The sequence below is a fragment of the Panthera leo genome, chromosome A1 (genome assembly GCF_018350215.1).
Source record: "Panthera leo isolate Ple1 chromosome A1, P.leo_Ple1_pat1.1, whole genome shotgun sequence".
Classification (NCBI taxonomy): domain Eukaryota; kingdom Metazoa; phylum Chordata; class Mammalia; order Carnivora; family Felidae; genus Panthera; species Panthera leo.
In genome coordinates this window covers 20,450,062-20,522,150 of record NC_056679.1, presented here as the reverse complement: position 1 = coordinate 20,522,150, position 72,089 = coordinate 20,450,062, and the positions used below count along the sequence as shown (strand labels likewise).

Here is a 72,089-nt window from a genome sequence, read left to right as displayed (position 1 = left end):
ACTTCTAATTATGTCTTTTTACCAATTTAAATTTTTTCTGTGTATTCCATTAATTACCAAATGTAGGGGATACTGTTGATTCCCTGGGCCCACATCCCCTCACTCCCGAGGTCTTCTGGAGCCATGGGGTACACTTCCCAAGACAATTCTCCATCTTAAAGTCTTCATCTCTTATTTTCCTGAAAGTTTTCTTCAGCATCATGGGTGTTCTGCTAAAGGTATAACCCCAAATTTGGGAAAAGTTGACACCCCTGAGGGCAACCCTTAACCAATGTGGGTTTCGGCGGGGGTTGTCACTGGCTAGATGTCTTATTCTCCTCATCCCTTAGTTGGTCAACTCTGAAACATACTCCTCAGTTTCTCTAGCAGGATTGATCACCAGTTGCCTCAGCAGTAAATCACTAATAAACATTTCATTGGCTTCTCTCCTTTCCCTGTCTCACCCCATTTCTTCCCCTATGCCTCCTAATATCACCTCCCAAAGAAACTATTTGAACCCAAGCAATGACACTGAACAAAATCTAAACTTCTTGGCTACATCCTGTCATTTGATTCTAGCCTACCTGTTTAGGCTACATCATCTTTCCTCAACACATACTCCATCCTCTGGCCTCAGTGGTCCCCAAACCATCTCAGTCCAAGTTGTAATCATTCTACAGTTTCATCCATTAGTAATGGAGTGAGATCTGTGTGATTCCCTTAGACCAATATAACTCCTCTCCCTAGTGTGGGGAAAGGCCTAGCCTCTTGTAAAAGAGGCCTCTCAGAAGAGGGTGAATATATCCTGGTCCTCTAAGCAAAAGAAAATGGAGGTTATCACTGACGAATTGATTGTTGATAGTGTCTGTCACAAACAGGTAGCAGGAAGGTAAAACAGAAAGAAAACAGATGTTGGAGATGTATTGGTAGACTGAGGTGAGTAATCTGACATTTACAACAGGAACAGACACTTTTTAGGTACCCACAGACCCAGACCCATCCCCGTGGACTGCCTCCCTGGTCCCTGCCACAGGCCTCTCCCAATGCTGGCCCATACCTTGCCCAAGTGAACACATGTGGAGGGGTAGCCAGGCCCCCTAGGCCTCTGCTATAACTGCTTCTGCCAGAATGAGGATCCCAAACCCACCACTCCTTGTTTTTCAGAAATTGACACCCCCCGCTGTAAAGTCTCCTTGCAAAGCCATAGCTTTAGCTTCAGTTCAGAAACCCACTGCCATGTTGCCTAGGGTTGGGCCACAGAGAATTTCCAAACATGTCTGGAGCTTCCACGGGCTCTGAGATGTTAATCAAACACCCACCTGAAGTGCTTTAGAAGCACCTCTGCTCTCTGGTTTATGATGTGCTCATGTTGAATGAAGATATATTTCTGGTCCAATCATGAGTTCATTTCAAGACATATTAAAGAAGGATTTTTCCTAACAGCTTACTTTAGAATATTGTTCCCTAGAGACCAGGTGCTTTTCACAGCTCCTCGGAGGCCTGTAAGGAGTGATGGAAAAATGCATCTCACATAGAAATCAGACATACTGGAATTCAATATGCATATCTGCCTTAATTTAGCCTGGTTATTGCTTCTCTTGGGGTGCTTACTTCACACCTTCGCTAGTCTCCCTTAGCTTATTTCCATCTCAAAGGAAAAGGGAATTCTCAAGCACATTTTCTTCAAGAAAGATGTGTGTGTTCCAACTAAGTAATAAACATTTCTCTCCATAGAGCATGTCACACTCAGGAGAAGTGTTCAAGGATGTTTTCATATGGGCATAAATGGCAGCCAGTCCTGGAGACACTCATAGATTAGATCACCATGCATTTGAGAGCCTGGACCTCCATCCCTGGTCCTTTTTTCCCTAGAGGTGACTCAGATAAACCACTTGAATTGACTGAGCCTCCTTTCTCTGATCTGCAGTGGGGAATCAATCTAACTGTTCAATTTCCTTCCCTGGATCCCTACCATATAACCCCTTCCCTGAATCTGTGTAAACACTTCAGTGCTTTATAAAAGTAAGGGATTCATATTCCTACCTAACCTGTAGCTCTGGGTAAACTCTTTCTTTTTTTTTTAATTTTTTTTTAACGTTTATTTATTTTTGAGACAGAGACAGAGCATGAACGGGGGAGGGGCAGAGAGAGAGGGAGACACAGAATCCGAAGCAGGCTCCAGGCTCTGAGCCATCAGCCCAGAGCCCAATGCAGGACTCGAACTCACGGACCACAAGATCGTGACTGAGTTGAAGTCAGATGCTTAACCGACTGAGCCACCCAGGTGCCCCTAAACTCTTTCTTCCTAGAGCTGTCAGTCACCAACCTGAAACTGGCGGTCTTCAGATGTACAAATTAGCACTTCCTCAGTGGAAGACAGTCCGGGATTCTTTGATCTCCAAATTTATATGATGGGCTTCCAAGGGGGTCAGTTATAGGAGGAGAAGTAATGACCCCTCAGTTAACATCATACACAACAGAAGTTCTATGACTCCTTTGTGTTGCCAGCACACCATTCAGTTCACTATAGCCAGAGCTTGCCAAGGAGTAACCTACCAGGTAGCCTGTGTTAACATTCCTCCCGCTGACTCAAGTGGAAGAGTGGCTCGTCCAGACATGATATGGAATCATTTGGAGGAAACTCAAATTCATGGGCGCCGGGGTTAGAACAAGTGAAACATGTAGAAGGACATACCAGGAATCAGGAATGAGGCAGTCACTCACTGGCATTTCAGTTATTAACATCTTGGGGAATTTAGCTCAAGTCAGAAGAGGTAACAGGTGATAATAGCAGCTGTTATAATGTTATTGTTTCCTTAAATCTTGTTGATTAATTTGTTGGTGGGGAGGTTCTCCTAGACTTTTGCTGTGTTAGAAGCCTAATATGGTAGTAGATGCTGGAGTCAACATAACCCACTGGACACTGGAAATCGGAATGCCAAATAGTCATTACAGCTCTAACTCCAGCTATAGAAAGGATCACCCATGACAACTTGACCAAGAGACTGCAAAGCTAAAGAACAAATTGGGCATCTATCATTGTCAGACAGGCTGAGTGGAAAACACTCCTGACACACCACTTTTTTCCTCTTGGCTGTAGTCAAATTTCCTGACTTTGGGAGTTTGAGTTGTCATCCATGAAATGGAGATAAGCATCTCAAAGTATAATGGGGAAAAACTGTTTTCTTCAAGAGCAGATCATTTATCACCAATACTTGCTGGAAGTTCTCAGGGGACAATCTGCTGGTAGTTCAGTCATGGCAACAGCTATCTTTCCCAGGTCTCTTTATCTGATGCTTTTGTAGCCTAAAGGCAGAGACGCAGTTAAAACAACAATAGAACAATAGAACAATAGACCAATAGCTTAAATAGAAGGAAACCACCAATTATAATTGCTTCAAAAGATTCTAGCGTAAGAACCAGAATTAATGTAAGAATTAGGTATGGCAACTGAATGCAGCCACTAGGTTATTTTCAAGGAGAACGTGGATGCTGGAGAGTTGGCAAAAGGGAATCTTTATATAACATCATTTTGCATGTCCAACTTTCCAAATATGAATTCCATGGGCGCAGGGTTCAGAAAGACACCTAATCCTTGGAATTTTCATAGGCCCTCACCCCATCATCAAGGAGCCTGCTTTTTACTTTTTCTGGTTTCTCCCTCTACAATGGCAAGTATACTCGGTTCTCCATATGCATAGGCAGCCATAGACACCAACAGAAAGAAAAAGGCAAATTCTATGAATGCCCAGAAGAGTCCTTGCCTGGCTGCTTCTAGAGCCTGGACACATGGACAAGAAGCTTGCTTTTAAGCTTGTGCTATACAGCCTTAATACAATATACCATGAAGTAGATTAATTCATAACCTGCCACATAGTAGCAGATCCATATATATTTGCTAAATGAAATAAAAAAATCTTTGTATTCAGTGGGAAGGGAAATATAGAAAAGTCAAGAATAGAGAAAAGTGTTCAATAAATATACATGGGGAATGAATAAGGAGACTTTTCTGGAACTAGAATACCTGAGTTTAAATCTCAGCTGTAGTACTTGTATCTCATTGACCTTGGGCAAGTTCCATAACTTTTCTGTGCCTCAGTTTACTCATTTGTCAAATGGGGATAATAATTTTCAAAATGCAATTTTCAAAAAATATGAAATCATTCATTTTTACATTCATTAAAAATGAAATAACTAGTAAGATGTTATGACTGGTTCAAAGAGCATCTGAGAAAGTAGGACACTTACAAGAGAACTTAATAGAGAAATAGTAGGATAAGGTCATTGGGTTACATATGACCTGAGTAATGCCCAACATGTCATAAATCACTGGGGCTATGTGTTCCACTTACGATAAATTATTTGTAAATCTCCTGGGTCAAAGTCTTCAAATGCATAAATGACTCCCTAAGTCTGGGAACTTGAATCAAGATTAAGCAATGCGGCAAACCAAGAACATTCCTGGAGAAAATCCTTGGGCGGCCTTTTCTCTCTTGCATTGAAAGGACATGTTGTCCACCTTTTTGCCTTCATTCTAACTTTTGGATAATTTTTTCTGACAGCACCTCCCTTAACGGGTTATTAGGATTAGAAGGCTATGGGCATTAAATGAGTTAATATGGGTACAGTCCTTAAACCGGGGCCTGGCATTTACTTAGTAAAAGCTATTAAAGTCTCTCTGAGTTTGGCCAGTTAAGTCATGTCCACTTAATAATGCCCAGGAGGGGATTTAGAGCAAAACTCAGAAATGTTATGACTAGCTACGTTGCCTTCGCTTCGCTCGGGAGACTCCCTACTATTTAATCAGAGGAGAAATGAATACCATTATCTGTTGTAATTACCAATATTAAAACTAGCATTTTGGGATGGGAGTAAACCTAACATCAGAAGGTGTGGAGGGTGAGCAAGAAGGGGACAAACAGAGAGAGAATCAAAGGGCCAAGGCCTTCCCCATCCAATCAGCCACCAAATCCTTGGAGAAGTCTTCCATCACCTCTCCACTCTCTGCTCTGACGTTTGTTGCCCAGGGTGCTGAGGTGGGTTCCTCACCTGGCTCCCTCCTCCTGCTGCTCTCTGACCACCCCTTCATCCTCCACACACCCCCAGAGCCTCTGCCTGTAATATGGATCCATCTATTCTTGGCACACCAGTTCCACCCTCCGTGTCCCCCAGCTGGTTCTGGTGGCTTCACTCCCCATTCACGCTGAAGTGCCTGCCACCCTCGCCTCTCCTCGTCGCCACGGCCCCCTTCTCCTCCCCACAAAGTCATACTCACGGACCCACTTGAAAGCAACCTCTGCATCGAGACCCTCCCTAAGCCCAGGGAACAGGCAGTTCCCTCCTGTCTAGTCTCACATCTCTGTTGACACCACCATCTTGATGTATTATGCACATGCGCTGAGAGAAACTGAGAGCCGGCTCTGCCTCTGAACTGTGAGTTTCACTTCACCTCCCATTTCCCGCCTGTAGCCCAGTGCACGCAGTCACCAGCAGTAAATCCTCACTCGCCGAGGGGTCTAGCCTTGCTCCGGTGCTCTCTCTAGGGCACAGCCGGGCTGGATGCTTAGCAAACGTGCGTTCTCATCTCTCAGGGTGCCTGGCGAGACCACATGGCTCAGCTGCCTTTGGAATATGAGCGGAAAAGTGTGCCTCAGTTCCAGGCTTGCCCTTGACATCACCTACATTCGCCTCACCCCTGGTCCCTCTGTGTCTCCGTGTGTTTGTGGAAATGCTGACAAATAATACCGAAGCAGTGAGAAGAAAGGATGAAGGCAAGAAAAGCAACTCCTGGCCTCTAATTGAAAGAATTCCACTGCAGGTATACTCTTTAGATACTGAGCCTCTACCACCATCATGCTTTCTGTGTCTCCGGCTCCCATTCGTCACTTAGAACACGGAACTCTTAACACCGTCCTCTGTTCTCCGGACTGAAAAGAGCAGTGGAACTATATCACTTTTCGTGGGGTCAAGAAGTGAAAATATTATAAGGGGAGGGATATTTCCTGAGAGGAAGAGAGCATCAAGGGCCTGAGCCTGGGGTTTTCAGATGTGGGAACACAATACATGGGAAAGAACCTCATGCAGGGCTGATAGACAATTGGTGGGTCCAGACGTCTACTGGGACTAAAGACTTGCTTCTAATGCAGGTGATGTGAGAAGGGCAGTCTGCTCCCTGTTTGTCAGAGTCCTCACTGAGGGCCGCAGCCCAGGGGAAAACACGAGGAAGCAAATCCCGCAGGCTGGGGGATATCCTCTACGTGACTCTCCCAGGGACAGTTGGGGACTGCCACACCACCAACAGCACCTCACTGTCAGCCCTAGACAGAGACGGGGAGCTCGGGTTATGTCAAGGGGGAGAGCAGCTACTAAGAAGTCTGTAGCAGATGGACGTTTATCTTCCCTTGGTATGTCTGTAAATAAATGGTTTTAATTTGGGGAAACATACATCTGGAGTATCGCTGCATTGCCAAACAGACAGAGTCTTGTCACAATACGGCAACAGCATCCAGAAGGTTGTCTGTTTCTCGTGAAATGTCGCCTAGAGGGTGCTCGGTGTCTCAGAATTCGGCGTGCTCCGTGGATGCCCGTCACGTGGGCACGTTAACATGTTATTTTGGGGGAAGAGTTAGCCAAGGAAGGACTCAGGGGATGTTAGGGTCAGGGTCCTGGAGCTGCCCTGACTTCTCAGTAACCCCATTTAACCTCTCTGTGCCTCAATTTCATGCCCGGGGAAATGAGATGTAAAGCACCCTGGATTAACATACCTCCTTCTTTAAGAAAATTGAATTTGACATCCGAGACAAATAGGGCTCTGCAAAAAGCTTCATCATGAGATTCTTGAAAGCAGAAAACCCCATGGTATATATAAAATGGATGTTGATTCCTTTTCAAAATGTAGATTTCATTCACATTCTCAAGAACACAATTGTTTCCTACAGAAAAGTGCTTTTCTGAGTTATACAGCCCTGTTAGTGGTTAATCCATGCCTGGCGACTCGATTACAAGGCACTTAAAAATATATAAAACAAGACAAATGTTAACCAAATGTCGAGATAATGTTAACATTATTCGTATGAGATCATAGAGCATTAGCCCTAGAAAGGATCTCGAAAATTGTTCTGTTCTAACTTCTCACATTGCCGCCGAGAAAACAAAGTAACGTGAATCACTGGCCACTTCTCCTATATCAAAATATGTTGCCTGTATAAAATTCTTCATGATGCTAGTTAAAGTGCTGCTCAGGTAAGCTGAAACATCTTAGAATGGAAGAGACTTCCACAAGCCTCTGTTTCCCCAAATTATCTATTCACACGACTATTGGGTGTCCACTACCATTAATATATCTTTCTTTTGCTGAAAAAACAAACAAACAAACAAAAACAACAACAAGATCTGAAGGGGGAAGGATCCAGAGTTGTGGGGAGAGAAGTGTGTTTTTCTTCCTACAGATCCTTTTTTACTGCTTCCGTGGAACAATGTGGATGTTGAGATTTCCTCCTCAGCCCACAGGGTCACGTGTGAACCCAAATAATGCTCCTTGTCTAAGGAGACCCCTGTTGCTTTTGCTTGTGATCTCTGAGGCATTTGCCATGAAGTCTGATGTCATCCTTGGTCAGAGTCAGCTCTGAGAAATGTTCGGTCTCACAGACACTAGTGGAAAGGAAACATGTCTAGGGAAAATCGGGAATGGCAGGGAGTGTGGAAAATTGGGATGGCCAGGCCATGGTTAGGCTGGGATGGTTGGCATGGGGGGTTGCAGATTTGCTGGCTAGGAGAGGAAGAGGACAGTGGATGCTATCACTAAGCTCCTGTTACAGATGAGGCAATAGCAGTCAAAGAGGCTGCCTGTAGAGATTTGTCATGGGTGCTATCTATGGGGTTTGCTGGATTCTGGAAGGAACGGCCAGGACTGAGCTTCGGTGCTCATTAGAAAAAAGTGTCCCCTCCTCAAGCTAAAAAAAAAAGTGTTTCGTGTATTACTGGCCAACCTAAATAAACTGACTTGAGCTGTACGCAAGGAAAAGCTTGATAGGTGGTAGAGAAGGAGTCAGGGTGAGCCCCTCCTCCATCTGAATTAGTGGCTCTGGACAGTGGCCTGTGAGGGGGAAAGGAGTGGGGGAGGGGAGGGGAGTAAGGACTTGAAGAGTCAAGGGAAGTTCTGGCTCTGGGGCCTCAGGGGTAAAATTTACCATAAGTGTACCCAGCCTCTGGTTCCTTGAGTCACTCTCTTTATTAAATCAATATGAGTCCCATTGGATTCAGGAGAATTTCTGCTGCATAGACACGTCCTGGGCTTGGCCAGGCTCTTCCCTGTGCTATCTACAGGGACAGGCAGGGCTATGCACATGCCCAGGAGCACCTGAACTCTTTCCCACTCACAGACCCAGCACCTGCCCTGTGCCCCCGACCCCACCCTAGCCTCCCACAGGAGGCGACCTTATGGGGTGCAGGGAACATGGGCAGTGAGGCTTGTAGCTCCAGAAGAAGCAGCCCTGGGGCCACCTGAGGAGTAGCTGAGAGAGAGTAGAGCAAGGTGCACGTGTGGGTACGAGTGGGTGTGTGCACCCTCTCGGCCACACCGGATACACCCGAATCTCCCCTCAGCTCCCCGAGGGGCCAGCTGCAGGGGTGGATTTGAGCTTTGTGGAGTCTTAAAACTACACAGTTAAAGGGCTCTCGTTAAGAAAAAATTATAAAATTATGAATAGCAATCTGCATGGAAATATTTATCTAGAATGAGAAACGAAATTGCCACAGACGACAACTTTAAACATCTGGCAATGAAATATATTTTAATCAGTTAAAATCTAGAAACATATTTTAATCAGTTAACAGCCTGACATCTTTATATGTTTCCCACATTTTCTTGGCTGCTTAATGATCTTCTTTTCCTATGACAATGATAATGTCATAGCATTTTCTACATAGAGAATGGGAAGATGATTCCGTTTCAGCCCCTCCTTTCTAGTTGAAAACTTCAGCTGCACAACTTATTGGGAATATTTTACATTTTTTTTCTTTTTTTTTTTTAGAATTGCCACATGTGGGAAAACCTCTGTGAACTTCCTTTCATATGTGAGCTGCAGGATTTAAGGTCATTTCAAGTTTTCTTGCGCAGTGGCTAAGCCTAAATATTCTTTAAATATAACATTCATTAACCAGTGTATCATACATCCTGTCGTAGTGGTGAATGTATTTCCTGATTTCCTCATCGGTGTCCATATTTATGTCAAAGAGGCAAGAAATGAAAACCTTTTCAATGTGTTTGAGAAATCACACGAATGATTTACTCCGCTTCATGAACTGAATTATCAAATAATCCAAGTATCTGCCCATTACTTCTATTCGAAATTCCATCCTGGAGGATATGTCTACACAGGAAATGTACTAGCTCAATAACTACACAGAGAAGTGACCGTGTGTCACGTAAATATACCTCACTAAACCCAAACTAAATGAATCCCCGGGGCAACTTCCCTTTAGCTGCTTCCAAAAGCGTCCTCAGCCACTCCACCACCGCTCAACACAGCAGAGGTGTGATGGAGGGAAAGACAGAGTGAAAATAGACAGCAGGCTTAACTGATCGCAATTTAAATACCCGCCCTTTGCAAAGCGTACATGACCCTGTGAACACATTTCCTCCTTCCGGGGCCTTGGAAGTTCCCTGGAGATGTGGGGGCCCTGGGTCGCCAGCTCCCAGCTTCACAGTGAGTGTGCCCCTGGCTAGTAGATCAGTGGCAGGAAGACGATGGAACAGGCAGTCCTGGGCAAAGCACCCCCCTGACAATACAGATGACCCGTAGGAAGGAAGGGAGGGGTGGAGGAAGCCTTTCTGAAATAAAGCTCGCCCTGCTCACTGGTCACTGGCAGTTGTAGAGCCTGCTTGGGCAGAAGTGGCAGTCAGACTCTGAAAGATAATTTTGTCAACAGGCAAAATGTCATGTCGACACTAGTCTCCTTCTCACACCCCAAACATGGCCTGTGGCTCTCTGGAGGGAAGATAACTCGCCTATCCTGGTAGCCGTGGCATTACACGAAGAGACGGGGACTTTGGTGACAAAGCTTGCCCCACAGTTCACCACTGGAGGTGCCCGGTCTCACACGGGAGGGAAGGTGAGGCCACACCGAGTGCTTGCTCTGCACTGCCCCGCCCTGGGGCAGAGAAGGGTGGAACCTCCCTGAGACACGATGGCCCCTGGGCACAAGGGTTCTGGGACATTGCTGACCCCCACTAGCAGTAGTTTCTCCTTGCCCCGAGGGGGTGGCTGATTCTCAGAGTGTGCGTGATAATCATACCCCTCAGAGCCTTGGTTACATGATTGCATCTAATCACGTAACACACGCAGAGGCATGTCAAAGACTAGAAGGGAATATAAGAAAAATGGAAACATCTGTGGTGGCGAGGTAGAATTATGGGTGATTTTTAAGAATTCTTTTAATGTCATTATAGTCTTGCTATAATAAATGAAAATTGAGAAAGGACAAGTAAAAGGACTAGGAGATTTGGATGCAGAGAGAGAGAAAGAAGGACCGTAACTCAGACAATCCTAGAAATGTAGGTGGTAAATCGCCAAATTGTGAGATGAGAAAGATTTCTCCCTGGGGCCCTTCTGCCTTCTTTTCCTTGGTCTGTTTCTTCCTTTTGCTTTCCCGCCCTGCTTCTCTGGCCACTTCCAAGAAGAGGATTTAACGAATATTTGTGGAGAGTTGCTTGCACAATCACTTTCTGTCACTCTATTGTTTATAAAGTTCTAATAACCAACTATGTCCTTTGTATCTCAGCTCAAATGTCACCTCCTTAGAAAGGTCTTCCTTAACTCACCAGTTTAAGCCAGAGCATTTTCTCCATATTCACTCTTCACACTGTTTAGTTTTGTAAAGTTTATTTATTTATTTTGAAAGAGGGAAAGAACGCGCAAGGGAATAGCAGAGGGCACAGAGAGAGGGAGAGAGATGGAGAGAAAGCAGGGGGACAGAGAGAGAGAGAAAGAGAGAAAGAAAGAATCCCAAGCAGGCTCCGCGCCGTCAGCACAGAGTCCGATGTGGGGCTCAAACTCATGAATCATGAAGATCATGCCCTGAGCTGAAATCAAGAGTTGGACACTTAACCACCAAGCCACCCAAGTGCCCCCATGTTGCTTAGTTTTTGAACTACTCATAAATATTTCAAATCATCCAGTTTATCTCTTTACTGGCTTATTGTTTATATCCTTCTACCCACCTTGCATCCACCACTGCATCCCAGCTCCTCCATGGTGCCCAGCACAGCAGTTAATATTTGTTGAATGAACATGTCACACCCCTTGGGCCCTTGTCATAAAAGTTTGGGTGATTTTTAAAGTTGCATCAAAGGACCCAGTTTAACATGAAGCGATTGATAGTAATGATAGAATTATAAGCACTGAGTCTTATAGAAGCCCTGGGAGGTGACTGGAGCAGGGATTATGTTCTTTATTTTACAAATGAGGAGCTAAAGTGACTTGCCCAAACTCACACAATTGAATTGAAGCCAAGTTTGGTATAGAACCCTGGGGTTCTGACCCCTATTCCTGTGCTTTATCTACCTCATCAGGCTGTCTGACTACTGCGGGCATGTGGTAAAAAAGTTTAATTCTTTTTAAATGAGGATCATGGCACTGACTTGCCACTCGTTGGAATTGTGCTTGTAATAGTGGTGAATTTGTGCTCAAGAGGAAAGAGCAGGTGTTCTTTACAGGCTCTCCATCCATTCTCGCAACAACCTTTGGTGTGGACATTATTAAGTAGTTCCGTCTCACTGAGGCTCAAATGGATGAATTTGCTGCAGGGCACAATAAAAGTCAAATATAGAATTCAGATTTACCCCCCACAAATGATTCTCACATACAAACAAACCCCTTGCAGATTAAGGCCTACATTTAAAAGCCGACTGGCTGACTTGGGAATTAAGTACATGGTTATCCGATAAAATAAAATTATTTGATGAAAACTAGACTGACTGTGATCTCCATCAAATTAAGAATTAAGTGTGGGGGCCCCTGGGTGGCTCAGTCAGTTAAGCGTCCGACTTCAGCTCAGGTCATGACCTCGCGGTTCGTGGGCTCGAGCCCCACGTCAGGCTCTGTGCGGCCGGCTCAGAGGCTGGAGCCTGCTTCAGATTCTGTGTCTCCCTCTCTCTCTGCCCCTCCCCTGCTCATGCTCTGTCTCTCTCAAAAATAAACACTAAAAAAATTAAAAAAAAGAATTAAGCATGATAACACCCACGGATCTGTCTTCAAAAACAATACACAGTGGTCCCAAGCTGTGGTGTCCTTGGACTGCTTTGTGAATTACCATTATTAACCAAAAGTTGGAACTATAGCTCCTATCACCTATAGAAAATCTATGCGTGCTTTCCTGGAGAAGGGGGCTGACGAGAGAAAACCAGCTTCTGGTCAACGGGTTATATATCTTTAGAACAAGATCTTCATGAGCTCCAGTGGCCTTCTCCCAAGAATCCTTGACTGTGAGACTAGGGACTACAGTGAGATGAAAGAAGGAAATTCACCTTGAACTTGTGCTGCCACGATCCCCCCAATGCTGTCCAGTACCTTGCTTAATCTCCTAGTCATCAAATGCAGCTTGATAGTAAAAGAAGAGTGGTAATGTGGGATGAGTCTAAACTAGGAGGGGACATGACTTTATCCTGTTTTTGTTCAGCATTTCTTAATTCAAATTATAGTTAAAATATTGAAATTCTCAAATTTCGAACCATTAGGTACCATAAGGATGTAACACATATTTGGGTTTTTATTAAATTCATTAATAAATGGCAAATGCTACTTATTTCCTTAATGTTTATTTATTTATTTTGAGAGAAAGAGAGAGAGGGGGAGAGCACGAGTGAGGGAAGAGCACAGACAGAGGGAGAGAGAGAATCCCAAGCAGGCTCCATACTGTCAGCATGGCACCTGACATGGGGCTAGATCCCAGGAACCATGAGATCATGACCTGAGCTGAAATCAAGAGTCGGACGCTTAGCCAAGCAAGCCACCCAGGCACCCCACAAACGCTGTTTAATATGCTTTTAAATCTAAAACCTAAAATGTTAACTCGCGTTGAAATTCTTTCAAAGCAAGTGACAGAATTGAGATCAAGTACATAAACTGGAAGTTGAAGATAATTAATATGATTACTATGATTGATCTATGCTCACTCCTTTCTCTGTTCTTACAGTGAGAAAAAAGAGACTGCAAATAAGAGTTAGGTTAGATCACGAGGCCATATCTAGTTAGGGGATAAGTTGTCTTATGCATCAACAGACACTTTCGGCCTAAAAGCGTTTGGAACTACTTAACTTTAGTGCCTCGGTTTACTAGTGCTCACCAACGTGGACTCTCCTCTACTTTGTCAGCATGCGATCAGATTAATACTCCTTCCATTTGAGGGTGGTTATGGAGTCAAGTTCTAGTCAATGCAACGTGAGTAGAAGTGAAGAGTGCCACTACTCGTCCTGCTCATAAAAGACTCCCATGTCCCGTCCTGATTTTTCCGCCATCGTCTGGTTGAACGGTGAGGTGTCTGAAGACCTGCACTGAATGGTGTTGTGAGCAAAAAATAAATGTTTTGTGTTCGGCCACTACAAATTTGGGATGTGTTGTTAGTGCAGTTAGCCTATCCTGGCTGATGCATTGAACGACGTGTGCCGCAGACGTGCCTCAGGGAAATTCTGCACTTGAAAATGGGATCCAGGGGCGCCTGGGTGGCGCAGTCGGTTAAGCGTCCGACTTCAGCCAGGTCACGATCTCGCGGTCCGTGAGTTCGAGCCCCGCGTGGGGCTCTGGGCTGATGGCTCGGAGCCTGGAGCCTGTTTCCGATTCTGTGTCTCCCTCTCTTCTGCCCCTCCCCCGTTCATGCTCTGTCTCTCTCTGTCCCAAAAATAAATAAAAAACGTTGAAAAAAGAAAAAAAAAAAAAGAAAATGGGATCCATTAGAGGTTTTGCCACAGACTTGGGACACGGTCAGGTTTGACTTGGGACACGGTCAGGTTTGAGAGGATATAAGACCTGAACATAGAGCCCCGTAGATGGAGTCGGTTGTTCGGGGACACCAGTATGCAGGCCCCAAGCTGGGCCCAGACAGTAGGCCTAGAACCTGGATTCAAACCAAGGGAAGCAGCTGGCATTACAAAGTGTGCTGAGATTCATCCCCCCGGAAACTGGGGCTCTGTAGTAAGAATCCCAGCCTGGAGTCCAGGGCAGGAAGCTGGGTCACTGGGGGAGTAGGGCATGAGGGAGAAAACTCAGCCAAAGTCAACCTTGAGAGAAATCTAATCCTTTTCTGAACCATGCTAATATAATAAGGGTTCAGACACGGGGGCCTCGTAGCACACTTTCAAGGCTTTAATCACAGAGCAACACTTAAACAGGCATTTTTTTTATTTGCAAGTTTTTATATTTTAACAGAATCAAAGATTTTGAAGTAGGCATGGGAGATGGAAAAAAGGCAGGTGTTAGTTTCTTCTTTGTAGTATTTAAAAAGCATTTTTTTTTTTTGCGTTTTGTTGGGGCTTGAGTTCGACAACAATTGTTTACTCCCAGGGAAGGAAAGATATGAAAAGATCTTTAGTCACGTAATTAAGGAAAAGGGACAGAGATGCAGATTCACTTTCCTTTGAAAAGGGCTGAGGACACCGAACACCCCTTTGGCACCACGTATTTTCTCTCTCTCTCTTTTAAATTATTTGCTCATTCACTCAACACATACTGGACCCTGATTCTGTGTCCCCAAATCTGCCAGAATATCATGGGGTGCAAAAGAATTGTAAGGATAAATCACTGCCCCTATCATGGGGAGGATTCTTTAACTCATTTAGCAAAGCCCCCCCCCCCTTCTGGGTCACACTATCCGAGCTTAGGGAAACACATGACTAAGAACTAAGAAGTTCGCACTCTATCAGGTGGGTAGATGAAGAATTAAGCAATTGTAAAAAAAACAGAAACAAACAAAAACCACAAGCCTCATCAGAAACTCAATGGTGCAAAACACAAAACTTTTTATATCTTTAACTACTTTACTTTATACCCTAAGTCCCCTTTCAGTTAGTGGGACATACATTGCAACCTGGGCAAATTGTGATTCCATGTAAGTTCAGGGCAGCAGGGCAGGGCGGGTGGGGGTCCAGTGCAATGCCAGGGCTCCCACAGAGCACTTGGTTCTTCATCATCATGTTCTGTGCTGGCTTCCACTGACATGGTCACCATGCATCAGTCATGTGTACAAGGTCTCATCCAGCCTGGAGTCTCTTTATGCTGTCTGGGCAGTTCTTGAGCTCACGAGAAGTATTGGCTACTCCCAAACTGCACCAAGGCATGAAAAACCCTTGGAGGCTGGCCAGGTCCTAGCTCTACTTCCAGGCCGTGGCAGAACTTATAAGCAGGATAATTCTTTTGCTCACTGTCTGCATTAGAATGCGGGGAACTCCGTGCGACTGTCAAAGCCCTCATACCGCGCAGTCATTCCTTCTCCGGAATCTTCCTGCATCCTGGGACCCTGGGTCCCCACTTGCTCTGGGGTCTCAGTCCACTTGCAGAAAAGATGCCTCCTCTCTAAGCACTCCCTGCTTCTCCTCCAATTCCTCTCCTTCGCCCAAGCTGGGAAAGCTTTATCTTTCTCCCGGACGTTGGAATCTTTGTTTTTGCTTTTCATCGTCTCAACTTTTATCTGGTCTCTGGTTTCGGAAACTCAAAAGCCAGAAGAGGCTCCCCTCTCTCTGCTTTTGGTTAACACTTCCTTTCCCTAAGTCAGTAAACCACCAACAGTCAGCGAGCTTTGCCTGGTTGGGGTAGGGCAGCAAATGGGTCAAGATGTAACAGTATTATTCTACTTACTATAAACTTGCACACAGTACACATACTGGGGCCTCCAAATTACACAGAGATCACTGTGGTCTAGATTCACCAAGTGCCCCTCTTCACTGATGCACTGATAAAATCTACACCACGAATGACCATGTGAAACACTTGTGCCCTGTCCCTGTCTGGATTCTTGTATTTGGCTTTACTGTTTTGCGTTATTTGCTGATGCTGTTTTCTGTTCTAGTTTGGTCTATGCCCCAGCTTAACCTGACAGATTGGTCAGACAAGTGACTGTCAGAGAGGTTTTGTTAACTACAGAGAATTCTGCTTCTCTGAGATGGTAAGAAGTTCTAACATTACAGTTCTAACTGTAAGAAGTTCTAAACAGTTCTAAATGTAAGAAGTTCTAACATTACCCTAAGCCTTAGATCCTTTAACGACGATATTTCTATAACACTTAACTAATTCCATTCCTAGTTTATTCTGCACAGGTGTGGGCAAAGGCAGACACTGGAGGAGGCTTGAGTCTCCTCCAAAATGGATTCTATAAAAGGATTGCTACAAAATATCTTATCTCTCTGCACTCTGATGGGGAGAGTAGTATCCCTAGGCCACTCTGATTTGGGGACCGCAGTTGAAAATGTTTCTGTTTAGAAAACTATTCAGAAAGGCTGTCTCCTCTTTCCTCCACTCATTTGGAGTCATTTACTCTCTGATTACAGCCAGCATTGCATTGTCTTCATTCTCCCAAGGGCAGCAATGGCCTGGGGGGTGGGGGGGGTGGGGGGCGGGGGTTGATGATCTCTCTCCTGCATTGCTGAAGTTGTGTTATTTAACTATTTCAAGTCTACACACACGTGTGTAAACACGATCGAGAAACACTCTTGGGGGATGGAAAAGGGAATGATGAATTCTGCCTGGGGACAAAAGGATTGGCAAGGGGCACTGGAGGCTTTGTGCAGGAGGTGACATTCGAACTAAGTTTGAAGAATGGATAGAATTTCGCCATTCAGGGAGGGTACATAGCTTGGAGGTGGCAAGTCATAAAGAACGCAGGAAGGTGGCAAATGGAAAGTAGTATGAGCGAAGGCACAGGAGCGTGAGAGGGAGGCTGCGGGATGAAAAGAACAGAGGCAGTTTCTGGTAACTAAAGTACGTGGTATTTGTATCAGATGAGACATATCTCTGGCCGGTACTCAGCCCTGGTTGACTGAACAGAGAAAAGAAACGGAAAATCTCCAAAAACACCAAAGTGTAAAAAAAAAAATACCAAACTCAGAAACGAAGAAAGCACTTCTTTCCCTTCTATGGGGGGGGGGGGGGAAGCCTTTTGCTTATCAGAGTTTTGAGCAGGAATCACATGCTCTGGAGGAATAAAGAGTACTTTGTTCAGCACTCTGTTAAGTTACTGATTGCCACCTATACCCCCAGGCATTAACACACACAGAGAGATGCCTTTGATCCTCCTCAGCTGCCCTTTGACTACGTAAGCATCTGAAAATATAGCCACTAGCAACCAGAAAGTTAAAACCATACACCCTGGGGTTTTCCTGTACCCCGCCTCTCCCTGCCCCACCCCCCCCCCCTTCAGCCAAATCACTTCAGTAATGAAGACCGAAATAACAGTGCCGATATTCCGCAGAGTTCTTTATACCCTCAAGTCTCCAAATTATGGCGAGAGAATTGTGGTCCTAGGTTGGAGAGGTGAGAACTGTCAATGGCCCCTTGGAGTTTTCTGTCTCCGCATGTCTTCCCGATGTTAACGGGTTAGCCCGGGCTCCTCCCTCTTCCTTTCAATTTTCCCACACGTGCAGTATCTAGAGGTGAATGAGGCAGGCCCACCCAGGGAGGGACACCAACAAGCCAGCAATGCAGTTGGCTCTTCTTTTGGAATGATGGTCTGAGGAGGCTTTTAAACTTCCTAGAAATAAGGATTGTGGCCCTGAGAAACATGCTGCCTGCAAGTTACCTTTATTCTTGGGGAGCAGCTTTCAGCCTCTCCTCCCTTTTAAAAACTCACATAGATAAGGAGGAGACCAGCATGCTCCCTTTGGATCCCCAGCCCAGAGGATTTTGGGGAATTAGTTTAAAAGACAGGGCCGTCTCTCAGGAGCTGAAGCTGCATGTAAACACGGTCACCCCTCCACCCACCTTCTCGCTTCGCAACACCCTTCATGAGGTTGCCCCAAATATCATCAGCTACTCCCGGCAATCATTCTTCAGTAGCGTGGAGTTGCGTATACACTTTGCAGGGTGTCACAGGCCCACATTTGTCATCTGTACGTGTCCTCTTTATGTCTGTTTTATGAGCAAGAACCTGTCCACCTTAGTAACTTCTGCATCTAGTTACCACAAGAGATCAGTGACTCAACACTGACCTCCACTGGCTGGCATAGAAATCCTTAATCCCTTTCTCTCCAAATGTTGCACATTTTCACAAGCTGAGCGGGGAGCCTGCCAGCGCTGTGCGTGGAGATGCTAGCATTTCGCTGTGGACTGAAATTTAAAATGATGATAAATCCACCTTATGGGGGTATGTGTGCAGATTCTGAAAAACTCTGGTCCGATGTTGAGCTATGGGACCACAGACCTCGGAGCGCCCAACATTGCCAAAATCGAAACAGCATGTGCCACCATTTTGTCTACCCCAGGTTTGGATGCTCAAGGTTGAATTCACAGGGATCTGAGAAATCTAGGTCAATCTATTCCCAGGACGGTATTACTGACTACCCAATTGCCAAATGAGATTTTTTTTTCTGTTAAATGCCTTAAACTTCGGTTGGTGATTGTAACCCCATTTTCAATTGGTATAATAACCTCAACTACAAACTCAGCCTGCTCTAGATGCAATATTGCAAATGCCTTTGTTGGCTGCCAGGAGGTGGGCAAGGAAGGCCCACTTGGCTCAGTGCCACCGAGGTTCGGTTGTGATTCTCTTCATGGGGACCAGCCAAGGTTTGGAACCAGCCAGGGTTTTCTGGAGACATGGAAAGCCAAAGTCAACAAGGACACCTCTGCACCCTGAAAAAAATGCAAGCTCATTGCCTTTCCTGGAAATATGTCAGGAAATATTTCCTGTGTACCCCTCAAGTCCAGAACAGCCCTTTAAAATTTGGGCACTTGCTGATTATAGTGGAAGCCTAGCTGAGGCCTCCCTACTCAGGAGCTTACAGTAAGATTAAGGGAGCGATTGGCGGAGGAGATTCTGATTTGGAAATAACTGTCATTTGGTCACAGTGAACAGAAAACTGTAAGAAGACAATACACCAGGTTTTCCTGACTGTTAAGAACCAGAGTCAAAAATGTAACTCTCAGAGAGCAAACCTGTGTTGTTCAGGTTAGTGCCTGCATTTGGAACAAGATGTTGCCTTAACACTGCTATGTTGACGTGAATTTTAACCAGAAATTTAAAAATATCCATTGCAGTAGATATAAAAAAAATTGAGCAAAACGGCTTCAGTAAATATCCTTATTGGTTCACGCCTTTTATTTTTTTTTATTTTTTATTTTTTTTTAAATTTTTTTAACGTTTATTTATTTTTGAGACAGAGAGAGACAGAGCATGAATGGGGGAGGGTCAGAGAGAGAGGGAGACACAGAATCTGAAACAGGCCCCAGGCTCTGAGCTGTCAGCACAGAGCCCAACACGGGGCTCAAACTCACAGACTGTGAGGTCATGACCCAAGCTGAAGTCGGACACTCAACCGACTGAGCCACCCAGGTGCCCTGGTTCATGCTTTTTAACGGATTTAAATATTTTATGTAAAGGTTGAATAGGTAATACATGTTCATGGTACTAAATTAAAAGCCATAGAAGGATACACAAGAAAAAGTAACTCTCCTTGTTATCCCTGTTCCAGAGTGAAGCAGTTCTTCTCCCCTAGACGATCTCTATTCCTAATTACTTATGGAACCTTCTAGATAGATTCAATATGCCTATTGAATGCCTATATATTTATATATATATAATATATATATGCCTATATATTTATATATAAAATATATATATATAAATATATATATACATAATTATATATATATATAATTTTTTGCACAGTTGGTACTAGCCTTGGTATTTATACTTGTCTGTGTCTTGCCTTTTCCCTCTCATATGACAGTAGCTGGAATAGCCTCCCATAGCATCACCTGAAACACTTGCTTGTTAGTTTTGATTGCATAGTATTTCATTGTATAGCGTTCCACAATTTATTTAACCTGTACTCTACTGATAGATTTCTAAGCAGTTTCCATTTTTTTGCATTTATAAACAATATCCAATAAATCGTTGGTACGTAAATAATTTCTTGCATTTGCAAACACATCTGTGGGGAGAATTCCTAGAATTGGAGTTCATAGGTCAAAGATACAGACACTGGTCATTTTGATAGATATTGCCAAGCCTCACTCTACTGACACCAATTTACCCTCTTACTGTCAATGTATAAGATGGCTGACTCTCCTCTTCTTCATGGACACAGCATGTTAGAAAATGTATTGATCTTTGCCAATCTGAGATGAAATGTAATATTATTTTCGTTTTTTTTTTTTTTAAAGTAAACTCTTGTGGTGGTGTCTGGGTGGCTCAGTCAGTTAAGCGTCTGACTTCAGCTCAGGTCATGATCTTACAGTTCACGAGTTTGAGCCCTGCATCAGGCTCTGTGCTGATGGCTCAGAGCCGGGAGCCTGCTTTGGATTCTGTGTTTCCCTCTCTCTCTGCCCCTCCCCCATTCATGCGCGCACACATGCTCTCTGTCTCTCTCTCTCAAAAATAAACATTAAAAAATTTTTTTTAATTAAAAGTAAAAAATAAAGTAAACCGTTATGCCCAATGTGGGGCTCAAACATACAACCTGAGATCAAGAGTTGCATGCTCTACTGACATAGCCAGCCAGAGGCCCCTGGAATATTATTTTCTTACAGTATTTTAACTTGGAATTCTCTAATTTTTAGCAAATTAATAATGTTTTGGGGCACCTGGGTGGCTCAGTTGGTTAAGCAGCCAATTCTTAGTTTTGGCTCAGGTCATGATCTCCTTGTTGGTTTCATGAGTTCTAGCCCTGCATCGGGTTCTGCAACATCAGCATGGAACCTGCTTGGGATTCTCTCTCCCTCTCTCTCTGCCCCTCCCCCACTCACACTGTTTCTGTCTCTCTCAAATAAAATTTAAAAAATTAAAAAAATATTAATAATGTTTTGTCCTTTTTTGTTAGATTTTCTTACAGATTTATGAGAACTCTATGCTAAGATATTCTATGATAAGGAGATTAACTCATTAAAGTGTCAAATATGATCACCAACTGCTACATGTTGCTGTTGAGCACCTGACCAGTGGCTTATCCATATTGTGATGAACAATAAGTTATAAAATATACAGCAGGTATATTACTACAAAAATAAAAAGATTGGAAACATCTCATTTATAATATTTTCTTATTGATTACCTGTTGAAATGAAAATACTTTGCATATGTCAAGTTAAATATAATAAATCATTTAAATTGATTGTGTCCATTTCTTTTTACTTTTTTGATGCCACTAGAAAATTTAGACTTGCAAATGTATTTTGCATTATATCTTGATTGGATGGTGCTAGTTATGAGCTGCAAAGTTTTGCCCCATTATATTTTTATGTGGTCAGATGTATTAGTCTTTTTTTTTTATGACTTCTGAGTTTTGTGATATTCCATTTCCCCTGGAAAGTCCTAGTAATTTTATATTTTTATTCTTTACATAAAAATCTTTGATTCTTCAGAAAATTATTTTGATGCAGGGTGTGAGGTAAGAATCCAATATTACTTTGTCCAGAAGGCAACCCAATAGAATAACTGAGTCAGAATAAGCAACATTTATTGTTTAATCTCAACGTTTTTTCCCACTGATTTGAAATGTCACACTTATTACATCCTATATATGGTAACATGTGGTAGGGCTATAGTACTACATATTTTCTTTCTCCTTTTTGCTGAATTTTTCTGGTTATTCTTGCTTGTTTATTTTTCCGTATAAGCTTTAGAATCATATATAGATCCAGAATTCCATTGTTATAGTAACTATATTAATGTTTACATTAATTTGGAGAGAAATGAAAGCTGCACGATATTGAGTTTCCCTTGCCAAGAACATCATATATCTTTACATTTATGCTAGTGCTTTTTTGTGTCCATGAGTAGCATTGTAAAAATTTCTTCATACAGCTCTTCCACAGCCGATAAATTTATTTCTAAATATTTTCTAGTCAAATTGTTATTAAAAATGAAGTCTTGGAGCGCCTGGGTGGCTCAGTCGGTTGGGCGTCCGACTTCAGCCAGGTCACGATCTCGCGGTCTGTGAGTTCAAGCCCCGCGTCGGGCTCTGGGCTGATGGCTCAGAGCCTGGAGCCTGCTTCCGATTCTGTGTCTCCCTCTCTCTCTGCCCCTCCCCCGTTCATGCTCTGTCTCTCTCTGTCTCAAAAATAAATAAAAAAAACGTTAAAAAAATTTTTTTTAAAAAATGAAGTCTTTTCTTCTATTAATCCTTCTTTTTTTAATATATGAAGGATGATGACTTTATATATTAATTTTGGAACCAAGGGCCTAACTACATTTCACTTTGTTTTTAAAGTTTATTTATTTATTTGGAGAGAGACAGAGACGGTGTGAGCAGGGGAGGGTCAGAGAAAGAGGGAGAATCTCAAGCAGGCTCTACACTGTCAGCGCACAGCTCACGTGGGGCTCGAACTCATGAAACCATGAGATCATGACTTGAGCAGAAATCAAGAGTTGGACGCTTACCCAACTCAACCACCCAGGCCCCCCTATTTTGTTAATATGTTTTTAGTTGGATTACTTTTTGTTGTAATTCAATATTAAATCATATGATCTATGAACAAGGATGATTTGTCTTCTTCTTTTCTAAATTGTATACATTTTATTTCCTTATTTTATGTCGTTGAATTGGCCAGGATCTCCAGGTCAGTGTTTATTAGTAGTAATAATAGATATCCTTGCCTTGTTCCTGATTTTAAGATGAATAGTTCTGAGGTTCCCCACTCAGCATGATGCTAGGTTTTAGATTGAGATAAATGCATTTAATTATATTAAGGCAGTGTCAATTGCCATTTTATTGATAGGGATTTTTTCAATTAAATTAAAAATTTAAATCTTAATTCCAGTAGAGTTAACATACAGTGTAATATTAGTTTCAGGTATACAATGGAGTGATTTAACACTTCTGTCCAACACCCAGTGCTCACGGGGACTAGTGCACTCCTTAATCCCCATCACCTATTTAACTCGTCCCCCGCCCCGCACACGCACCACGCCTCTAATAACCATCACTTTGTTCTCTATAGTTAAGAGTCTGTTTCTTGATTTGTCTCCCTCCGTCTCTCTTCTTCCTTTGTTCAATTGTTTGGTTTCTTAAATTCCACATAGGTATAAAATCATACGTCATTTGGCTTTCTCTGAGGGATTTACCTCACTTGGTATTAGATAGGGTTTTTAAAAAAAGACCAGACGTTGGGTTTTATCAAATGCCTCTCAACATATAGGCAAATGACTTTTAATCCATTAGTGTGGTGAAAAGAACAGATTTCCTAAATTGAACCACCCTTGCATCCCTGGACTAAATCACACTTGGTCATGGTGTATTAGTTTTCTAATGTGCTACTGGGTTTTGTTTAACGATGTTTTGTATTGATTATTTTTGTGTAATATTTCTCAGATTGGTGTCTGTTATTGCAGTTTGCTTCTTTAGGGACACCAATTATGTATGCATTTAATTTATTTTGTATGTATTCCATATCTATAACATCATCCCTTTAACGTCTTGTGTGTTGATTCTTTATATTCCCTTTTTCCATTCCTGTCTTCCACATCCCCAGCTGTGCTTTCATCAGTACCCAGTCTTTATGCAGCTTCCAAGCTGCATTTGACCTTCATTTCTGTGATTTTTTTTTTTTTCAGATCTTCCCTTAATCCTGTCAGCATATGTGCAGTCTACTTCTGTTGCTTTGTCATTGTTTCCTGTGAAATTGCATATAGGTGATTACTCATTTATTTTTAAAAATTCAGGAATATATTTAGCCACAATTTTCATCTACCTCATTGAACATTTTTCCAGTAAATGTTTTCCTTTTTTTCCTGCTTTTTTTTCTTCCCTTAATATATTTTTATAGATCCTGAGTTGATTCCTTTTTGATTAATCACCCTGGAATAAGGCAAGTTTTTCTGAATCAGCTCTTTTCAAAAGACTTCTGTGAAAGAGAGGTGTGGGCCATATTCTAGCTAGCAAGAGTTGTTCTACTGAAAAAGTGGGTTATTTCAGCCTTTAACTTTGTCCAGCCAATTGATTATCAGCAGATTTGGGCCATTCCATAAGGCAAAGTAACTTTCTTCCTCACCGGCAAACCAACAGATTGTTTCCAGCAAGTATGGCTTTTTTGTACAACTTTTCATTCAACTCCATCTCTTCTCCTTTTTCTAGAAACCTCACCAGCTTGAGATCCAAACCAGAGCAGCTCACACTCAAGCTGGTATACTTTTATTAGTATAAAACAAGGGTCAGCAAACTGCAGCCCACGGACAGCTGCCTGTTTTTATCAATAAAGTTTGTTGAAACACAGCCATGCCCATGTGTTTGTCTATGGCTGCTCGGGCTCTACAGTGGCAGGGCTGAGTAGTTGAGACAGAGACCATATGTCTACAAAGCCTAAAATATTTACTATTTGGCTGTTTAAGAAAAAGTTCACTGGCCTCTGTTGTAAAAAGCTGGGTTTACATTTCAATATGTATCACTTATAACTCTTAAGACTTTTTCTGAATTCAGCATCCATGGACACCTTCACTCTGGAGCTTGCTATGTTTCAGTTTGACCTTCACTGATTTTGCAAGTCTTTTATTTTATTTTTTGTTTTGGGGTCTCTGTTGTTTCCTAGATTTATAAAGGGTAGGCTTTGCATTACTGTTTTTCTTGTTTTCCTTTCTGCTTTTGGGTGGTTTTTCTGAGATGTGAATGACGAATTGCTGAGTTTACTCTGTATATTAAAATTAGAAATTCTCAGGGTGCCTGGGTGGCTCGGTTAAGCCTCTGACTTCAGCTCAGGTCATGATCTCACAGCTTGTGAGTTTGAGCCCTGTGTCAGGCTCTGTGCTGACAGCCAGTATCCCTCTCTCTCTGCCCCTCTCATCCCTCTCTCTCAAAAATAAACATTTTTAAAAAATTAGAAATTCTCAAATGATATTCCAAAGAATTGGTTTTTTGTTTGCTTCTTTGGTTGGTTGGTATTTGGTCATTGAAGAGAGATCCCAGCATACGAAATGTCTTTGTCCTAGATACATGTAGATTTTTTTCTCTTTAATTTATCATGACACATATTATGATATAAGCATTTTCTCTTTAAATACATACATTTATATGAGGTCAGGGGTTGGTCCATGAAAGGTGAGCATATTTCTGGAAGAAATGTACCTGAATGTAGTTGCTATAAGAACAGGGATCCACATCTGTCTTGTCCGTGACTTTATCTCCAGTACTGAAAGCAGAGTCTGGCACATAGTAGGTACCCAGTATGCATGTGCAGAGTGAAGGGGTGGAAAGGAAACCCTCTGGCTACAAGGTCTTGCTGTTGAGTAGGCAGGGATGCCTAAAGATAAGATAAGAACTCCAGAAGAGGAGTCAGTCTGGGATGGGTAGAAGTGAAGAGGAGGATTGGTTTACAAACTGGGTTTGGGAGTCAAAAATTAAGCTCTAGCAACTAGGAATAACATAAGGTATTCTAATGAGAAACTGTTGATATTCTTGCAAACTGAGTTTCTTTTAATCAAATCGCGAAATTAAATTCTTTCTTCATCTCAAAACAAAACAAAACAAAAATTAGAAAAGTCAATAGGAATAACAAGGGAAGTAAAAAAAAAAAACACAAAAAGAAACTACTATGGTGTCTTTGAGGTGTATTTCAAATTAGAAGGCACTTAAGCGAAATGTCTTTTCTGTGAGGACATTTTTAAAAATAAGATCAATTTCCAGTTTCCCAGGCAATTCCACATGTCAGGAAGCTTATCTACCTACTTGACTGACTCAAGTATGAAAATGATAGTAACAACTTGATGGACAGTCAGATAAAGCTTGGTAACTTTTCCTCACCAACCACTGGCCCCATAGGAGATATTAATCACTCCGGTTTTTATTTTGTATCTGATGTTTTAAAAGTAAAACCTAAGAAATTCATTTCCATGTGTTTAGGTTGAAAGAAAGAGAGAGAGAGAGAGAGGTTTCACTCAATCTATTTCAGAAAATATAGGCACCTTGAGACTGAACATTTCTTTCAGTCTTGGCCCAAAGGCAATCACATTAGGGACATTGCATGCATTTGGGGTGATAAAAATTGAGCTGTGGTCTATCCTATTGCATAATTTTCATTCTAAAATTACTTGCACTGGACATAATGACCCCATCAGTCAACCTATCATCTGGTTAGTTAAATGAAGTAAAATAATCTCAGCTGGTCTCGGAGGAGTGGGGCTGAGATTTCCTGTGGGTTTGTTCTAGATCTCTGTCAGCCAGCCAGCATTGGCTCTTACCTTCCGTCTCTACGGCAAAGACTACTCAGGCCAAAGGAGAAGCCGCTTTAGATGAGGTCTGTAACCCAAGATGGAAGCACTTAACTAAGCCAAGTTTTTTTTTTTTTTGTTCCCCCCCCCCCCCTTTCTGGTAGATCTAATGCACAGTGATTGTTCCTAATTAGGCGGTCTTACTTGAAAAGTACCCCCCCCGCCACCACCACCAAATGCCAAGAGGGAGCTCTCTTTAAGTGTCTTTGAAACAAAGATACATTGGGGTAGAAAGTCAGTTTTCACTTAAGAAATCACAGCTGCATAAACAATGTTTGTTCACTACAAGAAGAAAATTTATAGTATTTGTCAGGAAAAAATAAACACATTGGGACTGTTTGTGACAGTGTCACACTTTGTGATCCTTTGAGCCAGGCAACACAAGAAACAGATCAACAATGGAGGCAACTTTCTCATAATGTTTTGGAGCAGCTTTTTGTTTCCTTACCCATTTTCTATTTCACTTTTCAAGAGGACCTATATTTCTATGAATGTTGGGGAAAAAAGAATAGAGTAGTAATGGATCCTTTACTATCCTCATTGTCTATGTTTTCCGGAAGAGAAGTTCTCCTTAAAAACAAAACAAAACAAAACAAAATAAAACGCAAAACAAAAAAATAAAAAGATAAATTCTCTTATGAATTTTAGCGGTTGTAGGCATTCATTCCTGGTCTTGGGATTTGACCCAGCCTTAGAGCAATGTTTTCCAGACTAAATTTCATGGAGAGTTAAAATTGGTTTTAAAACCAATACAGAGTTTTCATCTTTTAATTTTATAAAGAAAGGTCATTTAAACAAAACAGAATATTTCTATCATCTACTATAACCCTCATTTTTTATAAGAAATGAATATTTTGAGGCACCTGGGTGGCTCAGTTTGTTGAGCGACCGACTTCGGCTCAGGTCATGATCTCATAGCTCATGGGTTCGAGCCCCACATCGGGCTCTGTGCTGGCAGCTTGGAGCCTGGAGCCTGCTTCGGATTCTGTGTCTCCTTCTCCCTCTGCCCCTAACCCACTCACTTTCCGTCTCTGTCTGTCTCAAAAATAAGTAAACATTGAAAAAAATTTTAAAAAAAGAAATGAATATTTTAATACCAGAAGAGAAAGGACAGAAAAGCAAGTGTAAAAACCTCAAAACAAAAGACAGAGCCTTTCACGGAATACATTTAACTCTACGAGACAACTGAATCTATTTTCCCGAATTTCTCATTCCACTCCTGAAAGTTGAAGACCATGTCAACAGCTGGCCCCGAGGCACGACTGGCATTTGGAATTCACTAGATTAGGGCAAGGCCACAGAGAACTTCTGGTGCCAAGGGCTATAGAAAGGGGAGGCGTTTTGTTGAGTGCTGCCCATGCCCTTTCGTGGTCATCCATCATTACCCCATAGCTCAGCAATCTGTAAGTGTTTTTAAGGGACCTTGGGGGAATTCAACTGTTGTGGATTTTTCAGTTTATTTAAAGGTTTGGCAAAATTTTCATTAAACACCCCAAAAGTTTTAAATCTTTAAGCCTCAGTGGAATTTCAAAGAGCTTAATGATATATTTTTTTTAATGACTGGACCCTAGAAAATTATTTTTAAAAGTAGGGTTACTATAAAAAGGGTTCTGAACGTTTTTAGGACAGCTTATGGTACCAGTGAAAGCACATAGACTTCTTGGTGGTTTCATGCAGGAAGGTGTGCGTATGCATGTGTGTGCGTGCACATGTGTGTCTGTGTGCACGTATGTGTGGCACGTATGTGTGGCACCAAGGAGTGCCCTGCTTTTATTTGTCAAGGCCACAGAAACTTGTTGCCATGACCCTAATAGATAAACTCCATGCTTTGGAGCCTTTATAGGGGGCACGTAAACAGAAAAGGAAAGGCAGATCAGAAGAGCGTAGGCAGAAAGTAAATGTTGAGGACCCAGAGAAAGCAGTGAGAAGGGGACGTATCCAGAGATGCACAAGAAGGAAAGATACCAAGGAGAAGTAGGGCCCATATCAGACTTCATACAATGAGTCCTCGGGTCTCCATGGATATATGGCTATACCGAGTGGAGCCTCATGAGTTTGGTCCTTTACATAGAACTCCTATCTGTTTAACAGAAATGCTGATAATTGGCTGGAACCTTCTGTCCCTAAAAAGATTGTAACGATTGGCATTTCTGAGAGGGAAATCTGCTCATCTACAAAAATTACCCAGCGGGGACTTCTGTGGTTAGGCCCAGGGAGAAAATGGACCCATTCAACAGGTTTAGCATTAATGCTCCCTTCTGCCTATCACCAGCCAAGCTGAGTAGGCAAAGACTAGCTATACCGGCAGCTTGATGTGTTTGAGTTTTGGGGTCTACCAGAGGGAAGCCTGAATCAGAAGTCAGAAGAACTGAATTGGTCTCTATAATCTTAAATATATTTAATTTTGTTTTGAATGTTTATTTTTGAGAGAGAGAGAGAGACAGACAGAGAACGAGTGGGAAAGGAGCAGAGAGAGAGAGAGGGAGACACAGAAGCAGGTTCCAGGCTCTGAGCCGTCAGCACAGAGCCTGACGTGGGGCTTGAACTCATGACCTGTAAGATCATGACCTGAGCCAAAGTTGGACGCTCAACCGACTGAGCCACCCAGGCGCCCCGGTCTCTATAATCTTGAAAAAGTCACCTAAATTTTCTAGCCTTATACTTAAAAATCTAGAAGAAAAAGAAGGTTGGTGTTTGTCAGTTTTTGGGTTTTGTTTTTATTACAGTATTTACTTTGTGCTTTTTTTTCAGTAGCAGAATCCTGTTTTCACAAGAAATGCTATTTGAAATTGATATAAATAAATAACCATGAAGCCAACCTGATATTGTGGAAAATACCATGGGGATGGGTTCTGGAAGCCAGACCTGAGGCACCCCTGTGGGCTTGGCCCATCTTATCTTTTCTGAGACACTTTTGGTGAAATTGTGGGGTAGATGGGATTTGACATCCTTCCAGCCCCCACAGCAGCTGACTCTATGCTCCAGCTACAGAAAATCTATTTGGGTGTGTATGTGTGTGGTTAACGTTTCAAAGATGAGTGTTAGTCTGTACCTGGAGATACAGGGTAAAGGGCAAGAAAGGCCATGGCAAGATAAACAGCTTACTCCTAAATACACCCAAGAAAAATAGCTATGAAGGTCCTGAGGTCTAGCACAGGGCAATACCATAAGTTACATCAGCAGAAAGGCATAAACTTTCATCTACTGAATAAAAACAAGTGTCTTTCAATCAACCGCAGTTGGGATTCAGGGCTAACTTGTTGATATGCGAAGTTATATATAGTTTTATGTGCATAAATCTACTTCGTAGATAAATATATTTAAAACAATGGAGAAAATCTTGATATGAATGTAGCAAAAGCTATGGAATTAATGCAAAAACAGTATGTCTTAAAATTAAGACTTCTTTTCCAAGTTTAATATGACTTGTTGCCTATGAAAAACAAATGCTCTGAAGGGATAAAAATGAAATAAATTATTCCTTTCCCAGAGTAATCTACAGATACAAGAACTCTTCAGTGCGGTGGTATGTGTCTGGCGAAAAACACACTTAAATTTATGCATCTGAGGGGCGCCTGGGTAGCTCAGTCGGTTAAGCGTCTGACTTCAGCTCAGGTCACGATCTCACAATTTGTGAGTTCTAGCCCCGAGTCGGGCTCTGTGCTGATAGCTCAGAGCCTGGAGCCTGGTTCAGATTCTGTGTCTCCCCCTCTTTATGTCCCTCTCATGCTCATGCTCTGTCTCTATCTCTCAATAATAAAAACGTTAAAAAAAATTTTTTTAAAAATAAACAAATTTATGCATCTGAGTTTTACCAAAAGTGTTGTTAACCTTGAGAAGAAGGATTTAAAGAAGAGTTTAAATATTCTTTCTTGATTAACTAAAAAGTCTCCATAATTTCTTTGAAATTTTTGATATCAAATACATAAACACTTTAAGGTAAATAATAGAGATCTTTGGGTTAAATATTAAAGTGATGATTCTGGAATAATATGGTAAAATAAACCAGTGCTATGTTTTATGACTCGCCATCTGAGGAGACAAAATGCATTATTTATAAATCTAGTATTTATAAATAAGTAAGTTCTATTTACTCTCCATGATACACTTACCTTATATAAATTATACCAAATCTCCCACTGATTAGATTGAAAAAATTTTTTTTTCTCATTTGTGTTTTTATTTATTTTTTTAATATAATTTTTGTGAAGTTGGCTAACATACAGTGTGTAAAGTGTGCCCTTGGTTTTTGGGGTAGATTCCCGTGGTTCATCGCTTACATACAACACCCAGTGCTCATCCCAGCAGGTGCCCTCCTCCATGCCCATCACCCACTTTCCCCTCTCCTCCACCCCTCCATCCACCCTCAGATTGTTCTCTGTATTTAAGAGTCTCTTGTGGTTTGCCTCCCTCCCTCTCTGACTGCGGGTGAAATAGATTTTTTAAGAGATATTTCTGTCCATAAAGGCATTCTTATTATCTATTTTACAATGAAATAGTAAATGCCATATTTTGATCTTTGAAATAACCAATTTATATTAAAGAGATTGAGCTTTTCTATTTCATGGCTAGAATAACAAAAAAAAAAAAACACAAAAGATGGCATTTTAAGCAATGTGTGTTTTTAAATTGAATTGAGCTTCAGCATGGAAAGTGTTTAAATTAGCAAAGTATTATCAGCCATACCTGGTAAGATCAAACAGGCAGTTTTTTACAATCTAATTTAAACTCCAGAAAAATGTATTAGAAATGTAAAAGGCTGGCTCTTCACCTATTTGAACAAGGTCATTGTCACCACTATAATATTTTAAGAGGCCTCTTGTGAAGTGAAAATATGGGAAATCACTTAAAAGGAAGAGTCACACTTGGAAATATTTAGTTCATAATATGTGTTATATGGGTTGGGAGAGAGTAATACACATATGGAAATTCATTCTACCAGCCCAAGAAAAGAAAATACTTTCACTCTAATGATTTTGATGAGGATTGTGATGGCAGTCATTTTCATTAACTAGAATTTACCAACGTAGCAGGATTTCCAGTTATGAACATTGTATAAATTTTACAAAACTCCTTCATTTAGGAAATGAATTTTGAAAACAAGAAAGTGAAACAAATAGAAGCTGACTTCATGAGTCCTTAGCTCTCTTCTTCAACCCAACTTAGTCTCAGTCTAGAAAAAAACAGGCCCAACATTGATAGAACGCCAAATAACACAGGATGTCCATCCACGCAACCACCCATCCATCCATCTATCCAACCAACTATCCAGCCATCCAGCCAGCCATCCAACCATTCAGTCATCCACTCATACTTTTGAGAGAACTAATTTCGTGACTGAATTGAGTTTTAAATTATGTGGTTTATTCATTAATACTCAATGAATGAGTATTTATTGATATGTTGTTTATTCCCATAAATTATGTTGTTTCTACAACAAACTAATAATAAACAATTATACCTAACATATGTAAATAAATCACAACTCTTCCTTTTGTCCTGGTCATCTCAGCTAATCCATGCTTCGTAACAGTGGGATCTAGAATGGAGTAATTATCATTCCCTTACAAGATTGAAAAGCCAGAAGCTAAGGGACATACAGAGCAGTCACTCTATAAGTTAGCCCTAGAGCCAGAGCTAGAACTCACATTTTCTGACACATGAAGCTGTCTACTTTTTATTTTGATTCTCTGGTTCCATCTTTACTTCAGGGAGACAAAAGAAGCCATACTATCTCTCCCATGTCCCCTTGTGAAGAGGGGAGAAAAACCAGCCATGAGCCACAATGAGCAAAACAATGTGACATTGGGGAAGACCACAAGCATTGGAATCAGGCAGAAACAGCTTTATATCTTGGTGTCCACACTGCTTTCTGCAGGAGTTTGGGCAGGTTCCTATACCTCTCTGAGCCTCAGTTTTCCCAGCTTTATGTTTTTTAATATAATTTATTGTCAAATTGGTTCACATACAGTGTGTACAGCGTGCTCTTGGTTTTGGGGGTAGATTCCTGTGGTTCATCGGTTACATACAACACCCAGTGCTCATCCCAACAAGTGCTCTCCTCAATGCCCTTCGCTCATTTTCCCCTCTTCCCACTCCTCCCCATCTACCCTCAGCTTGTTCTCTATATTTAAGAGTCTCTTATGTTTTGCCTCTTCCCTCTCTGTTTGTAACTATTTTTTTCCATTCCCTTCCCCCATGGTCTTCTGTTAAATTTCTCAGGTTCCACATATGAGTGGAAACATGATATCTGTCTTTCTCTGACTTACTTATTTCACTTAGCGTAATACCTTCCAGTTCCATCCACATTGCTGCAAATGGCAAGATTTCATTCTTTCTTGTTGCCAAGTAGTATTCCATTGTCTATATAAACCACATCTTTATCCATTCATCAGTTGATGGACATTTAGGCTCTTTCCATAATTTGGCTATTGTTGAAAGCACTGCTATAAACATTGGGGTACATGTACCCCTATGAATCAGCACTCCCGTATCCTTTAGATAAATTTCCAGTAGTGTTATTGCTGGGTCATAGGGTAGTTCTATTTTTAATTTTTTTGAGGAACCTCCACACTTTTCCAGAGTGGCTGCACCAGTTTGCATTCCCACCAACAGTGCAAGAGGGTTCCCATTTCTTCACATCCTCGCCAGCATCTGTTGTTTCCTGAGTTGTTAATTTTAGCCACTCTGACCGGTGTGAGGTGATATCTCAGTGTGGCTTTGATTTGTATTTGCCTGATGATGAGTGATGTTGAACATCTTTTCATGTGTCTGTTGGCCATCTGGATGTCTTCTTTGGAAAAGTATCTGTTCATGTCTTCTGCCCATTTCTTCACTGGATTATTTGATTGTTAAAATTATTTGATTATTAAAATGAAGATAATAATGCTATTTTTGCAGGCTTTAAAATAATAATTAAACTGTGTTTATAACATATACATAGCTTCTGGCACATGGTAAATAACAAGTGAATAAGTGGGAGATATTTTTTATTAATAAAGGGGAAGACTATGCCTGCTTAAATTAGATAATAAACATTTTATTATCAACACTTTTGTAGAGTAGCTCACTGGTCTCTATAGATTTCTTCTGCAAATCCCAGCCTTGTGGTCACCAGACCCCTTGAGTGACACACAGTTAAGGCCAAACAATAGCCACTCTGCCAACCCAACTAAAGGCCCACAGCATACAGTGCCCATAACATGATCCCAGGAACATAAGATGAACACTTATCACTGTCTAGACCAGAAGTTGCAAGCTTGGGAGCCAGCCTCATAAATTAAATGAAAGAAGCAGGCTGAGGCTTGACCGTGGGAAAGTTGAAAGCATGCATCCTCTCAGGAGGGAGCAGCCCTGAATTCCAGGAGACTGGAAGCCTCATTTAAGGGGGGTGGAGCAGGGATAGCAGAATGGGGATAGCAGTGTTTCCACCTCAGTGTTTCAGGAGAAACTGGAAGTCCTGATTATATGAAATCTCCCAGTGTCTGGATGTGGCTGACAAAATCACTCTCTCTGGGTCCCATAAAAGATATTCACAGCCCAGCTGGGCCCACAGACTATTATTTGGGACTCTATTCTGCACCTCCAGGTAAGGGGAAAACTCACTGGACTTCAAAGGAAAGCATAATAGCTTTTCAGTTCATATTTGTCTGCCCTTCTGTTCACATCCAATCACATGAATGACTTTTTCTGAACACAGACCAGAATATCTACATCCCTATTGCCCTAAGATACTAGAGTGAGAAAGTTGGATGATCAGAATCTTGAATTGTGCAAGAAAATTCCTTGTGCTGTTAACACGCATCCTTTGATAGAGTCTTGTCTTATTTCCGAGTGAGGTGTCCTCTGGCCATAGTCTCCTGAGCCTGGGAAAGAATCTTCCCTCCAGCTGGAGTGCCAGAAGTGGCTGAGCTGCCCCTGGGAAACTGGTTTGCCTACATCTTTAGACTATGAGAAGCCTCACCGGCTGTTTTTCTCTTGTGGTAACTGCCAGGAAGCTGAAAGCCAAATTTTCTAGCAACTGTTTACCTGTGTTTCATGTGCTTATCTTCGTCCTAACTTCATTTTAATTTTCCGTTTTAAATTTTAAATTTATCATTGAAGTATAATTGGCATACAATGTTATGTTCGTTTCCGGTGTGCGACATATTGATTTAACAATTCTGGGCATTACTCAGTGTTCACCACGACACTCGGATAAGTATAATCACCATCTGTCACCATTGAAAATTATTACAATATTATTGACTATATTCCCTATGCTGTACGTTTCATCTCCATGACTTATTTTATAACTGGAAGTTTGTATCTCTTAATACCCTTTATTTATTTCACCCCCTACCAACCTCCATCTGGCAACCACCGGCTGGTTCTTTGTATTTAAGTGTCTGTTTATTTGTTTGTATGTTCATTTGTTTTGTTTTTTATATTTCACATATAAGTGCAATCCTCTGGTATTTGTCTTTCTCTGACCGACTTATTTCACTTGGTATAACACTCTCTAGGTCCATTTATGTTGTCACAAATGGCAAGATTTCTTTTTTTATGGTGAAGTAACATCCCACTGCATGCATATATATATATATATATATATATATATATATATATACACATACAACATTTTCTTTATCCATTCATCTATGGATAGACACTTGGGTTACTACCACATCTTGGCTATTATAAATAATGCCGCAATAAACACAGAGGTGCATATATGTTTTTGAATTAATTTTCACTTTCTTCGAGTAAATACCCAGTAGTGGCCTTACTGGATTATACGGTATTTCTATTTTTAATTCTTTGAGGAATCTCCATACTGTTTTCCACAGTAGTTGTAACAATTTACATTCCTACCAACAGTGCATGAGGGTTCTCTTCTCTCCACGTCCTCACCAACACTTGCTATTTCTTATACTTTTGATACTAGCCATTCTGATAGGTGTGAGGTGATACCTCACGGTAGTTTTGATTTGCATTTCCCTGATGATGAGTAATGTTGAGTATCTTTCTCTCGTGTCTGTTGGCCACGTGTATGTCTTCTCGGGAAAAAGAAATGTCTATTCAAGGTTCTCTTCTCACTTTTTTATAAAAGTTGATTTATTTCTTTTGAGAGAGAGCGAGAGAGTGGGGAAGCAGCAGAGGGACAGAGAGAGAGAGAGAGAGAGAGAGAAAATCCCAGGCAGGCTCTGTGCTGGTGAGCCAGACGCGGGGCTCCAACACACGAACCATGAGATCATGACCTGAGCCAAAACCAGGAAGGAGTTGGATGTTTAACCTACTGAGCCACCCAGGGGCCCCTCTCTTCTTACTTTTTACTCAGATTTTTTTTTTGGTGTTGAGTTAGATATGTTCTTTATATATATATATATTGGATATTAACCCCTTAACAGGTATATCATTTGCAAATATCTTCTCCCATTCAGTAGGTTGCCTTTTTGTTTTGCTGATGGTTTCCTGTTCAGTACAAAAACTTTTTATTTTGGTATAGTCCCCAAAATTTATTTTTGCTTATGTTTCCGCTGCCTGAGGAGACATATTTCTAAATATGTTGCTAAGGCCAATGTCAAAGATTGCTGCCTATGTTTTCTTTTATGAGTTTTGTGGTTTCAGGTCTCATGCTTAGGTTTTTAATCCATTTTGAATTTATTTCTTGTGCGTAAAGTATAAGAAAGTGGTCCAGTTTCATTCTTTTGCATGTAGCTGTCTAGTTTTCCCAACACCATTTATTGGAAATTCTGTCTTTTCCCCATTGTATATTGTTGCCTCCTTTGTCATAGATTAATTGGTCACGTACACATGGGTTCATTCCAGGGGTTTCAATTCTGTTCTGTTGATCTATGTGTCTGTTTTTGAGCTAGTACCATACTGTTTTGATTTCTATAAGTTTGTAGTAGTTCTTGAAATCTGGTATTGTGATAGCTTCAGCCTTGTGCTTCTTTCTGAAGATTGTTTTGGCTATTTGGGTTTTTTTGTGGCTCCATACAGATTTTAGGATTATTCGTCCTAGTTCTGTAAACTACTATTGGTATTTTGATAGAGATGACATTGAATCTGTAGATTTCTTTGGGAAGTAGGGACATTTTAACAATATTAATTCTTCCGATACATGAGCATATTAATTCTTTATACCAGATTCTGATTTTCTCACTTACATTTTTTATTTTAGTGAGCCCCCCCAAATCCCATGTTTGGAACGTGTTGTGGCAAAAATCAATTTGAAAAATACATAGAGGTCGAATGCTGCTCAGCAATTTCAAGGAAGAAACTATTGATACATGGAACAGTTTGGGGGGGGTCTCAAGGATACTTTGTTTAGTTTAAAAAAAGACAATAACAAAAGGCCATGATTCCATTTACATAAGATTCTTGAATGGCATTATAGAGATGGAGAACACATTGGTGATTGCCAGAGGACAGAGATATGGTGGGTAGAGTGGGTGGATTCAACTACAAAAGGGTAGCACAAGAGAGTGCTTTGGATGGAACGGCTCTGTTTCTTGATGGTGGTGGTAGTGACAGAAATTTATAATGGAATCAAATTGTGTAGAACTACACACACACACACACACACACACACACACACACACACACACAGAAACACACGAGCATATGTAAAAGCTGATGAAAACTGGGTAAGGTTTATAGTCTAGTTAGCAGTATTGTACCAAGGGTAGTTCCCTACTTTTGCTGTTGTGTCGCAGTCATATAAGATGGCATCATTGGGGAAAGTGGTGTGAAAAGTTCCCAAAACCCATGTACTATTTTGCAACTTCTCGTGAATCTGTAGTCTCTGCATAATCTGTGAATATAATCTATAGGCCTATAACTATTTTAAAGTAAAATATTAAGAAATAAGTAGATGCATAAAGACTTACCTGGATGCCTATAAAAGGGCCCAAGTTATTTATTTGGCAAATTCTTTTCTTCCCTAGTGATACCGATTTGCTAAGGGCCACCCTCACTTTCCAAGGAACTCACTTTATTCGTAATGAACAGTTTTAAAACCTGTAGCCACAGGACCTCTGGGAAATTATGATGTAATCATTAGTCAGTGCTCAAAAAACCCACTTGGGAACACGTTAGATATGTAACGATTGCTTAGAACTGAATGTCCCTCAGAAATTTTCATTTTTACCCGTTGCTAATAGAGAAATCTCTCCACTCAAAGACCTCTTTAGCCTACTGAAATGAGTAAAGGAAAATGAGAGGGGATACCTAGAAAGTATGTGTTTATTAATATAGAAAATTATGCATATGCACATGCATACACACTCCTACTGAATTGATGGGATTTGCTATCAATTATTTTCCAGTTATTGCCATACTAACCAGATCAACTGTTGATCAGATTGATCAGCTTCAGTCATCAAAACGCCTGGAAACAATGGAACGGCTGCAGTTTGCATCTAGAATAGATGGTGTTTTGTACAGAGTTAGATCCAACTTAATGAGTACATTTGAAGTGAACTGTCCCACGGGCCCACTTAGGCTGCAGCGAGTTGTGAATGTTTTGTGACTTAATGTTGAAGCAGGCCCCGAGAACAGGAGCAAAACTGTATTCAGTGCAGCTTCCTGGCGGTAATTCCAGCCCCATTAACTTTATAGCTCCTGATACTACTAAATAGCAAAAGTTCCTACCTTTTTAATAAAAAATTCAAAAATTTGGTTTTGAGAACAGAAAATATTATTAAAGTGCCTACGAAAATGCAGAATTCCAGAACATTGAGGAATATAGGTAATGAGGTAACCATTTAAATTTGATTGAGCAGAAGTACGAGGGACATTTCATCGAGTACGATAATTCTGAGCACCGATTCCACTGTGTGTGTATGTTTGCAGGGGAGTGGTTCCCCACACCACTGAGAAATTCTCTGACACCAGCGGTGTGTCCCACAATTCAACTGAATTCTGACACTATCTACTAGAGGGAATATCAAGTTAACCCACAGGTCAAGGGCTCAGTCCCACAAAATGCCTTCCCCACTTCCGATGCCAATCACAAGCCCCAGGTGATACCTGTGCTTCAGACCCACCTTATAAATCAGATGTTCCCATCACTCCCTCCTTGAGTTCTATAAATCTGTTAGTGTGGCTCACAGAACTCAGGATACTAACACTCACTAGATTATCAGTTTATTACGAAGGATACGAAAGGATATGAATTAATAGCCCAGTGAAGAGATCCATAGGGCAAGGTCCCAAGCAAAGGAACTCTGCCCTCATGGAATCTTGGACACCCTCTCATTTGCCAACCTGGAAGCTCTCAGAACACTGTCCTTTTGGGTTTTATGGAGGCTTCCTTACATAGGCATGATTGGTTATATCACTGACCACCTGCTATTGATTCAACCTCCAGCCGCTCTCTCCTCCCAGAAGGTTGGGGTGGGACTGAAAGTTCCAACTCTCTAAACACATGGTTGGTTCCACTGGCAATCAGCCCCCATCCTTTGGTGCCATTCAAAAGTCACCTCATTAACATAAGACACCTGTATAGTCTCAACAGTTTGGAAATTCCAAGGTTTTCAAACCTACAAGGCTTATCTCATTCTGCCATTTTTTTTTTTTTTTGTCTTTTAATCAACATTGCCTCAGGACAGGCAGGAAAATGGACAGAAAAGTTTTATTCATATTCCTCTAGGAAGAACTATTCATCCGATGTGAGTGTAAATAGTGTTCCTGCTATATACACTTACAGTTTAATTCTGAGTTACACAGGAAATAGATGACTGACAAATGTCCTAAAGTCTGAAACCAGAAGAGAGGCAAGAGAATATATGAAAAATGGAAAGGACCAGAACCAGCATCCATTTGTTTTTGCATAAAATAATGTTTAGATATAAAAGCCAGAATGCAATTAACAGTCTTATGAATGCCTTTGCCCTCAAACTCTAGGAAAGATGGTCCAAGACGTGGAGAAGGTCGAGACTGAGAGAGGAGAAGGTACTGAAGACAGACTAAGGATTGAGTGAAATTGTGTATAAAATACCTTTCACGTCGAGTATACAGGTGGCATGAACAACTTCATGTGAGAGAAGTTCTGTATTTTTCATTTGGGCAAATCAGCAAACCAAACAAACTCATTGGATATACTCTTCAAGGTGAGTCTGGATGTCCCCAAGGACGTTAACATTCCCAAATTATTCCACAGCTTTCTTCATGGGTGAGATTGCAGCACCTTATGTGTACTTCTTTGCCTTCCTTCTAGTCCCTCCACCCCCACACACTCCAGATTGTTCCAAGAATATCCTGTACTCATAAGCTACACTCAGAGATACAGTGACACATGCAGGGAAGAGAAGGGGATTTCGTAGAACCTCTTTTCTCCTCTTTGCTCCAAATTTAAGTCAACACACTTTTCTGTGACTTGTTTCTGTGATCACTGTGAATGTATCTCTCTGCCAGATACCTTTTACACTCCACAGACATTTCATAATGCTTGTTTAAGGAAAAAGAAAATGAAGCCATGGTTATCAAAGACTTCATCAAAGCAAGGGAAACAATCACTGTTACTTCTGTGCTGGAGAAATTTCTGCCAGTCTTGAAAGTGTCTCCTGACTTATGACTGTAAACTCAGATATAAACTTGTCTACCAGAGGAGAAATTTATAAACTATGGGTCAGCTTTAAATATCACTTCTATTGAGCATAGCAGTAAACAAGTCACATCAGACAAAGGTAAGCTCTCTGGTAACACATGCCAGGGCTACAATAGCCCAGACCTTTGCTTCTGTTGTATATTTAAGTGCAACCAGGACTGTGGTAAATTTGTTTGGCTGTAAAAGAGAACACTAGGATCCCTGATGAGGATACCCAGATTATATGGAACACTTCGTGTTTGAAGTTCTGCTGAATTAAATGTGTCTTAAAACTCATGAATCCCAAGAATTTATACTCCTCTCAGATAGATTTACTACATAAGTATCTGGCACTGGAGCATGAAGAACAATGGAAATGGTGCTGACTGTTGGAGAGAATTTTTAGACGTGAAAGACACATCTTTCTGGCAATCCTCTGGTCTATAGGAAATAAGTATCTTACAGTTTTCTACTCTCCGAAGGCCTTCATCTAAACCAAGAAAACTAATCTACTTTGGGGAGTAACTGCCAGTTAGAAGAGTAAGAGAGCATTTATATGGGGAAAGGGGACCAATTCTGAAGAGGCAAAAGAAAATGGAACACAGCCAAAGGGACCTGAAGATAGTTACTATGTCAGCATAAGGCATGCAGTCAAAAGGATGTAGGATCAAGCTGATCTGGAAGCTCGTGGAACTTCCAGAGAAGTAGAGAAGGCAGTGAGGAGACCATCTAAGGAAAAGAGGTGTGTAGGTACCATGTTGTCATTGCTTGTCTACCTCTGCTTAAAAATTCCCAGCATGGCCCCTATTTTTATTCCATAAGCAAATGTGTTTCCACCGTCCAGAAACCTATTGTTGTGGAGCATTTAAACAGAAGAGTCCAAAGGAATGGGAGCATGAAGTATCCAAGGAAATCCAAGAGAGAAAATATCAGATGGCTCAAGTTTTTCTCAGCATTATGAAGAGACATCCAGAACCTCTCCTTAAACAAGTATCACGTACTGCCCAAGGCACTATATAGTCTTAAACAAAAGCCACCGCCTGACTCTGAGATGATCAAATCTCTCCAAACATTGCTGGAGCCACAAAAATGTGGGAATTTTATTAAGATTGTTGTCGTTGATGATGATGATGATGATTATAGAGCTATGGAAGAAAGTAGCCCACAATCATAAGGTTTAAAGTGTGCCTTTTTAAACATACATTTATGTAGCATTTGGGGTAAAGGGAAGAGGAAAGGGACTGCATGGGAAATCTGAGGAGAAAAAGACTACTCTTCAGAGTGACTTAGACTGGCCCCATCATGGTTACAATGAATATTATGATTATTAACCGTTTATTGAGTAGTAGCTACATGACTTTTTAACCCAATACTTAACCAAAATGTTCTGGATAAATTAATCCTTAAAATTGCCCTTTTAACTTTCCTCTTGGTGTTTAGATATTTGCTGAAAGATAGAAGGCTTCTAAGAATACTGGAGGGATCAAATCCCTCAGTAAAATGCCACTTCTGATGGCATTTAGGGTCCACTCAGATGACCTTAAAGAATCTAATCTCATTATCTGTAATGTAATCACCTCTGTTACTATCCAAGGTCATATTCGCTTTTTTGGGAATATATAGTAACAGACACATATTCTACTGACTAAGACATGGACATACTCTTCGGGGACCACCATTCAATCCACTACACTGGTCAATAAACACATAAATTTAGGCATTAGAAGATGGCTTTATGAAGAAAACAGAGCAGGGAGAAGGGATAAGAGAGTGACAGGGGATACTATTTTTGATAAGGGTTAGAGAGAGCATCTGTAATGAGGCACATTGTAGTGGAGACTTACTTGAAGTAGATGGGAGAGAAGTCTTTCAGGCAGAGGGAAGAGTAACACAAAGGCCCTAAAACTAGTTGTGTTAGAAGTGAGAACAGCAAAGAGACTGGTATTATGAGAATAGAAGTGTAGTAGGAGACGGGTCAGAGGCAGAATTTGAACTTTATTCTGAGTAAAAGGGGAAGCCATTGGTGTATTAAGCATAGAGGAATAATCAGTCTGACTTTTACTACTGTGCCTGATATACAATGTGGAGAGGGCAGCAAAGTAGTGTGACCATTTAGGAAGATACCGTGATATTCCAGGCAGGAATAGGGCTAGGGTAGTAGCCATGGAAGCGGTGAGAAGTGATTTGATTTGGGATATATTCTGAAGGCTGAGCCATTAAGATTTGCTGATTGAGGGGCTATATGTGAGAGTGATAAAAAGAGTCAAGGATGATTTCAATGTTCTTTTTGCGCATGTGGCTGGATGGATATAAGCCAGCACCAAGTGAGACTTAGAAGATGGGGAAGAAGCAGATTTGGGAGCGAGAATCCTGTTTTGGATTTGGAAATTCCTTTTAAACATTCAAAGAGAGATACTCTTTTGTGAGTTGGCTATAGGAATCTGGAGTTCAGGGCGAAAGCTATATATCTTGGCATCATTGGTGGATAGCTGGTATTTAAAATCACTGTAGAGTAAGTGTAATATAGAAAAAGGACTAAGACTGAAGAACTCTAAAATCAAGAAGTCAGCGTGATGTGGAGGAATTAAGAACCAGATCCGTGAAGTGAGTTAGTGATGTAAAACCATGAAAGTCTGCTGATCTGGAAACCAAAATAAGAAAGTGATTCAAGGAGGAAGTAGTCAACTGTGTCAAAAGCTGCTGATAGATACAATAAGATGAGGATTGAGGATTTGCCATGGAATTTATCCATGGCCAATCATTGGGAGTCATGAGAAGAACATTTTTGGTGGAGTGTGGACACAAAACCCATTTAGAGCGAGTTCAAAAGGGAACTGGGAAAAAGAATCGTAGACGACTAATTTGGGCAATTGCAATGATTGTTGCTTTTAAGGGGAGGAGAGAAATCGAGTAATAGCTGGGGGAATTGTTTTTTTAAGATTGGAGGAGACACTATAATACCATGCTGATGAAAATGCTCCTGTTGAGAAGCAAAAAATGATAATGCAGGAAAAGGAATGAGTGCAAGAGGGATGTCCTCAAATAAGTGAGAAGAGACAGGGTCCAGCGCCTGAGTGGTCAGTCAGCTTTGGAAAGGAGCAGGGCATGTCTTTCTTATAACAAAAAGGAACTCAGAGTATATAGTTGATCTATTAGTGTGAAGATGTGCCTTCTAAGGGCTTTTATTTTCCCTGTGCAATAAAAAGCAAGGCCATCAGCTAAGAATGAGGAGAATGGAAAAGGATCAAGTGTGAAAAGGTGTGGAACAGCCTTCCTAAGGGAGTAAATTGTCAAGCACAGCACTGAATTGTCTAGTGAATTTTCTAGGACACCACTATCCTATAGATACACGATGTAAGCCAAGAATGGAATTTCAAACTTTCCAGTAGCCACCTTAAAAGGGCAAAATAAAACTGGTACAATTAATGTTAATAATATATTGTATATAACCAAATATATTCGAAATGTTATTTCAGCATGTATCAATATAAAAAATTGAGAAGATTTTAAAAGCCAAAAAGTGTGCATTTTACGGTTTCAGCATGCCTCAATTCAGACTAGCCATATTCAAGTGCTTAATAGCCACATGTAGCCAGTGGCTACCATATTAGATATGGTAGTTCTAGGGCATGAAATAGTACTAACTATTTGGATAGTGGATAACATGAGGGCCCCTTGAGATCAGTAGCCATGAACTGAAGTGAAATTTGCATGACTATGTGTTGTCCTTAAGTCACATTCAGAACTCACATAGAGATGGGGAGTAAGCAGAGTCGGTCTTGACCAGGGATGGAGTTTTGTGAGCAGAATTCAACCAAAGGAAAATGGGAGAGGGGAATTGGTGGCATGTACAACCAAATGATTATACAAATTAAGCAAAGAACATAAGCCACAGAAGTAAGGGAGGGGGGCAGTGTGAAAAGGTGATAGAGACAATGGGAGTTCTAGTAGGGTCAAAGAACTTTCAGAATTGTAGCTGCTATGCAATATACAAATCTGTCCAAGCACAACATGTGTTTTATGTGAGTTCAGAGGAAGAAGAGACCATGCCCTACCAGGATGATCCAGGAGAGTTCAAGGAGGAGTTGATGGGTAAATCAGGGCTTGAAGGATGAAATAGGGTTTTTATTGCTCTATGCGAAACATTGCAAAATGAGGAAAAAACACAAGAACTGATACAAAGAAGCAAAGATATTCAATATTTCTTGGGGATGAGAGTTTAAAAAGCCTTAATATTTATTGAGATAGCTATTGATTACAATGGGCAAAGTGGCCTATAATGATGGGTCTTTAGAGAAAGAGTCCTGGGGTAATTTCACTGAGGAAGGAAAGACTTGACTATATAATATGGTGATAGTCCCAGAATACAATGTTTCTTAGGAATTGGAGAACCAAGGGCTAACGATTGTTTCCAAGAAATACATGCTCTTCTTTTCTGGCCCACCTCACCCTTATACACACACACACACACACACACACACACACACTCATGCACAAACACACACCTTTCATCTTCCATTTAGAATTCAGTCTCATTAATGTAATTCTCTTCTATGGAATAGTCAGTTACATCCAAAGAGAATCAATATATATACCTTTCATCATTATATCCTGGAATAAATTTTGGAACCAACTAGGATTAGAACATGTGGGATTAAAGAGGCTTTGATTACTACTAATACTTTATTTTTTAATAGCAGATCAACTCTCACCATACAGACCTAGTTTTTCATTCCTTCAGAAAACAAGGTGCACTGTTTACAATATACATTGTACTCTTTTTTTTTCTAAATCCAATGCCATTTCTATTAAAATTTTAAGGGTAAGGCATCACTTTAATTTACTTTGGTTCTCAATACAGTCATTAAAAGATACAATCATTAAGCAATAGGAAATTTAGTTTTTCCTAGCATGTTCAGATCATTGTTGCAAAAAAAGTTAGCCTCTCTTTTCCCAGCTCTAAGTATTAGGGAAACCTGCCAGTATATCCACTCCCTCCTTTTTTTCACAAGAATTTCCTACTTCAATTGGAATATTTAGAAACAGTAAGAAGAGCTACATGGTTCCACATGAGACTTTAATAATACTGTACTTTGTATTTACATATCATATATCCTTGGTACTTCATAGCTCATTATAATTATAAATTTACAAATCAGTACATGAAAGCACAAGGCTTAGAAGCAATTCTTTTCCTGTCCAACAGTAAGTTATTAATGCCAGGATTGGAACTCATAATTATTGACACATGTGGTCCTACAACATCTAAAGATCATTTTCATAACATGAAATGAAGTGCTCAGTAAGTAGAACATATCAATTATCAAATATCCTATTTATTCAAGATAATTTTAAGAACCATGAAGCTTTAACCACATAACCATATATAAATAACCATATTAAATAACCATATTAAACCTCATAGGCCTACATTAATATAAGTATAGATTAATGTATCATTTGATCAAAACTAATCCTTCTATGGATTAGTAAATATAAACATATATGATACAATCAGCTCTACCAAGTGGAATACATTTCAATCAAACAGTAAGCAAATATATCAACATACTTAAAAATGTGAACTACTGCTTTAAAAACCTGTCACCAACATGCTGTGATTCTGAAGGGTACAGATGCCACTGGTCAGACTGCTATATATGTCATCACCTCTCTCCTTCCTGGGAGTAAAAGCACCCACTGTCTGCTGATTCAATTAGGAATGTCAGGTACCCAGTCCTCTTAGCAGTACTGGCTGTGGTTCTAATTCTGTTGTCTTGAGCATCCATGTGTCTGGGAGATTCTGTAAGATCTGTCTCAAAGAAGCACAGGCTACCAGGTGGACATCTGAAGGAAGATTAGCAAGTGACTGAATCAGCTTCAGGACTATTGTCTTCAAACACCGGTGGGCAGTACCCAGATCTCTGTCAAACTGTTGTCCTTGAATTTGTAGAGCCAAATGACTGCAGATGTGTCTAAACTCAACACTATCCTGAAATAAACAGCAAACACGTACAATTAGATAGGTTATGGGACATTTGTGATGTTTTGTGTACCTAGCTTCCATTCCCATCTCTTCTCATCACAGGACCTCATTGTTTCTCTCAGAGAACCTCTCCCCTCCATGTTCAGCCTACGTGGTTTGACTAAAGCTGACCCCAATTCTACAACTCCAGGGACCAGACCAATCGGAGACCACCCTCCTTCGGCCACTTGGAGTGGTCAGGAATGGACAGGTCTAACACAGACCAATAAGCCACAGTTCCAGAATGTCTGTTAGATGGCGAGAGAGAAGCTCTCTTTAACTGGGGCTTTTAGAAAGCATCTTGTCACTCTAAGGGGAGAATCCAAATGAGAATGAAGACAGCACAGAAGAAAGTAGAACAAAGGGATTAAAAGCGATTGATTCTAATTACATTGTCTGAGCATATTGACCCAGCAATACTTGAACAATAAACCCCAGGATTTTGGGGGTATCTGAGTCAATAAATATGCCTTTTTACTTAAGCCATTTGGAGTTGAGTTTCTGTTATTTGTCCCTAGCAGAGTTTTGAAGAATACACAAATAGCCTTTGTTGCTATTATTCCATATTTGCTGTCTTCAAAATTCCAATACAGGATTTGTATTTGATAACATCATCTCAAGAAGTTTCCAATGCAAATTTAGAAAGAACAGTTCCCAGGTAGTTAAAAATAATGAAGTAACTAAACAGATTTTTAATCCCCAAATGGTTCACATTCTAAAATCCATTATATAGACATGGTATGCTAAAATTATTCCAATAAATAATCAAAATTATTCCATCTCAGCGATAATGTTAAATAGATAACTTATTTTAAATACATGTAAATGACTCTCCACAGGCTTCCGGCTCTGGTAACATGGCACACTTAGTTTCCCCGAAACCTTTTGCTAACTGAATTCTAAATAAAATAGAACAAACATCCTTACTGATATTGCAAGAAAGCAATGGAAATTCCTAACAGCCAAAGATAAAGGAAGAGTAGATTATTTTAGCTGTGCATCAATACTCATCAAAAAAAGAAAGTCGGTCTCGAGCTGGGTTTGGGATAGAGGATAAAGTTGCCCTGAGGATGCATAACTTTTGACCTTTACTACACAGCCGCTTAAGTTTGGAGCTGCCCTCTACACTCCATACCATATATACGTTACGGAAACACTCACGCTAAGAAATTAACTTAAAAAATTGGAACTGGGCTGAAATATCCACAGACACGTTGGTAAAAGCAAACAAGAGCCTAATCCATGGGGACACATCCACAGCCATGCCCCACAGTAGTATTCTCATAAAGCTTTGTCCAAGACAAACTCAGAATATGAAATTTAAAACATAGTCCACCATGATACAGCAGATACCAATGCAGGGCAGGATTAAACTCCGAGTATTTCAGCTAGAAACTATACAATCTGTTTAAAGTGATTAAAAATATAAAAAGGAATCAAAATTATTTTAAGTGAAAACGGGCTTGAAAAAGAACCAAACGCCATTTCTAGCATGACAACTATCATGACAAATTAGAAACTCAACAGACAATTTATACACCTGAATAAACCTCTGAAGTGAGGAATGGTAAACTGGATGGTTAATATGAGAAAATTACTCAGAATTCAAGATGAAAAGTCAGGCACGGGAAATATGAACGAGATGTTAAGCAACATGGATGACAGAATGATGAAACCCACCAGATGCACTTCCAGGAGAGACGAGAGAGGCTGGGGGAGAGGTGGGGAAGCAATATTCAAAGAGAAAAATGGATAAGAATTATTTGAAATTGATCCAAAACATGAATCCAAGTTCATGAACAGAGATTCAGGAAGTAAAATAATCCGGGAACAGAATAAGTTAAATGAGATTAAAATCTAAACTTATTAAGGCAAAAGTACTTTAAAATTTTTTTTTTCAATGTTTTTTTTTATTTTTGAGAGACACAGAGTGAGTAGGGAAGGGCAGAGAGAGAGGGAGACACAGAATTCAAAGCAGGCTCCAGGCTCTGAGCTGTCAGCACAGAGCCTGATGCGGGGCTCGAACCCAGGTACCATGAGATCATGACCTGAGCCGGAGTTGGACGCCCAACCGACTGAACCACCCAGGGGCCCCAAGGCAAAACTACTCTTAAAGGCAACCAGAGAGAAAATGGCTGATGGCTTCAGGAGATGACAAGTCAGACAGCCAACTACTGAGCTACAACCACTGAAGACAGAAAGGAATGAGATAATTTTTCAAATAATTGTCAACATAGAGTGGTTTTTTTAGTCCAAATAAACTATTATTTAAACATCAGGGCAAAATAAATATACCTTCATTTAATAGCACAACAAGAGTTACCCCACTGTCATATTTTTCTAGAGCTCTAATTCAGAAAGAGGAAATTTAATTCAAAAGGAAAGAATGAGATATAAGAAGCAACAGTGAACAAAGGAACTTAAAAATATGACGCGAATCTAAAGAACTGATGAGACAATTAGCTAACAATGAACTTGGGGCTTACAAAAGCAAGATGCTTCTAAGACGCTGAATAGGAGTAGCATGTAGGATGGACTGGCATTCTGAGGCTTTGTACATATTCAGAGAAAGGTGGCAAAATTGATAAACATCAGACTTGTTAAGTATGCGTGTGGGAAATGTCAGTGCTATCATTAAAGCACAGAAATAATACGTAAAGTTAAAACTCAGCAGACTTAAGAGATATATTAAAACTTAATTGATCCTATCATTCGTCAGTAAAAATGAAGAAATATAAATCGAGGCAAAAAGAAAACATCAAATAAGCCACCTTTTGAAATATAGTGTTCACCAGATCGGATTTTTTAAAAAAATCTATTGGTATGTTCTTTATGAGAAACACATTTAAAACTAAAAACACCTAAAAACTTAAAACAAATGGATGCTAAAATATATACAAAGCAAACAGAAGCCAAAACAAAGCCAGAAAATTCATTATTGGGGATAAAATAAACAACAATTAATAAAAGAAATTATACCCCAAGATGTGATAACAGTTTTGTACCTGTGTGTGCCTAATATGATAATGTCAATTTACATTCAATCCACAAACATAAAAGCTGATTTTTACCCGGCTTCCTCAGGAACTAGTCAGTCAAACAACAAAACAATCAACCTTGAGAGAAAAGATGGAAACACTAATCACAAGATGGAAACGCTAATCACAAGCTTGGTCCAATAAAGATAAGCAGATACACTTATTCTCAAAGACATACAGAGAAATTATGAAAGCTGATTATGTTATAATAGGCCGAAAGCAAATTCTCAATGAATATCTAGAAGTCTATATCATACAAATCACAATGCAAATAAATGAGAAATCAGTAACATAATCTTCCCAGTACATATATGACTTAAAAGTCGACTTCTAAATGATTCATAGATCAGTGAAAGAATAACTGAAATTTTAAAATGCTTTATACTGAACAATTATGGAAACAGTAGATCACGAATTTGTGGGATCCAGCTTCATTGAGAAATACATACACTTACTGCTATAGATAAGTAAAGAATAATCACTGGAAAGTCATGAGCTAAGAATTCAACTCAATAATTTAGGAAAAGGAAAAAAAAAAAAAACAGATAATCCCAAAGAAACTGAAAGAGAGAACTGAAAGCTGAAATTAGAGTTTGGAACTAGAGTTTTCTTCCTAATTCTGTACAGAAAGAGAAGGTATTCTTCTCCCTAACAAAAAATGCTGTCACTTGGGTTAGAAGGACTTGGGCTTCCGGCAAAGTGTTTATTACAGTTTCTTCTGGGAAACAAAACAAACATTCATCTATTCAATTCAGCAAACCATGCAAACCATGGCAGCAGGACCCAGGTGACTTAGGTGCTGGGATAAAGATAAACACAAGACACCGCAGTTCCCTTACTCAACTATTCACAGACTCCCACGCTTCTTGTTTTGAATTCCTCTTTAAAGCATTCTCGCGCCCCTGCCTTTGTGTGTTGCTTCTTTCTGCTCAGAAGGTATCAAGGGGCTACTTAGATAATCTGTCCCCTACTTTATGGAGCAACCTATATTCCTGGAGCATATTGCTTGGGAATGGGAAAGTAGAGGGGGAAAAAATGCCTCTGGACTACTTCCCCTAGATCCACATCAAGGGAAATTGTCCGCTTGCTTTATAGAAGTAATACAACTCTAAGTACAAAGTGGAAGGATCAAAGACAACATGCAAAGGGAAATTCAAAATTGAAGGAACCACCGAAATGTGCGCTGACGTGCGCCTATTAGCCAGTCTGCAAAGGCATTCATCACCCAAATAAGATTAAAATGCCTTTAAAAATATGTTTGTGGGCCTAAAATCTGAAGTCAATTTCACATTTACTGTAAAGAATCAAAGAAGGCATCGTTTGAGGAAAGTATACATATAATAAAATTCCACTGCTGGGCTGTACTGGTCCCTGAGGCCCTCGGTAAACTTCAAATCCCTGGCAAGCTCTGCAAAGTCTCTTTATTTTACTCTTTTAGTACAGTATTTCTTTTTAATCCTTTCTCAAATATATTCACAGTCAAAGAAAACAAATTAATAGGCATAGGCTTTCCATGGGACTCTTAAGCCAGGGGATGGAAAAATAGAACAGGTGGTTGCTTCTCTTCCTTTCTGAAGGACCTGAAGGCCAACTGTGGATCCAATAATCATGGCCTCCAACTAAACCTCTACTGATTCTGTTGCACAGGCGGGGGCCAAAAATTCAAAGCATAGAGGCAACGGAATATTGAATGGCTCATGGGCTTTCAGTAGAAAATCACATCATCAATATTCGTGATGATTTCCTGTATGGTGCTTTCCGTTCAATGACAGAGCACATCCTCCCGGCAGCCTTTATTTGACAAGTCCCAGATGCTTCCAGAGATGATGTAATATCCTACGTGGGGTTTTGAGCACATTGTCAGCATTAGCACTATGAGCAATCTAAAAGCAGGTTTTGTAGCTTCCAAAGCCTTGTGTAATTTCAGACTCTGGATATGAAATGTATTGATTGCTACAGTGGTCCAAACTGATAGCCAGCATCTACATTTTATACGGACTCAACTAATCTACAGGGGTAATGGCCTCAGCCTGTTTGGCTCAGTTAATTTAAGTTAATAATTACATTTATTTCAAACGTGTAAAATCTCCACTACATGATTGCCCTCACTGGGTAAAAAGCATTAAGACATGAGTGCCTACTTTCTAAGGAGCTTCTAACCTAATAGGAGGATTGAGACACATAAAGCATATATCCAAATGTCTAGGGAAATGGGATGGGGGCTATGGTAAAAACACGGAAACCCAATCCTACAGAAGACAAACATTTATAGACTCGTAATCCAAGCACTGCAGAGGGTTCATACGAAGCTCGTTCCGATGTGTGAATCCTTTCTATGGCATACCTGGTGTCCCACTGCTTGCCACACTGGAGGCAACCCGTGGTTCTAGTCTTCAGAACATTTTTTCTTAATTCCTAGCCAAAATCTGCCCTATAGTAGACAGAAGAGTGGCCTCCCGAAGATGTCTATGTCCTAATCCTCAAAACCTGTGAGCATGTTACCCTGTGCGGCAAAAGGGACTTCATAGGTGTTAGTTAGGATGGGACAGCCCTCCAGGTATCTACAAAGACACCTGGAATGTGGGGTTGATTCCTTCATGAGCACTGGATTTGCCACCAGAGCCCTGGTTCTGCCCCTCTAATCGGCCATCTGCGGACAAGACATTTTATCTATGGAATAGTCAGTGTTCTAATCTGTAAAATGAAAACAGCGACCACGTGGAGAGACCGTGAAGGTCAAATAAGCTTACGGTCCCACAAACTCTGCATTTATAAGGCACTCCATCAACCTAAGCTTGTGCATAGGGTACTCCGCTAGATGGTGATATCAGCAAGAAGGACAGAAGGGGAAGGAAGGACAGCAAAGCAAAGAAAAATATGTCCCATAGGAGTTGGGAATCTAATTGGTGAGATGAAACTATTTAAACTGTTCAATAGAGATGTCACACAGGATAAGATTAAGGCTCAAAAAGAGTGGTCGAGCTCACCTCATATCCATTAGGATGACCACCGTCAGAAAAACCTGAACACAACAAGTGTTGGTGAGGATGTGGAGAAGCTGGCACCTGTGGGCACCGCTGGTGGGAAGGGAAAGTCACCGAGCCACTCTGGAAAGCAGTATGGAGGCTCCCCCCAAAAATGAAACAAGGAATTACCATACGATTCAGCAATTCCACTTCTGGAACATACAAGTACAGCCAAAAGACGGAGTCAGGGTCTCAAAGAGATACCTGCACATCCACATCCACAGCGGCACCCTCCACCACAGCCAAGAGGGGGAAGCAGCCCAAGTGCCCGTTGACAAATCGATGGATAAACAAACTGTGGTATATACACAGGAGGAAATACTATTTAGCCTTTAAAAGGTGCTATGACGTGAATGAACCTGGAGGACATTATGCTAACTGAAATAAACCAGACACAAGACGATAAATACCGTACGATTCCACTTATGTGTGGTACTTAGAGTCAAAGTCACTGAAACAGAAAGAATGGTGGATGCCAGAGCCGGGGGGGAGGAGAAATGGGGATTTGTTGTTTTGTTTTTTTTTTTTCATTTTTAAAAATGTTTATTTATTTATTTTTTTCATAGTAGAAGCCTTTATGTTTTTTTAATTTTTTTAACGTTTATTTATTTTTGAGACAGAGAGAGACAGAGCATGAACAGGGGAGGGTCAGAGAGAGAGGGAGACACAGAATCCGAAGCAGGCCCCAGGCTCTGAGCTGTCAGCACAGAGCCCGACGCGGGGCTCGAACTCACGGACCGTGAGATCATGACCTGAACCGAAGTCAGACGCTTAACCGACTGAGCCGCCCAGGCGCCCCATAAGCCTTTATTTTTTTAATGTATTTTTGGGAGAGAGAGGAGAGAGAGCGTGAACGGGGGAGGGGCAGAGAGAGAGAGGGAGACACAGAACCTGAAGCAGGCTCCAGGCTCTGAGCTGTCAGCACAGAGCAGACATGGAGCTCGAACCCACCAACTGTGGGATCGTGACCTGAGCTGAAGCCGGAGGCTTAACCCACTGAGCCACCCAGGTGCCCCTGGGGATTTGTTGTTTAACGTGTACAGAGTTTCGGATGTTCAAGATGAAAAAATTATGGAGATTAGTTGCACAACAATGTGAACGCTCTCTATACTGCTGAACCATACACTTAAAATAGTAAACTTTATGTTATGCCCTTTTTTTTTTTTTTTACCACAATAATCTGCTTTTCTAAGTGGTCAAGACCATCAGAATTCTGTCCTGCCAGCCCTTGCAGAAGAAATGAGGCATCAGAGAAGTGGTGGGAAGAGTGTACCGATATTACGAGACAGGTGATTCTAGGGAAAGCAGCATCGGCCTCCCAGGGAAAAGACGGCCCCCGCGATCAGAATGAATAACATGAGCTACGGCCTGAAGTCAAGGAGGGGCTGGGACTGGGAAGGGGCCAGTCTGAAAGATCTTTGTGCTCCGAACCAGGACAGAAATTAGTGTGTGAGCCTTGAGCGCCACAGTAAGGTCCCTAGACTCTTCCAAGCGTGGGGATAACAGGGCGAGCCAGAGTTTTAAGAACGCTGGTCTGGCCTAACCCACTAGATGCAGGATCCAAAGCCAGGCTCCTGACACACCCTGTCTCACTCAGTCCTCACAAGAGTCTGTGAATGACAGTGGTTTAGAGAGATCAATGTACCCACCTCACACAGCAAATGAGTGGCAGGGCTTGAGTTATCCTCTCTTCCCAAACTCAGATGTTCATCAAAGACCCACCCCCAGATCAGAAACCGGGCTGGTACAGCAGTGATTCACAAAGCAGAGCTCACTCTCCAGGGCAGGCGGCAGAAGGGGGTGGGGGCCTGGATCCCCCCCACCATAGACGCCACAGAGGGGTGAGCAGGGATACCATGAAAGTGCGCAGGAGAGGCACCGCACTAGCTTCGGGATGGAAAAACAATGTCTGCAAGTGAATGTTTCTTCTTTGGCCACAGTCACTCTATTTTTCTTTTTCTTTTTTCTTTTTTTTTTTTTTAACGTTTATTTATTTTTGAGACAGAGAGAGACAGAGCATGAATGGGGGAGGGTCAGAGAGAGGGAGACACAGAATCTGAAGCAGGCTCCAGGCTCTGAGCTGTCAGCACAGAGCCCGATGCGGGGCTCGAACTCACGGACCGCGAGATCATGACCTGAGCCGAAGTCGGCCGCTTAACCGACTGAGCCACCCAGGCGCCCCAGTCACTCTATTTTTCTTAAGGCTGAGTGTTACAAACCTCAAACTGGCATTGGTCACATACAAATTGAAAATTGGTCCATTGGCCCATCCCTCCTCCCTGCAACATAATTGAGAGGGTTTGGCTGTCTGGAAGATGTTCAAGGTGTGGAACCTTCTACACCCCATGCAAAGCCAACCCGTAGCTAATCAGAGACCTCCTAGCTGGAGCTCACTCTTCTGCCCCTCGGCCCTCTCCTACCTGGGAGAAGGGGAGGTCTCTTACAAAAACTGCCCACTTGCCCTCTGCTGCATTCTGCATTGTATTTATTAGGAATGCGTACATCTGGAACCCTGGAGCAACCGTAAATGCACCTGCAAAATCCAAAAGGGAAGAAAAGCTAAGCCTTTTTTTAGCTTCTTACTGAAAATAAACACTCCCATCGAAACTGAAGGCTTGAAGGCAAAAAGAATCTGGCAGCAGCAGTTTCAAGGCTTGTTTTCTGAAACCAACACCAACGGATAGTAAAGTCAAAAACACAATATGACTTTATAGGCTCTACAATTCAGATAACTTTAAGCAATCCATGAGGAAGATTTTTGGCTTTTTCCCTACCTCATCACCTTCAAAATCACTTCTAGATCTACATAAACTAAAAACCAGTTCATATAGGCTTAACCTCCGGCTTTAAATTAAGTCCATTCTTTTGGAAACAGCAACATTTTAAGCTATATTCTCTTATAAGGGCCTCCGCAACCTTCTTTCTTTTCACATTTTCCTTTCTTGCTCCCCATGAACCTAATGCCCTCAACAGAGAGGATTGAAGAAAGAGCTTTTTCCCAGCTCTCTGGGATGAAGCCTGACCTTAATGAACTTCAGCTTGGCCAACAGGCCGCTCTCCACTAAAGGGACACAAACCTCCTCCCCCACACCCATCACAACCTTCTGCACTGGATGTGTACGTAAAATGGGAACGCCATTTCTTTATTTAGAGGCGTGTTGTGAAAACCACGCTATCAGAAACAGTATACTACAAATTGCCCCTTGGCTCATCAGCATCTGGCTTTGAACTACAAGTTCACAGGGCCCAGAGCAGCCTCCAGTTGCCTGGACCCCAGGTCAATCTCAAATAGATACGCAACTGTGTTAATAAAACACTCAGTGAAGAACCAAAGTATCTGCCAGTCACCATAAAAAGTCTATCGTCCACAGGAAATTAAACATTTTTACGTGTGGGGTACCCAGTTTCAACACTCAAAAGTAACTAAGGTTCCTTATCATTTGTTTTGGGTATGGTACCTTTTTCATTAGAAAAGTCCAGTTAAAAGCACTTTGCGATGGATACAAGCACGTGATTCAGGTACGTTCACAAGGCAAACCCCAAAACTGTAAAATAAAGCACGGCAGCACTTCCAGCAAGATGTTATATATAAGTAGTTTTGTTTTAGGGCCTTCCTGCCCTATCTTTCCCCAAAGTTTCATTTTGGAAGCATAAATGCCCCGATTTTCTTATCATTCACATTATGAGCAATAACAAAGCTAGAGTTAAGCTACTTGAAGAGCAGTCACTGGGCCTTTTTGTCACAGAAAAACATGAGTTTATCCCCAGTGAAGGGCAATTCTGTGGCTATGCTACTAACCCTATAACCCTGAGCATTTATTTCTTCAATAGTATGTGAGTAATTTTTAAAGGCACAGTTCCCACATTTGCAGACATTGGCTTCACAACTCATGTTAATGAGGAAAAAAGCAGTCGTCATCAATGTCTTCCTCTGAGTGACCCAACATTCACACTTGCAGTTTGCAAAGAACATTAGCAGGGACCGTGAAGCCAAAGCCAATGGTTTTATAACCACCGCTCTCGGTATGTAGAATGAGAAAACCAGCAAAGACTACTGAACATGAAGGAATGACTGCTAGTGAAATTAGCTCATTGAAATGAGTGAACCCACAGGCAGGTTTTTTTTAAGCTTTATTTATTTTGAGAGAGAGAGAGAGAGAGAGAGAGAGAGAGAGAGAGTCCCAAGCAGGCTTCACAATGTCAGTGCAGAGCCCGATGTGGGTCTCGAATTCAGGAACAGTGAGATCATGACCTGAGCAGAAATCAAGAGTCTGACACTTCACTGACTGAGTCATGCAGGTGCCCCTCCACAGGCAAGTTTAATCTGTAACAGCAGGAATGTTCTCTTGCCTCCGAAAGTTGGCATCAGCCATAGTTTCCATGAAACTACGCTCCAGAGCAGAACTCTTGGAAACTGTAAATGGTTTTAATTCCTCAAAGGAAGACAGACAAACTCAATCAGAGTGACTTCATAATTGGCTTGGTTAATGGTGTCTATGTGAGTTGGTCATTTTCAGCAGCTCTTAAAATCCTAGACTGTGTGTTTCTATGTTCCCTTTGAGTGGTGAGTGCCTAAAGCATCCTTGATAGTTATTACCAGTTTGATAATGATTTCCTACATTTGTCTGGTGCTTTTTGTCACTATGTAAAGTGGCCATCACATAAAGAGACACACAAAGGACCCAATATAATGAACTAAATTGTGTCCCCCCACAAAAAAACTCATATGTTGAAACGTAACCTCTAGCATGACTGTATTGGAAAAAGGACATTTAGGGAGGTAATAAAGGTTATATAAGCTCGTAAGGGTGAAGTCCTAATCTGATAGGATTGATGTCCTTGTAAGAAGAGGAAGAGACATCCAAGATCGATCTCTCTCTCTCTCTTTCTGCATGTACAGAGGAAGAGCAATTCATGACATAGCAGGCAGCCTACAAGCCAGGAAGAAAGCCCTTAACAAAACCCAAATTTGCTTGCACCTTGATCTTCAACTTTCCGGCCTTCAGGACAATGAGGAGATAAATGCCCGTGGTTTAAGCCACCCAGTCTATGGCATTTTGTTACAACAGCCCACGCTGACGAAGATACCCAGTCTACAAGGTGACTGTTGTAGTCCAAGCAGTGTGCAGTGCACGGCACATACGACCGTACCCCGTCAACTGTACACACTCATATACTTGATTTCAGCATGATATTCATAGCCCCTCTCTAACTGATTTGGTAGAAAAAGTCGGCTAAAACCATGTTTGGATCATGGGCCATGACTTCCCGGCTATGGGATCTTTAGCAAAATCCTAAATTCCTCTGAACCTCAGTTTCCTCTTGTAACAGATGTTTGTCAAGCTGATTAACTCTAGCCTCTCCAACAAATTTAACAAGACTCAGTACCGTGAAGCATTTTTTATCCACTACAAAGAATCTCACTTCATGTATGTTTGGCGTGTGTTTGATAATCTCTAAATATTCAAAAAGAATATTGTGTTGGTTTCTTTAAGAAAAGACTAAAATACTATTAAAAAAATATCCATTAGTATTGTGCTGAGAGTTTCTCTGCCTTCGAGCCTAAAAATTTCACTTCCTTAATTAATCCTCAGTGGTTTGATCAGGAAGTCATTCAGTGATAACGTCTCTATGCTAGTCATAAGAGACATGGGCTAAAGCTGACCTCTGGAGAGCGGAGGCTTCTTAAAAGTCTCCTTGGGTCATCCTGACTCTGCTTCTGTAAACTCAGAAAATTAAATAGAGTCCATGGGTCAGATCCATCAATATCAAGAATGCAACACAATAATAACAGTTGACAAGAACATGAGGCATCAACTTATTAATAATAATAATAATAATAATAGCTCAAAGGTATTGGGACTTTATATGGGCAGCCACTAGCTAAGACTTCATGTGCATTATCTTAATAACCCAGTAAGGTTAGATCCCTCTACCCCCACTTTACAGGCAAGGGGATTGAGGCACAAGAAGGATACTCTGTCCAAGGGCCTACAGCAGGCAGTGGCATAGTAGGTTTGAAATAGTCTGGAGGACCCGATCACCGAGCTGTGCTGCACTGTGTCTGCTTTGGGTCCCTGCTGCCTATCATCTGGGCTGTGGGCTTCAGGCCAAGTGAGTCCTCCTCTCTGTGGCAAGTAACACTGTGAAAGACACCTGATGTTGGAGACATTTCCACACACTTGCAAGTGACACACAAGTGTTATTTCCAAGAGTACAAGTCCTCCCGAAATCATTCTGTGTAGAAAATCAATCTGCGTGTCCTTAATTTGAAAATATAGAAAACATGAAAGGAATTGGAGAAGACGCACGTAAATGGAAATATATTCCGTATTTAGGGATTGAAGGAATTAGTACTGTTAAAATAGCCATACGAACCAAAGCAATCTACAGGCTCAGTGCAGTCCCTATCAAAATTCATGGCATATTTCGAAGAACTAGAGCAAATAATTCTAAAATTTGTGTGGAGTCATAAATATAAATATAAAACCCCAAATAGCCAAAGCACGATTAAAAAAGAACAAAGCTGTAAGGATCATGCTCCCTGATTTCAAGGCATACTACAAAGCTATACCACAATACTGGTGCAAAAACAGACACACAGATCAATGGAACAGAACTGAGGGCTAGAAATAAATCCATACATATATGGGCAATTAATCTATGACAAAGGAGCCAATAACAATGAAGACAGGACAGTCTCTTCCATAAATGGTAATGAGGACCTTGGAGAGCCACAGGCAAAAGAATGAGACGGGGGACAAAACATAGGCAGTAAGCTCCCTTGACGTCAGTCTTAGGGACACATCTTTGTGGATCTGACTCCAACAGCAATAGAAACAAAAGCAAAAATAAACAAATGTGACTACAGCAAACTAATGAGATTCTCCTCCACAAAGGAAGCCATCACCAGAATAAACGAGCAACCTATTGAATAGGAGAAGATATTTGTAAACCAAACATCTGAGAAGGGGTTAATATCTAAATATATATAAAGAACTCATACAACTCAACAACAAAAAAGTAAACTACTGGCTAGAAAACGTGCAGAGCACGTGAATAGACATTTCTCCAAGAAAGCATACAGGTGGCCAGCAGGCGCAGGAAAAGATGCTCAACATCATTAATTATTAGGGAAACGCACATCAAAACCACAGTATCTCCTAACACCTGTTACAATGGCTAGTATCAAAAAGACAAGAAATAGCAAGTGTTGGTGAGAGCGTGGGGAAAAGGGAACCTTTGTGCACTGTTAGTGGGAATGTAAATTGGTGCAGCCACTTTGGAAAACGGTATGAGGATCCCTCAAAAAATAAAGAACACAACTGCCACAGGAGTCAGCTCTTCCACTTCTGGGTATTTATCCAAAATAGATGAAAACACGAATGTGAAAAGATATACGCACCCCTGTGTTCACTGCAGCATTATTTTTAATAGCCACGATATGAAAACAACCTAAGTGTCCATTGATACATAAGAGAAAGACAAATATTGTATGATTTCACTCAGATGTGAAGTCTAAAAAACAAAACCAAAGGACAAACAAAATAAGGCAAAGACAAAAATCAGAGATACAGAGAACAGACTAGTGGTTCCCAGAGGGGAAGGGGGTGGAGGGGTGGGTGAAATGGGTGAAGGTGGTCAACCGTGTGGTGATGGGTTGTAACAAGACTTATGGTGGTGATCACTTTGTAGTATATACAGATGTCAAATGATAAAGCTGTGCACCTAAAACTTACGTCACAAAAAATGTATAGAAAGACAATTCTCCCGACTTTTTCGAGTTAACACCAGTGATAATGAAGCCAACTCTGCATGACCAGCCCCCTGGAAAGACAAACTACTGTGTCCTTAAGTCTGAGTTCTTTATAATCATTACTCCACAACCAAATGGAGATACTACCTTCTCTCCAAATAGAAAACCAAGAAAAATTCCAAGATGTTAGTTAGCGAGGAGGCAAATCATCCAGAGAAACCTCTGCCTGTTTCTCTCCCTTCTGAAAGTACTCGCTACTCTCAGGAGCTCTAAGAACTCACCCTTGCAGGTGAGCAGCAGACTCCGGGAGTAAGAAAGTTGACAGCTCTGTTCCTAATGAACACTCTGGACACTTCTAGAAAGTGGAAGCAACACATACAGATGTCTACTTGTTTTCTCGGAAGGTGAATAAAGGACTGGGACTCAAGGTGCAGGGAGGTGAGGGAAGCTTGAGCAAGTTTATGGACTGAGGAACCGGCAGAGTGCAGGCAGCAGAGACTATATGGATGGGAAGGGAATTGATAGAACGAGGTCCAGGGCAGATGAAGGATTTGCTCTAGCAGCTAAGAGGAAGGCTACTTTGGTTGGGGGTCAGGGGGACCAAACAGCATTTCTTTATTAGCGACGAGAAGGAGGATGAGTGGAAATGAGATTTTTCAGGTCGAGAGGAAGCTATTTGTGTCTGTCGGCCTCCATTTTCTCGGAAAAGGAGTGAGGGGGTTGAGGTTTGGATAAAGAAACCTTGAGGACGGTGGAACATGTTGAGGGCAAAAGTCAAGTCGAAAGCGTTAAGAGGGTCACCAAGTAGAAGTGACAGCTGGGTGAAGTTCTGGAGGTGGGATTTGTAGGCCAGAGCAGAGAGCTCAGTGCGTCTGAGCTGGGTCAGGCCCTCGGACCACGGTCTCTGACCTGACCCCCAAACTGCGACCTCCCCGGCTGTGATTTATCCAGGGTCAGGTCCTCGCCTCAGTCATTTCAACAGTTGCCTTTGCCTGCAAGACGATTCAACGTCCTCTGCGTGACACACAGGCCTTTCGCCACCTGACCCCACTTACGTCTCCAGCATCCTTTTATACCTTCTGCCATAGCGAGCTCATTTCAGTTCCCCCAAAGGCCCAGGCCCTTTCCTTGCTTCCGGGCCTTGGATCACACAGCTGCCCTGAAATGTTTTTTCCCTTTCATGTCTGCGAGGCAAGCATTCATTTTGTTTCTTAAAGATCACTTCCTCTGAGAAACCTTCCGAGATCACCTAAGGTGGAACTCATCACTCGGTCTCTCCTCTTGCCAACCTACCTGTGCCCCAGATAGGTTCCCGACATCACACAGCGCTTCCTATTTGGTCAGTTCTAAGATGCATCTCTTTTCACGAAGTTTCAAAAATCTCGGAAGTGGCGATACATCTTAGAAACGGCGCATCATAGTTTAATTGGCAGGGGTTTTTATTTCTTTGTGGTACCAAATACAAGGTGCATTTCACACGAGAGAGCATTAGTGAAATGCAACTGCTTTTTTAACTTTCTAACATGAGTGGAGCAGCACCTCCCCTTTTCCCCCCAAACCCTGGCTTGTAGAGCAAGAAAAGCAACTCTTGAGGACAGCTCTAGGCTTTCTTCAACATCCCTCCCTCATTTCCTTCTGCTAGCCGCCTGGGAGGCAGCAATGAAGCAAAACTGGAAAGCCAGAAGATCTCAAGATCCGTGACCTTCAACCAATTAAGGTTAGTTAATGACAAAGCGGAGACTGGATCCCAAGCCCCCCCAGGTTTCCACAGCCCCACTAGGGCTGAGAGGCGGCCTCTACGTTCCCCAGCTCCACTGACTTAACAGTTTGGTACCATAAGAGGAAACGTGCCCTACAGATATGAGCTGCGTGACTTAGCAGGAGTTTAGCATTAGTATTCACGCTTCAACACCCGAAACCCACCCCGCTCTCACCCCACTTTATGAGAATTTAGGTTGACTCTGTAAGGCCTCTGAACTCTGCGGGGAGTTGGATTTATGCAAAAATAATCGTGAGTCTTAAGTGTGAAGGAACTTTAAATAAATCTAGGTGATTTTGTCATGCAAAAGACAGAGGGGACCTCATACGTGTATGCAAGGCTCTGGAGAAAGGGCTATTAATTTAGAAGGGGGGCCAGGGGGAGCGGTCCTCCATCCACAGACGGCTGCACATGTGGAAAGGGCCTTCAGCTGGAGCAGGAAGCTGATTTATGTGAGAGACAGAAAGGAGTTCCAGAGGCAGGTTTTGGCAAGGCTTCCCCGCGTCTCGGCTCCGCAGTCAGGTGGGCTCCAGGTGGGCCCGAGTTCCTGGACTCAAGTCCCCGGGGGTGTCGCCTCCCGCGTTCTCTCTCGCCCCGGCGGAAGGTCTGTGGCCAGAGCGGCCTCGCAGTGGGCGGCCCCGCCCTGGCCGGGGATCCTGCGCCCCACGCGGGTGCGGGAGGCCAGACTCGCCTTCGGATGGTTGGGGAAGGACCTCTCCTGCAGGAGGGGGCCCAGCAGCGTCTGCTCCACGCTGACCAGCTCCGAGGTCGAGGCCACCACGCGGGCCAGCGCGCTGCGCATGCCCATCTGTGCCAGGGTGCAGCTCCGCACCCCCCTCGGCGCCTCGCACCGCTTCCGCTTCTGGGGAGCTGACCCGCGCCCCAGAACCCCCCATTCCTGCCCTCCCCCCATCCTGGCGCCCCAGGACAGGCCCGGCCGGCCGAGGGCCTGCCTATGCGACGCGCTGGGGCGGCGGACACGTGGTCTGGATCGCGCGGGCTCCCGGGGTCGCTCGGACCGTCCCCTCAGCCCCACTCCTGCTGCAGCAGCTGCAGAATCTGCAGAGCCACCATTTGGTGGCTGATGGAGGCCACTAAGGGCGCGGGGCTAAGCCGGCTTCCCTGTCGGCGGCTCGGCGCGCTCCGCGGGCAGGTGCAGCAGTGAGCGAGAGGGGCGGGGGCGTTTGGGGTCGCCAGGGTCATATTTCCTAACCCGCGGCCTCGCGGCCCCCTGGCCTCTCCCGGGTGGGGCCGGCCCCGCCCCCGCCCCCCGCCCGCAGTGGGTGACCCGGGCTGGCCGCTGAATTCGCTCCGTCTGAATGGGCGTGTGCAGACCCAAGGCTGCCCGAAGCGCTGCCTCTGTGCGCTGGAAAATCAGCCAAATGCTAAGCGCTGGGTTTTCATGGACTCCAGGACTTTGCTGGGGGAAAAAGCGTGCCGCTTTGAGCGGATGCATCTACCTGCAGGGATAGCCCGCCCCCATCTCCTTTGAAAGAGGCCTGTCAGTGACCATTCGTGCCGCAGGTGCTGGAGGTGGCCCGTGAAAGACCCGCCCCAATCAAAAGTGCGAAGAGCCAGAGAAAGCTCACGAAAGGAAGACTGTGCCTGATCATGCCCCCCCCCCCCCCCCCCCCCCCGCTTTCCCAACCCTGAGAATTTTCAGGAACTTCGTCAAGGCCTTGTGTTCCCCCAAACCAAACAAGGGGACTCGGGTATGGGAAGTCCTGCCCCTCTCTGCCTTGCCCCATGCCACATGAGCTCAGAGGATCTGACCCCTAAAGTAGCATCAGGGCACAGCATGGGGGGGGGGGGGGACGCTCCTGAAGTGACTGGGGAAGCGCGGGTCTGGTAACTGCCCAGATGAGGGGCCTAAATGGCTTTGTGTGAAAGTCCCAGAGGACAGGGGCAGGGAGGTTTGAAGCTAAATCCTTTTACGAGCCATGAACCCCGAGACAGCTGTACAAATAGTTGCTGCTTTTAATTAAACTTAACTTCGCCGCGTCCTTGACTTAGGAGAGAAGACTGGGACATTTAAGCTTTGATAGATTGGAAACTATTGGTGTGTGGTTACATGTTAGGAGGGGGGAGAAAAGCAACACACGCTAGAGGAGAATGGTTGGAAGAGTGTTACAGAGCAGCATGGTCTCCGCTTTCTTCCTGCATGGGAAACTGTTTGCATAACTTAGCAGGTAAGGAGGGTACAAGCCCAGGGACAGACACATAGACCCTAGCCCGGCGGAAGGGGGGGTGATGGAAAATGGGATTTCATTCTTCCTTTAGAAGGGAGAGTCCACTCTTGGTGCCGTCCAGTAAGAGCTGGAGAGACCTTTGTGTGGGAAGGCTGCTCCAATGAGTCTGTTAGTCTAAAGGGGAGTCCTCAGAGCTATGGGGTGAGATTCAGGGTCCTTTAAGGTTTCTTCAACTCTGGGATAACATGACCCCATATAATCCTCCCAATTCTCCAGCGAAGGTTCCTTCTAGTTCTCAGTGTTTTCTTCGCCTATGAAAACAAATCTGAATGCCAAGGTAAAGAAAACCTTTCTTAAACAAAAACGAGCATGTTCACACTAATTATAACTAAGTAAAAATGCATGTCTGTGCATTGACAGAAAGGAAATTACTTTGGAAGGAAGTAAATAGCTTAACATTGATGAGGTTCTCTTGATGAAGTTACTTAAGTTCATGACAAAAAATTAAAAAAAAAATCTTTGAGGTTGTGTGTGTTTTAGTCCTCAAACATTGAAATACATTAGGTTTAGCGGAGACTGACCAGCAATAGCAAAAACTAAGCCCTAATTTGCACAGAGCACGTCAGATCTCCAGGCGTGCTCCTCTTTCTAGATAGGCAGGAAATCCAGCTTCGTGGGCTCACTCTTCCGCTATCAAATGGCTGACTGCAAAACCTTCTTGACAGATGAAATTCCAGCCAACAGCAAAATTGAAATGGCTAGACACAGCCTGACCTGAGGCCCCACTGTTCTACAGAGCAGGCTGATTCTGAGACCCAGGAGACCAGCTGAACTTCAGGGACTATGAGAGAAGGGGCCACAGAACCGTGGGGTCCAGGGGCTGGTACATACTCTTTATACTGTCTGGGTTTCCTCGTATCTTTTAGAGAGCCCTGGATCACCCGGCAACTCAAGGCCATCTCCGGCATCTGTCTTAGCCATGGACCACATTTTTCTTTGCTATGACCTTCTAATGGCTGATGTCCCAAAGCTGGAGATATGAGGCCCTAAGTGAGGAAAAGTATTCATAGGCTTATTGAGATGGGTCAGCGGCACAGCAGATCTACCTTTGGTTTAAACACCCCCAACGTTACACATGCTAGGCTACCAGACCAAGCAACTAATTACACACTCCCAGCTCACTATGGTGACAGTTTGAGGCCACTGTGTAACAGAAGACACACTCAAATTGGATGAGGTACTAGACACCAGATATTGTTGCTTCACAGCATCTATTTCACTCTTTAATGGAAACAACACCCTCATCACCCAGTAGCTATCCATCCTCCTCCATGCTCAGTCCATGTAGTCAAGTAGGATGAAGCTGTCCCACTGCACAAGTGGACAGGGGCATCTTGGGCTGGGGCCACTTACACATCACATTCTCATTGTGAATGATCAGGAGTGGGCACACGACCCAACTGGAGCAAGTATGACAATAATATTTAGGATGCCTTCAGCTGAATGTACTATATCAAATAAAATGATGGAACTAGAAGAAAGTGTGGACCAAAAGATGAAATAGCAAAAAAAAGGTGAATTCCTCTTTTAACAAGAAACCAATATAAAGGCATTTAATCAATCAGAATAAGCTATTGTCTCGGATCACACACCTTAAGGTAGGATGGCTCCAGGGTTGGTTAATCTCTAGGGGTGTCGCATCTCCAGGCATGCTCCTCTTTCCAGATACCCTGGAAATCCAGTTTTGTGCAGCTAATCCTTCTTCTATCAAATGGCTGACTGCAATGATCCCTTGTGGATGTGGAACTAAGAAGACGTAAGCTCCGGAGCTTCTACAGCCATCTTGAGTCTGAGGGATGAGCCTGTCCAGGAAGGAGCCAACACTCCAGAGAGAAGAGCAAGGAGTCCATAGAGAGAAGCCAGTGGCCTTACAACACACGTGAGCCCTACATTTGGCAGCATAACAAGATGACCCCACCTCTGAGCTCTTCAGTTATATAGGCCACTAAAATCTCTTTTTGTTTGAGCCCCTTTATGTTGAGTTTATGGCCTCTTGCCACAGAAAGTCACAATGAAAGCAAATTGCTTGACATAGCTTATAGGGTGGATACGATGTTACAATGTTAACAGGAGTGATCCTGTAACCCAGTGCCCCTCAGGCAAAACACTGCTAAAAGGTCCTTCCAACCAGTTCCAGCAACACCTCTGTCATTCACCTCAACTTTCTATTATTTCGGCACTCGTGGGGAAAACTCTTGGAGCAAGTCCGGTATTCCGGACAATTGATAGGAGCATTATGAAATGAGCAGTGGAAACACTCATGACCCTGGGTGATGTGGGGTGAAAAGGGGAAGAGGATAGAAAACTCGGTGAAATGAGAAGCAATATTCTCTCTGTTAAGAAACGTGATAGAGTGTGGTTAGAGGAATACGTATTCCTGCGCCTCTGTTCATCTGAAGGTTCTTTTCCACATGAGCAAAAGATACGAACTTCTTTCTTCTTTTCTCTCTCTCTCTCTTCGTCGTTTCTTCTATTGGCATACAGTCAATGCACAATGTTACACTTGTTTCTGATGTACGGCGAGTGTTAGACATCTCTACACGTTCCACGGCGCTCACCAAGAGTGTAGCAAGATACGAACTTGGATGTGGAATCTTGAAGAAGCCTGGCACAGTGAGGGGAAGGGAGGTGCAGCTACATGAAGCCTTCCTCAAAGGACTTGGTAGAGCCCAGATACATTTGAGCTCTCCTTATATACTTTGGCACTTTTCTCCAAAAGGGATCCAAGAGCATTCCAGAAATGGAGCTGGTAACCTTCAACACACCCTGGCAAAGTTCATAGGCGGGAGCAAAACAAAACATGTCCAAAGAGACCAAAGAGTTATTATTTTTGAATGAAAATTATGGCTGAGGAGAAACAGATGCTGAAGAGATATCCCAAGATAGGAAAATGTAGCGTAAAAGAGAAAACAATGGCACTAGAAAGGATGGAAACCTGAAGAAGAAAGAGCAAAAAAGATCAAATTCCCTTTTTAAACATACAATTGTAATGTTTGAATATGCCAGGTCATAAAAATGCACGTGCAACTCCAAGTTTGGCCTAAACATTTGATTTTCAGAAAAAAAAAAAAGAAAAATGCAGTCCTGCCACGAAACCTCTGAACTGCCAAAAACAATTGTTTACATAGGGCAAAGTGTTTTCAGGACATCATATACGCACTGCCTGCCCAGACCCTATTAAACTGGTGAAGCTAAGTGAAGTTTAGTAAAACTGAGTGGAGAAAAAAAAGGGAAGTGTAGTAAAGGGAGGGGGAGAAAGAAGAAGTTTAAAATGCTGAATCTCACCTGACTGTGCCGACATAATCTGATGTGCAAGTCACATCCTCACCAGAAAATGCAATTCTTTCTGGACATGTAAATCATTTTACTTGGTTCTGTCTTTCTGATAAATTTACCTCCAGGAGGAATTCTTGATGTTGGCAGAAAAAAAAAAAATCAAAAGTGGATTTTAAAAAGCACAGATAGGATTTTTCCTAATTCTTGTAGCTTTGGTGGATGATTTTATGTTGAAGAGTGACAGAGTTGTTTTGGATTTCATGCTGCCTACACATAATTTCAACAAGACAACCTGGCTGGGTTTCCCCTTCAATTTCTGATTACAGAATGTAACCCTTGAAGAATAACCTTTCCCTTGGAGGAAAAAAGTTAAAAGCTGCTTACTTCCCTGAACTATTTGCAGGTTCTTTAATGTTAGGGGCGGGGGGCTCGTGAGGATGTGACCACCCTCATCACTTCCCATGACCATCCTGTATTTCCAGTAGGTACTCTCTTAATACGATCTAAAGAAATATACTACTCCTTTCCTTATATTTATCCTCACTCCCCGCTGCATTTTTTTTTTCTCTAAGGAATTTTCTGTTCTTGTTCCCCAATTCCTCTTCTGTCAGGCTTTATGGTGGAGCAGGCGTTGGTGTTTTTATCTACGTTCTCATTTCCTCCTCTCTCCCTTCTATTTTTCCGGAGCTCTCTTTCCTAAGAGAAATAAAAGAAAGGGGGGGCAGGGAGGAGGGATTTGGGGAGGTACCCAGTTCTGTACAGCGTTCGCTGCAAGATCACTATGCTTATGTTTCTGCGAAGTCAGAACTTCTTACTGGAAGCTTCAATCCGGTTTCCAACTCTTAAACCCTGCGTGAGGGGAGGGGGAACTCGAGCAGTTTTGAGAACTGGATTAGTGCCTTCCCACATTGGCAATCTGTGTTAGGAAAACAAGAGAGGCTGACAGATCTGCTTGTTTTATTTGTTTGGTCATTTCAAACCTTTGTTTCAAAATATTGAGAATAGTCAGAAGAGTTGAAATAAGGTAAAAGACATTTTAAAAATAAAGATTTGTTGAATATGACTGGAAGCAATCCATTTTCCCCCCCTTGGAGGAAAAAAATATAAACTATTTTAAAACTTCTGTTTACAGAAAAACATGACATTGCGTATTTTGGCATTACGAATGTCTATATTTTAATCCTCATCATCTGTTTCTTTGTTTTTGTTTTTTTTACTGTTCACTGTTAATTAGCAAGTGGGGTCTTACAGATGCTAATCTGACCATAAAACACAAATGGTCCATAGAAGTGATCAAATTTCAAGCATTTGTTGAAAAAACCCATATATAAATTTTATTTGGTCTGTACTTCCCATTTGAAAATTGAAACCACATCCAGTAGGATCTATAATGCTTCTGTTCAAATATCTAAGCTTACTCATAAGCTTAAATTGTAGTCTTTAATGGATCATTCATAGATAATGGTAGATAATTTGTTAAAGAAGCGTTGAAGGAATTCTTAACATCTCCTTCATTTCAGCTAAGAATGAAATTTAATGCTTTCTGGGTAAATGTTAATTTTAATACATGATTCTATTTTACAAAGGCTTCGTTTTCTTTTTCTTAATTTTTTTTAACACTTATTTATTTTTGAGAGGTAGAGTGTGAGCGGGAGAGGGACAGAGAGGGAGGGAGACACAGAATCCAAAGTAGGCTCCAGGCTCCCAGCTGTCAACACAGAGCCCGACGCGGGGCTTGAACCCACGAACCGTGAGATCATGACCTGAGCTGAAGTTGGACGCTCAACCGACTGAGCCACCCAGGTGCCCCAACAAAGGCTTCGTTTTTAAAAAAAAATTAAGTAAATATTATTCCAAAGTCAGCATAAAATATAAAATGCGTGTGACGGGATGCCTGGGTGGTTCAGTCGATAGAACATGTAACTCTTGATCTCGAGGGCATAAGTTTAAGGCCCATGTTGGGCATAAAGCATACTTAAAATAAAATAAATGCATATGATGAGCAAAAATATATACCTTAAAAACTCTTATTTATCACAATTTACACTATGCTTCAAAATAAAACCTTTTTTCGCTTTCTTAAATTTCCCTGTTAATATTTTAAGTTCCCAAATTTAACATGCATGGAAGCTAACAGATTGGGGTATTGTGGATGATAGAAACACCTGCCTGTGGAATCCAAGAAAATCACCTTAAAACTGTAAGAACAAGTGAAATTTATTTCAGATATATATAGAGTCAACATACAAAAACTGATTAGCTTTCCTATTTACCACAATAACTGATTAGAAATGTCAGGGGGGAAATGGTCCATTTCATAATAACAACAAACCTAGAAAATAACTGGAAATACAGTAAACATGAACATTTTCAAGACTTACGACAAAAATTATATGTAAAACAAAATTACTAAAAAACTGTAAAAGAAGATCTAAATTACTAAACTGTAAGAGAAGATCTAAAAAGAGAAAAACACTCCCTTACAGATTGAACAGTCCAAATTTATAAAGTTATAAATTTTCTCTAAATTAATCTAATAACTCAATGCAATCCCAATAAAACCTCAAAAGGATTTTTATGAAACTCAGCCAACTCATTTGCAAGTTCATCTAGAAGAGAAAACATCAAAATAGCTTAAGAAAATTTTATTTAAAAAATTTTTTAATGTTTATTTATTTTTGAGAGACAGACAGAGTGTGAGCAGGGAGAGAGAGGGAGACCCAGAGTCTGAAGTAGGCTCCAGGCTCCAAGCTGTCAGCACAGAACCTGACACGGGGCTTGAACTCACAAATTGCGCGATCATGACCTGAGCCGAAGTCAGATGCTTAACCGACTGAGCCGCTCAGGCACCCCAAGAAAATTTTAACATGAGAAAAGTTAGGAGGGACTTTCTATCCTGTGTATGAAAATGTGCTGTAAGCTATACTAACTTTAAAAGTGTGATAATGGTACTAAAATGGACAAATGGATCAACAGAGTCAGAGCCAGGTATGTGTATATATACTAGAAGCTGCACATATGGTAAGGGCTTTCAACAGGAGCAGGGAGCTGATTTATGTGAGAGAGGAAAGCGTTCCAGAGGAAGCTTTTGGCACGGACTTCCTGCATCTCTGTTCTGCAGTCAGGTGGGCCCCACGTGGGCCCCAAGTTCCCTGCCTATACTGAGTTCCCATAAATGTATACAAGGTACAGTATATATACACCACAAAGGAAAAACTGGATAGATTTTATTACATAAAATTGTAAAACTTTTATTTGATGAAGACCATAAATAACATTTGAAAACTAGTGAAGTCTGAGAAAATATATTTGCAGCATAAAAAACAGGCAAAGGATTAATATATGGACACACAAAAAGAAACTGTACAATATTTTAATGAGACAGATTTTAATAAAATATAGGCACAAGAGGGGCACCTGGGTGGCTCAGTTGGTTACGTGCCTGACTTCTTGATTTCAGCTCAGGTCATGATCTCACGGTTTATAAGTTTGAGCCCTATGTCGGGCTCTGACTAACAGTGCAGAGGCTGCTTGGGATTCTCTCTCTCTCTCTCTCTGTCTCCCTCTCTCTCTGTCTCTCAAAGTAAATAAATAAACTTTAAAATATATATATGTACATAGGCAAAAGAGATAGAAGCAATGGCCTAATAAATATATGAAAAGATAGCCTCACTAGTTCTTAGGAAAATGCAGGTGAAATCAACATTGAGATATGGCCTTCTACTCCTCAGCCCCTCAAACTGGCAGAAATAAAAGCTGATTAAAATACATGTGGCCAACAATGTAGGGTAATGCCTACTTTCATATACCATTAGTAGAAGTATACTAAGTCAACTGTTTTGGAGCCTTTTATCCTCCAGAAAGAGTCACATGCGAGGACAGTTGTACATACACTGTGTGCAATAAAGGAGGAAAATGCAAATAAAGGAAATGCTTCTCTGTAGGGGAATGGGTAAAGAAAATCATGGGACACTGAGAGTATATATCTCTGTTATAAAGAATGCTGATACAAAACATAAGTAGAACTATAGCCCTTAACATGGAAAGAAGGAAGTCACAAGGCAATGCCCTCACCTGACAAATATTAATACTGATTGAGCTTCTCAACTGGTCAGGCACTGCCGTAGACTCTGGGACACAGAAATAAGCAAAACAGGTCAAGTTCCTTCCCCGAGCAGCTTACACTCTAATGCAAGTTTGAAAATAAACAAATCAACAAATAAATGTCACCAATCGTGTTCAATAAGTGCTGTGAAGAAAAAGCAAGCATTGTGTGTCATTTTACTGCATTCAGCTGTAGGACAGAAACCCAAGCAGCCAAGGCTTGAATAAATAAGGATTATTTATTTATCAACGTGTAACGGAAATTCAGGCTAGGGAGAGGGAAGCTGAGGGTAGCTTACCAAAGAACGACGTTCCTTCCAGCTTTCTGCTGTACCATCCTCACTTGTGGCTTTTGTCCTCTTGCCTACAAGAAGCATACTGGCTGTGTGATTCGTCAGCATTCCAGGCGGGGACTATTCTTTTTTCAGTAAGCTCTACACCCAGCATGGGACTTGAACTCACGACCCTGAGATCAAGAGTCACGTGCTCTACCCACTGAGCCAGCCAGGTACCCCTCATGGGGCCTGTGTTAGATATGGCAGTCAAGGCGGTGACATCTGAGTAGAGACCTAGGTGAGGTGGAGGGAGTGAGCCTTGAGATGTTGGGTCTGAGGGAAAGGCTAGCGGTGAGGCCCATGGCGGGAGCAGGCCCATGTGTTTGAGAGCAGCAGGTTTTGTGGCCGGAGCAGAGTGAGGGCTGGGGTCAGAACACACAGGGTGTTCTGCATGGACCTTGGAGGTTTTTTTCTAAAGTTTTTATTTTGGAAAATATTCAACAGAAAAGTTCTAAGAATAATGAAAAGGACTCACGTACTCCTCATCTAGAATCTGTATCAGTGGTTGGCATTTTTGCCCCATTTGATTTATCTCTCACTCAAATCTCTCTTTCACTAAACGTATT

At 41.8% G+C, this 72,089-nt stretch overlaps 1 protein-coding gene across 1 annotated transcript; it reads right to left on the bottom strand.

The window, feature by feature from the left end:
* Positions 1-45,680: 45,680 nt before the first annotated feature.
* Positions 45,681-62,762, bottom strand: DLEU7 (deleted in lymphocytic leukemia 7). Its single transcript, XM_042954268.1, is given in 4 exon segments — positions 45,681-45,947; positions 62,251-62,383; positions 62,385-62,447; positions 62,449-62,762. Coding segments are annotated over 4 exon segments (777 nt in total).
* Positions 62,763-72,089: the final 9,327 nt, after the last annotated feature.